General features: G+C 37.4%; 2 protein-coding genes across 2 annotated transcripts; one reads left to right on the forward strand and one right to left on the reverse strand.

The window, feature by feature from the left end:
- Positions 1-4,782: 4,782 nt before the first annotated feature.
- On the forward strand, positions 4,783-37,607 carry LOC117421531 (angiopoietin-1 receptor-like). Its single transcript, XM_034036052.3, has 23 exons — positions 4,783-4,990; positions 19,145-19,447; positions 22,297-22,407; positions 23,094-23,246; positions 23,811-23,942; positions 24,542-24,679; positions 25,291-25,416; positions 25,805-25,959; positions 26,537-26,681; positions 27,135-27,296; positions 27,923-28,057; positions 28,942-29,232; positions 29,911-30,219; positions 31,043-31,206; positions 31,894-32,104; positions 32,265-32,375; positions 32,662-32,852; positions 33,645-33,758; positions 34,012-34,082; positions 34,679-34,719; positions 35,220-35,316; positions 36,090-36,189; positions 36,603-37,607. The coding sequence occupies exons 1-23, from the start codon at positions 4,897-4,899 to the stop codon at positions 36,675-36,677; spliced, it is 3,429 nt and encodes a 1,142-aa protein (XP_033891943.3). The 5' UTR covers positions 4,783-4,896; the 3' UTR covers positions 36,678-37,607.
- A 1,480-nt stretch (positions 37,608-39,087) lies between these two features.
- Positions 39,088-51,645, reverse strand: LOC117409173 (RNA exonuclease 1 homolog). Its single transcript, XM_059023550.1, has 16 exons — positions 51,399-51,645; positions 48,144-49,873; positions 46,770-46,868; positions 45,762-45,975; positions 45,304-45,455; positions 44,969-45,109; positions 44,569-44,680; positions 44,278-44,355; positions 43,734-43,880; positions 43,193-43,306; positions 42,965-43,038; positions 42,124-42,234; positions 41,916-42,031; positions 41,096-41,234; positions 40,838-40,958; positions 39,088-39,903 (listed from the first exon to the last, which is right to left on the reverse strand). The coding sequence occupies exons 1-16, from the start codon at positions 51,541-51,543 to the stop codon at positions 39,812-39,814; spliced, it is 3,585 nt and encodes a 1,194-aa protein (XP_058879533.1). The 5' UTR covers positions 51,544-51,645; the 3' UTR covers positions 39,088-39,811.
- Positions 51,646-53,323: the final 1,678 nt, after the last annotated feature.

Raw genomic sequence — 53,323 nt, forward strand, 5'->3', positions numbered from 1 at the left:
ACATTGTACAAAATATATTGTCAATAAATAATGTAAAATGTATGCTAACTAGCAGACTAAAATTGAATTTATCAAGATTAATTAACAAAATATTACTGTAGATGGCATAAATCTGTGTTGCATCTAATGCAGGTCCATAGTGTATATGTATTTAATAGTGATATAAAATCTTGTTTTAAAGATCAATATGAATATTTAAAGGGTACATAAGGACCTTTTCACTTTATTGTGTTACACGTTCCCATGTGCTGCTACAACTGTTTACATAATGTGTGTGTGTATTGTTTTAATTTTTTTTTTTTTTTTTACATTTTGACCACTTTTTAAAAATGTTTAATTGAGATGGCTTTACTAGTGAGCAGGAGGATGATGGGAAATGTAGTTCTGAGAGGTCCATGCGGGTACATGTGAAGCCATCTTGAGGCAGGGAATGCAATTTAAAAGTTTAAAAAAGTGGTCAAAATGTTAAAAAAAACCCAAAAAAAACATTAAAACAATACACACACCTTATGCAAACAGTTGTAGCAACACATGGAAACATGTAACACAATAAAATAAAAAGGTCCTTATGTACCCTTTAAATATTCATATTGATCTTTAAAACAAGATTTTATATCACTATTATATAACATTATTTTTTATTTATTTATTCACTGAAGACCAGAACCTCAACCCAGTTTCTTGAGAAAGTATACAACAATGTTTGTATTATGAATAGAAATAAGACTCTCGTAACTTGAAAAGTTTGGGTTGGTAAACTAAACTTGTTTTGGTCTTTACATTTTGAAAATATAAATGCAATGTTAGCTTTGTCTAATCTCCCTTACTATATAAAACACCTTTATTTTTGTACAGGTAGAAATGCATCCAGGAGGGGCTCCCGAGTGGCGCATCCAGTAAAGGCACTCCATGTGGTGTGCAGGATGCACCCTATAGCCTGGACGTCGCTGGTTCAAGTCCAGGCTTATTCAACTGCCAACTGTGGATGAGAGCTCCCAAGGGGCGGCGCACAATTGGCTGAGCGTTGCCTGGGTGGGGAAGGCTTAGGTTGGCCAGGGTGTCTGGGCACCTGCAGGCTTGCCTGTAAGTTGCCCAGAGCTGCATTGTCCTCCGACGCTGTAACTCTGGGTTGGCTGCATGGCGGGCCTGCAGTGGGGGGAAAAAAAGCGGTCGGCTGACGGCACACGCTTCGGAGGACAGCATTTGTTCATCTTTGCCACTCCTGAGTCAGCGCGGGGGTGGTAGCAGTGAGCTAAGTCTAAAATAATACAATTGGCTATTTCAAATTGGGAGAAAAATTAGGTAAAAATCAATTGGCAACTACTAAATTTAAAAAAATAAATAAATACATCCAGGTAGTGGGGTGTTCTGTGACAAAACCTTTTTTTTTTTTTTTATTTCCGACGGGAGAACCCAATCCTCTGTAGACTGTGATGTAGTTCCATCTTTTTCCCTTATATAATTCATAGTTTTTTCACAGATATTATTTGATATGTTTTTAAAAGTTACATTTTTAATATTTATATTGATATTTAAAACAAGATTTTGTATCACTATTATAATTGGCCAGCTATAAATGATTGGCACGTAGTTACTCCAATAAAATAATTATATTTTCTTGGTATGTTGTAAATCTCACAGATGGTGGGTGAATGATTTGATTAGCTAATTCCTCTTATTATTTTGATTTCATACATGCTTTAATCTAACGTGCAATTGATCTAAATCCAACTTTCTAGGCATTTCTGCTTTGTGATATTTTGTAAGTGATTCATCATTAAAAAATACAAATAAAAATGGGACTGCTTCTAATGAAAAGGAGAGGTAATGAAATATAGAGATAATTATGTAAATATACAATTAATATATTAACTGTTTATGTATTCTAATTTTTCAGTAAAACAAAGACATTTTAAAATATCTTAATTCAGTTAAACAGGCAGACATAGTATCATATGTATCTTATATGTAGACGTTTACCATATGCAGGGCCGCCGAGAGCCATCATGGGCCCCGGGGAAGGATTGGTATGTCCCGCTGCCGCACCCACCCCCCCCCCCCCCCCACCCCCAAAATTGGTACTACATTCATCCGACTTTGTAGTATACTGTAGTCTAAACCAAGCTTCTAAACCAAGCAATGATACTTGCCATCTTAGCAGTGTCTGAGGAAAGTCATTTCAACCAATACAGTATTCTGATAATGGGTTTGAGGGAAACTGTCAAAGGCACGTAGAAGCTTCAATATCTTAATTAAAATCTGCAGCAGGATAGTTCACTCTTTCTCAAAGTAGTTATGTTTAAGTTATTTACAGTATTCAAACTTTTTTTTTAGGTAAGTGAATAAATATATTTTTTATACAAACCGACATGTAATAGTCATTAATTGGAAGCTTGCTTAACATCAAATAACATACGTATTTAGCATATACTACATTTTAATGGTGTTGCTATACACTATTTCATTTATCGCGTGCCAAAAATAAACCACTCATCTCTGCTCTTAACTAATAGCCTGTATTGGTAAATATATTTGTATTTTAAGCAATATAACGGATCATTCTCTAATTGTGTTTACCACCAGCTGAAGAAAGTACTTTATTTATCTTTATAGATCTTAATAGAATAATTCATACTGTGGTATATATTGTGCAACTTTAGGGTTCTCTTAAAGTTTTTAAAAGTCTTTAAAAAAATACATAAAATTGCTATGCCTTTTTTTCAGCTTTTTGGTGTAGTAAAATATGAAATGCGAAAGTTCAAATCCTTGTGTGAAAGGAAGTGTTTGACAGCGCCTGGATACACAATCATTACACAACAGAAGCACATCGGCTCGGTGTGCAGTACGGGAGTTTTTCTTTTTAATGTGGTGTTGGGAATGCAAAGGGTCTTGTGCAGGGCTAGTTGTTTTAAAATATTATATATATATATATATATTAAAAATAAAAAAAAAGAAAAGTTCCCCTTCATCAGGGCCCCCCTTTGGGGCGTTGGGCCCCCTTCGAGGCGTTGGGCCCTGGGGAAATTTCCCCGTCCTCCCTGCCCTCTCGGTGGGCCTGACCATATGTGTCCTTACATATCCTTGGCAATACACATATAAGGCCAATATAAGCCTTATATGATACACATATTTTATAATCTTATATGAAACATAGATTTTTTCCATATGGGAAAATGTTAAGTTCCCCATAACACTACAATGTCTGTTGCAAATGCATCCCTAGAGTTTTTCTGCAATATTCCTTTCACTGCAGCTTTCTTTGTGAAGAACTATTATTTAAGCTCTTGTCAATTCACAGTTCTTTTTAAGTGGTGGCTTAGGCATTATTTTCAGTTCAATGGTAATTCAAAGGCAGATGGTTGTAATCCCAATTTTTTTTTTACCAAATTTCCAACAAATACCTGATACAAACTGGAAAAAATAATACATTCCATGACATGTATGCACAACAATTCACTCAGGCCAGTTTCAGACAGATCCTCCAGAGGCGTGCCGAACTCAACTGAAATAAAGTATGCGTTAGAGCCGCGCTTCATTAAATTCCATGAACCAATTGGTTTCATACTGGCAAACCGAAAGTGTATCGCACTTATTCCAAAGAAATCTCCCACAGTGCGTCGTAAAACCGCATCGTAGACAAATGATGACATATGGTTATTATAAAGAAAAACTTATTTGAGAACAGTAGGCCTACACAGCGCAGTTCGCTCGTGTCAAACCATTACAGCGAAACAAGTCTGAATCACATTTAACCATAATTTATGTCTCCTTTATTGTAATAATAATAATAATAATAATAATAATAATAATAATAATAATAATAATAATAATAATAATAATAATAATACTATCTCTGTATTGGAGAAATGGATGACTACATGAAAACACATTAAGCACCCAAACTCTGAAAACAGTAAATCGCAACAAAGGGCACACAGAACCCCATTTTTACATTAATTTAAATTAGGAACATGATATCTAAAAAACAGTTAAAATATATTTTCATACATACCCAGTTTCCTCTACTTTCTTTCTACTTCTATTGGAGATCTGGATTGCTGCTCCTCCTCTCCTGCTCTGGCTGGTAATTAGCGTAGCATTGTGGGGTACACAATACTCTTTAGCATCTCATTTGTATATAATTTGTGTATATTAGCATTAAGTGCAGCTTAGTTCAGTTCACCGCTGGAGCCAAGGTGCACCAGAGCCACTCGGAGCGGCAGAGGAAGGCGTGCTAGCTTCAGATGAGCGTCGAGACGAACTTAAGTGTTTCAGGCGGCGCTCTACTCATGTACTTAATTGGGACTCAAAAATCGTTTGCGAGTACACCACTTAATTTTGCGATTTCAGGCCTAAATTGAATTATTTGCTAATACTTAGTTTTGAATGATACAAATGCATGTGTTTTAAAATCATAATCGAGGCAGTTAAATAACTTTTTCGATGGCCTCATGACCGGTACAGTATATTTCATGCCTGACATGCTGAGGACACAACCTTTGCACTACTACTCAACAACATGCATATATTTGCACATTACAGACATTTACAGGAAAAAATAGTAATTAAGTGGGTACCTGGTCCCAGAGGTTGTCTGGAATAGACAAGGCTTTACAATGAGGCATGTATTGTATGTGATGGCTTTAGCTGGCATTCAGGCCCTGTGAATGTATTTAAATTAAAGCAATTGTTCAGACCCTGCCTTTCCCATCCTAATGTACAGAGGAAACAGGAAAAAGGAACTCTTGACTCCCTGTGCCTGAACAGCAGCAGAGGCTTTGCTCTAATCCACTTCAGACTTGGGAGGATATGCTGCTGCTGCTTCAGGCTTTTCAGACAGGCTCTCCAAGTCTTGATAAACCACTGAAAAAACTTTTGGAAACAAAATAATGCGCAATGGATTGTAATGATCAGCAAGCTAGATGGACGAGTCCTAGGAAAATTCATTATTTGGCGTTGTTATTTGTCTACTGTTGCATGTTAGTTTCAGGTAAGTGGCTCCTTTTTATTTTCATGCCGATTTTACATTTGGGGTTTTGAGTAGGGTGGTACAAACATACAATCAGGTAGTTTTTGGACCATCAAGAAAAATAATACGTCGGGGGACATATTTGTTATACTAAATAAATTGTTTTAAAAAATATTTATTTTTTCTACTGTTTCACATCTTAGCAATTGTATTATTTAATAAATATAGGTAAAGCATGTTTTAACAGGAATGTACAGGACTGTTAAACCCTGTGGTAATTTAATAACTATCAAGGTATTGGATTGGACTGGACAAGCTACAAGTTGCATGTTTTACCCTACTAAGACTCCTGGCTTAGTAAATATCTTGGTATCCCTGAACAGACAATGGTCTCCTCTTCAAATATAGGATTTTATTGAGCAAGCTGCCCTAAAAGTGCTGTTATAACCCAACTTTTTCTTCCTTTAAACTCTAAAAATTAATGGGTTTCTGCAATGGTCCAATTTATTTATTTGGGTACAATTTTCATCTGTCCCATCTGCATTTATTTTTTAATATATATTTGATATAGGTCTACAATATTTAAGTTTTATACTGGACTCATTACAGAAATTCCACTTTTCCCAGACTTGTTCAGTGGTCATATTTGTTGGAAAAAGAATGGTGTAGAACAAGAATTATCAATGGAATTTGTATTAACAATTTGGTAATCGATTCGACAAAAAAATGTGCATTCCCAAAGTCACTTGCAAGCCACTGTAACACTCAAAACCTTTGGACAAACCTGGATTGATATTCAACTGGATGAGCAGAAGCGTAGGGATACAATACATCACAATAAGCAAGTAAGAAAAAATCGTGAGGTTCTTAAACGCTTGATTGAATCTGTTGTTTACCTTGGCAAGCAAGGCACCAATTCCTCAAACAGAGGTAATTATGTGGATTTCTGACTATGACAGCATGTTAAGCAATCACTTGTCAATAGCCAAAGTATTCTCGGGTACCTCTAACAAGATTCAGAACAACTTAATCTCTTTGGTGTCTCCGGTTCTGTTAGATTTAATAAAAGCAGAAGTATAGGAAGTCAAGTACGTAGCTGTAATGGTAGATGAAACAACTGATATTGGAAATGCAGCTCAGCTGTCTTGTGTTTTCAGGTATGCGACCCGACAGTGGCCCTGAAAGAACAGTTGTTCTGTGAAAACTTGTTACATTTACTAAAATATAAATAATAATAAAAATGCTTTTAAAAAGACCATTTTTAGATTCATAGTATTACTATGCAGGACAGCCGCTATAAGATACTGTGGACCTAGATGAACATGTTTTCAAAAATGCTTGTTTTTAATTATTTCCTTCTCATCTGAATTTCAAACAAGAGACTTCATCAGAGAAAATACGCTTTTGAGCTGTACATGTGAAAAATAAATGGACATAAAAAGAGAAAAATGTTTACCTGCTTCATTACACAATATACTGAAATATAGCTGTAGCTGTAAAGTAGGACACTCTACACTTTGCTAGAGCAAATTTTTTTTTTTTTAATTGAAATCACTGTTCGATAGAACACTACAGCAAACTCATTTGTCTAACCCACATAAAACTGTCGTAAAGTCACGTAATGCTGGTACAACTAGCTAAAGCTAAACAATACAACCACAAAGGTTGAAGTGTGAAAGTTTGTAGTAAAGTCACTGAAATGACAAGGTTGTATACAGATCCTCAGAGGCCTCTGTGGCGCACCCATGCCTGGAAGCTGAGTGGACGACTCTGCCTCAGTAATGGACTCGCTGGCAATTGCATCATCCCCGGCAAACATGTCTGGAGCATGTGGTGGGGCTGAAGCTGTAACGAACCTACTTCTGTGCCATTTAGAACAAGCTTGAAGTACGTAGGTAGCCGGTCCAACTTCTATTATTATTATTATTTATTTCTTAGCAGACGCCCTTATCCAGGGCGACTTACAATTGTTACAAGATATCACATTATACATTATTTCACATTATACAGATATCACATTATTTTTACATACAATTACCCATTTATACAGTTGGGTTTTTTACTGGAGCAATCTAGGTAAAGTACCTTGCTCAAGGGTACAACAGCAGTGTCCCCCACTGGGGATTGAACCCACAACCCTCCGGTCAAGAGTCCAGAGCCCTAACCACTACTCCACACTGCTGCCCGTGTGCTTGCTTAACTTGCTTAAAAATGTGTATGGGACTAGAGAACTGAGGCTGCAGCTTGTCTCCTGCTTGTGGACAATTTATTTTGACCCACAGGGACCGGGGTGGAAGCATGTGGTGTTGCTCAATAATGCTGAAGAGTCAAAAACAAAACAAAAGAGTCTTAGCGCACTAATGAAAGAAAGCCCCGACAGGAAGTGAGCTTGAAAGCCGTTTTATAAAGTCTGATTGACACCCTGGCTGGATAGCTGATACCCTATGAAATAAATGTCCTGTGCCTGGAAGTGGCACTTACCATCATTCAGGGTAAGGTTGTATTCTTGAAGACGCTGTAGTACTTGTACAAGATTAGCATCCTGATCACACAGAGAGGTGCCATGTACTTCCATATCATCAAGATATATAGCTAGGCCTGGGATGCCGACTTATACAGTACACATTATCTTCTGAAAACATCTAGATGCAGAGGTGAGCCCAAACAGCATTCACTTAAAACAAAATACTCCCTTGGGTGTCACAAAAGCTGTTAGATTTTGGTTTTCTTCATTGAGGGGAATCTGTAGGTTACCCTGCTTGAGGTCAAGTTTCCTGAAGACCACAGACCCATGGAACTCTGCTGCGAATTCTTCCTTTGTGGGTAGGGGGTAACTGTCATGAATGATGCCCTTATTTACTGCTCTAAGATCCTTGAAACCTTGACGTTCTTAAACAGGCCATTAACTATGTTGATGAACATTGCATTATTGGTGTGTGATGCTTTAGTAGTATCAAGAGGCAACGATCTGCACCACGTGCAAAATGATAATATAAGCCACAATTGCGACTTTGCTTGCCTTTGTATGGGCAATCAGAAGCCCCCTCTGTGCTGTGTAGAACCACAATTCCTGCATCTCCCTGAATGTATAATTAGAGAGGCTGTAGTAACCTGAAAGCGATGTACTTTGGGCTGAATCAGGTTTGCCTGAGCAAATGTTTAGCCTCTTCCATTGCTGCTTCAATCTGACAGACAAGTCAACTGCCCTCTCTAGTGTAAGAGAATCTGGTTAGAGCAGCAAACGCTTACATATTTGAGGGGTGCATGTCTTTTCAATGAATTGATCACAAATCATTTAGTTGCATAAAGTCTCAAATTTACAATTAGCTGCTAAACTGTTTCAGGCACTCACCTCTTGCTGTGTGCATTGCAGAAATTGAAACCTATTCACTAAAGCGCCGTGTCTAGCACTGAAATGTGCTGTGAGTACATTTACAGCTGCCTCGTATGTGTCTGCAGATCCCAGGGTGGCAAAAACTTGCTGCCTTTCTACGCCTAAGCAGTGTAGCAGAATGCCCCACTTACAAGCATCCAATATGTCTTCCAGTCCTGAAGCTAAAAGCTATGTGGAGAAAGAATCTAGCCATCTTGTCCAGGGAACCGGGGTAGAACAAGAAACATAGGCGAGGGTAATACCATGAATTGCGCCATCCTTGTCGCCAGTGTTAATTAGGATGCTGCACACTACTATGTGTGCATGTCATAATACTTTTTTTAAATCAATTTAACTCATGAGATATATAAAGTGTATGGATTAATGTTTATATATAAAATGTAAAACGTTTTGTATTTTGTTTTTCTGCGCTGTTGTTACAGAATCCAATAATAGTCCCATCATAGCAGCTAGAATTAGCTCAAAGCAGACTACTACAAGCATAAAGATTGATGTGTGACTCTGTATCATGGCATTATAGACCGCAATGCAAAAAAAACAACCATGTGACTGCAATCTCTTTTGTCTAAGGTCAATTTTGTCATCAACCGCCATTGGGTAAAGGGTTTTGACAGATTAAGAAAGACTAAAACTGTAAGAAGATCACTGTAAACATGTTTAGGTTACCTTTCAGGTACCAGTATAAATGAAAAACTACAAGAACAATGTACAGTCTTAGTGAGGGAGACAGTTGGCTCCAAGGACACTAGATGCGCACTGTATACTGTTTGTAACATGGGTGGGTATGAAATCATACTTTAAAGTTACTATAATTAAATTAAACTGCTGACTACACCACATAGGGGATTTCCCTAGTAATAGTTTTAAAATATATACTGTACCTTTTACCTTTACTCAGACACACAGGTTTGTATATTCAGAAAGCAGATTCAAATAGCGAAACTAGAATAGCCAAGAAAACACAGATACATATATGAAATACAATTATTTTTTATTGTTGCATAAAACGTTGAGAGCAGCCACAAATAATTATTTAGGGTCACAATGAAAGACAATAATTATGAACAGTAGGAGCACAAGGCGTTGGCAGCAACACAGGAAGTAACAAGGATAAAATCTGCAACACTATGGTATAATAAAGTTGTTGCAAGCCTACCATAAACCAGGGATCCACTGTAGTGAGGGCCATGCGTTCATTCCCTGCAAAGTGGGGAAGCACTGTATCTACTTGGAAAGAAAGTAACCTCCTCCCTCCTTTGTAAAAACACAACGAAAGCCATGTTGCGTGTCTTGCAGTTTAAAAGTCCATCTGTTAAGGGACATTTTCATAATTCTTTATTTTATAGCTTTCATTGTTTTCTGGGAGTAACTTGTCAAAGTTTGTTTGTGATTTACTGCTGCATAGTCAATTTAGAAAAGAACTTGAGTTGTTCAAACATTCAGTCTTTAACATTGAGACTTTTTAGTAACATTTATCAGGTTTGTTTAAAGGAAATCCCCCCCCCCCCCCCCCCCCCCCCCCGTCTCAGGAGTAGCTGTCGGAGTTATTTAAACCTTCTAAGGGTGTTCCTTCTTTAGAAAAAACAAACAAATGCTCTACATCTGAAATAGAACTGCCCTTTGCATATTTTATTTAGTCTTCCAAATGAACTGCTAGATGCTGGAGTTTGTATGTAACCTTGAAATGATCATCTGACATCGACCTCCTAGTTTATTGAATCTCATTCATGTCATCATTCTGCCAACTTATCCATTTTCCAAACTATTGTACTTTTATAGAAGATTACTGTGGTATATCTTACCATGGTGAGTAGTAAGGCACAGTACAACATTAGTAAAAGCATGATAAAGCGCACGCAAGCAAGGTAGATCAAAGGTTGAAGTACAGTAAGTATGGTAAAAGAAAAATATAAACACAGTATGTAGGGTCACACTGTACATAGGTTCACACTGTACGTAGGGTCACACTGTACGTTTGTGTTAGGCTCTGCTGACCTGTCAAACTGTCTGCAGTTTGTACTGTTGTATATGTCTATATAATACTTTTATAGTGATGATATTACAGTAGTTTAAACAATTTCCATTGTAGGGCGAACTAGAAATATAAAGTTGTCATTGCCATTCATTTTTGAAGTGCAGATGGTGACTCTTTACTCAGTATTGTGTGGCTGGTCTTGTGAGTGTGCTTTCAACTGAGGAATAATATCCGCAATGGATAATGAATGTAGAGCTGAAAGACAGAGATTTTCATCAACAATTACCTAATTTTATTATCTGAATCTACATGTGCATCGTATGTACTGTATATGTGGATCCATTGTTGCAGTTAGATGAAAAGCTTGATCAAAAATCTTAAATTGAGATTATGTCAAGCCCTTTCTAAAGCAAGTTACCAAGTTCCAAGTATAACTCTTTTTTTATACAAGAGCTATATTTGATCTGTCCTTGCCTCATCTAGTTTTCTCCTTGTCCTTGAATGACAGAGTAGCCTATGATACCACCTGGCTTATAGGTTTTTCAGTATTGTTATGTAAATATCCATGACTGCTGATAACGCAATGTTGGGTGTAACTTTAAATGCAAAGTTGTTTTCTTCTTTTGTAGGTTTGCAATTAAGATTTTTGAAGTTTCAAAGCTTACATTTAATGAGGTCCATAGACATGAGTGATAAGGGAGGGCTGTGTTTTCCTCAAAAAAATTGCTTCCTAAATAAATATGGCACCACCAATGTACTGCATGGAACATTTTTTTTTGTTTACTTCAGCACTGGCAAAACCCACCCAACACTCTGAAAACTCCTAGGATTATTGTAATTGTGGAGGAAGAAGAACCAAATATAATAAATACTACAGCTACTTACAGTCGCAGACAAAGGTTTTGGCACCCTATACCTAATATATCATTCAAGAAAACATGTTAAATACAAGCATTTACTGAACATTAGCCACAAATGAATATGACAAAGCACACCATTTCTGGTAGTTTAGCAAACAACCATTATAATAAAAATCAAAAGCACTTAAGTAATTTCAAATATTTGTTAACAAAAAAAGTATTGGCATCTTTATGTTAAAAGTTTGCAAATATTTAATTGAACTAATTAAAAATATATATTCATTGAATGAAAACACAGTAATTAAGCTGCATTATAAAGTCAATAGCCAGAAAAGAGATCATTATTCCCAACATCTGTTGAAGGAGAATGTTTTGGCAACACAGTAGATGATGGTCAAGACAAAGGAGTTGGATTCACAATTCAGAAAAGCACTCATAGCAAACTACAGCAAAGGAAATGTCTACAGAGCAGTATCAAAGATATATCGAAATACAAAAATCAATAATCAGAGCTATAATCAAGAAGTACCACAGAACAAATTCAACTGAAACGGAAGTGGACATCCAAAGCAGGCAGGAGAATCAGGGATAATAATGCATGAAATAACTGTACAAAGGCACCTGAACACAGAAGAGTTGTATGCACATAGGCCTCACTGTAAACCACTTAATTTTAATGAATGCGACTAAAATATAACTTTTCCCCAAAAATGGACCACAGTATGTTTGGAGTAAAAAATGTAAAGACGTCAATGAAGTAAACCTTGTACCTAGAGTTAAACATGGAGGTGGCTTGATCATGATATGGAGGTGTTTTAGCAATGCAGGGACTGGAGACATTCATGTGATTGAAGATTGAATGAATGCAGCCATGTATCAAAACATTCTACAAAGTACAATGATACCTTCTACTCGTAGGCTGATTGGCAGACAGTTTTCCAACACGACAGTGACCCCAATAGCATACGGCTAAGTCAACTCTGGAATTACTGAAGAAAACGAAGATAAAAGTTTTGGAATGGCCTTTGCAATCACCTGATCTCAAACCAATAGAAATGCTTTACACTGCTCTGAAAAAAAGCTGTAGCCAAGCATTGTGTATCAAATCTATCTGAGCTGAAGGAAATATGCAGGACAGAATGGACCCAGATTTCAGCAACAAGATGTAACATAGTGGTTATGAATTATCATAAACACCTGAAAGCAAAAGGAGGACACACGAAATACTAAAACAGGGGTGCCAATACATTTCATGAACAAATAAAAATTAATTAAGTTTGATTGGTTAAATTACTAGAAATTGTGTATTTTGGTTTTGTTTTATTAAAAAGTAGTTAAAGTTTAGTAAATGCTTGTTCTTAATCTGTTACTTGGAATTATGGTATAATAAGCGGAAGGTGCCAATACTTTTGTCTGCGACTGTACAATACTCAAGTTCTATACATTAAATGCATTGGGGTTACTAGATGGAAAGGAAACATGGACAACATACAGACCAAAAAGTTGTTTTTAAATGCTATAAATAGTTATGAATGTTTACAGTATATTGTAATTCTGATTCAAAGTATAATTTTCTTGTGCTCATAGTTTGAGTCTTGCCCAGCAAACTAGCATGCATGTGAAAAAATGAACATGAATGGGAACAGTACTGTCATTGTATGGGCATGCAGCAGTGAATATGGACGTTCCACGTGTAAAAGTATGTGTATACACTGTTGGAAAAAAAAGCAGTGGCTCCTTGTGGCAAAGTGGTTAATAGCGTGCAGGTGCAGGTGATCAATGAACAGACAGACAATTATAATCCAGGTGCAAAGGTTTGTTTTATTAGTTTTACGTCCAGTGCCTGATGGCAAAACAAACAATAAACAATAAAGATGTTAAGTAACACAGCGGCGTGTATTACTTACTTTATAACCCCCGGGTTGGTCCCGAAATAATAGCCCAGTTTATTGTACCCCCACATTAAACACAAAACACATACAGTACACAAGTCCGTCAGTGCGTGAATTAGTGCTTGTGGTGCAAATACAGTTTATGGTGATACGAGTGCAGTGCTGTTCCGGGTTTGTGCTGGCGACAGCTCCGGAACGTGTTAGCTGTCTAATAATAACAACCAACAATTAGACAAGACAAATGAACACTCACGATGTGTATATTCAAAACACGATGTTCTTTTTCAATAACCAAACGAAGGAACAGATTAAGTCGCTTCGACCCCTACTTATACCCCTTGGTAAACGACTGCAGCCGCTCCTCCAATCCATGGCTGCCACATCATTTCCCTTACGGGTTGATGAGTTAGTGTACCGAAGCTCCGCCCCTTTTCTAAATGACCGACTTCCTTTTAACCCTAGGAACAAAGTGTTGGGCCAAACAGTCCAGGGTACTCTGTTCCTGTTACTTAGCACCCTCACTGGTCAGGAGGGAGATTTACCACCAAGAATCCTTGTCTTTCTGTCACACTGTACAAACACAAATCCTTTTTTAGCACGCAGACTAGACTGTCACGAATCAGCTGTTTGCCACACAGACTTCCTGTTGGCTGGATTAGACTTATTATATGAAACTGGCTAGGTTTGTTTTAAAATAAAAAATTGCAATCTGTCATACCCTACTATTCGGATAAGGAAACCTTGATCTAACTACAGTATATCTAACTATAACTATAACTATATATATATATATATATATATATGTGTGTGTGTGTGTGTGTGGTTTGAAATGTAAGCAAAACCGCAAAAGATAGCAAGTAGTTGTACTAAAGCCCCTTTCACACTGGCACTGTGGCTACCCGGCTACCTGGGTCACAATCCCGCATAGTGTGAAACCACGTACCTGGGTTGACCTGGGTCCCAGCGACCCACCTCAGGATGTGGGTCGACACGCTTTGACCCAGATTGAATGCATGACAGCCGTTCGTAAGCCGGCGAAATAACAAACAGCCACGCCTGCATGAAGGTTTCACTTCTGCAAGGAACATTTCTGTTTATTGACACACATCATGAGACGGATTACAGCAGGGATGAGAAACATTTGCTCTAATAAACGTTTAGACCGACGGTTCAATCCAGAAAAGCTTGGATGGAAGCGTAAGTAACAAGCTGGTTCTGGGGCACTGATACGCTCAGCCGGTTTTTTTTTTTTTAAGGAATGTGTTGCCTAGCTGCAACTTAAGAAGATGTAACACTTGTCCAACACTATAGTGGTGCTTATGGAGCATATGGAAGAAATCATGAAACAATTATCTGACGACAGCAGCATGGGAGCTGTTGACCTCAACACTGAAATACCATAGCCACACAACTCTGCTTGATCTCAAGCATGCCATATATCATCTTAAGCAGCTCAGAGCCCTCCACCAATATATGGAGGAGATTAACAAAATGAATAGCCACACTGAAAGAACATGATCTGCATTCATGTGAAAATATTTATAAAACATCCAAAACGTTCAGCCGTAGGCCTCATTGCAACAATAGGTTATTTATGACATGCAATACTTTAATTTGTTACAGTAACCAATACAACAAAAATAAGAATTACATTTATAAACTTAGCACACCTTAATCCATTTAATTCTGTGCCTCTCTCAAGCAAAGACTGACTTGTGCCAAATTGTGTGGTGGTTTGTGATATCGACCCAAGCCATGGTGAATGTCATGGTGAATCTAGCACCCCCACCCAATAATAATTTGCTTTATAAAAAAAAAAATCTGTATGGGTTCCCAACATTTTTGACAAATGTTGCTGTAAATATTTGAATATGCAGGAAGTAAATATGTTATAAGTTTGGTTGTGAATTACAGAACACTGTGTAGCTGGTACTTGCAAGTGAATGAAGCATTGAGTCATGACAGGGGCTGTATTGACGTGAGGTAACCGCAAACCTATGGTGTTAAGAGACACAACCCATACTGCTAAGGGGCCCATAACAACATTTTGGACGTTGTATGAATCAATCCATAATTACAATTCCTGACAGCTCTACAACACAAATAAGTCCTTTGACACTTCTAAAAGCAGCTGTGCTGTTATAAAAAAATCCAAACAGTTGCTGTTTTGTTGGAACAGTTCCTATTACTAACAGTCTATTACCCAACCATAAACAATACCACCTTTTTTTGGGCGGGGGGGCTTTTCTAGAAACCAAGAACAGGTCATGAATATCAAAATTTATGTAATCCATTGTTAACAGCAGAGCTAAATGTGAATTGGGGCGTTGTAAGATGAAGTGTATAAATATGTGTTTGCAAATGCAAAAATCAAACCGAGGTCCCTTTTCATGAAATCAGCCCACAATCAGATTTTCAGAAGTTTTTGCAGCAACTATGTGGAGATCCAGTGCTTTGGGGTGAGATACTGTTTTCACATCTCACAACTGCATGGACTTTGAAAAAGAGGTCAAACCATCTTGTTGTATAATATCACACGTGATTTTGGATACAGATTGTATTAGGCAGTTATTTATAGGTTAACTCTTGACCACACGGCAACGTCACTTTCCAGTAGGATTCTGGGAAGGAGGAGCAAGCAAGGACTCATTAAGGGCAAAACATTGCGTGCGTTCACACAAACCGGAAATGCGATGGGCGTGCCAAGATAGAAACAAAGTGCATAGAAACAAAGTGCATAGTTAATCAATTTGAAAGTGACGTCCCCTTTAACAGAACAGTGCGTGCACCAGAATGACATCTATTGTCCACAATAGCAGGTGAGATTCAAACCACTCTCAACTACATTTATTCACCAAGCAGGCACAAATAGAACAGATTTCAGCTCACGCCTTGGGATCACTTGGCTGGTTCAACACCCTGGAGAGTAGGGAGGTAAGGGTTTCAAAACCAGGGAGTAAGGGTTTCAAAACCACTCACTGGATGTCTAGTGGAACAGCATGGAACAGACCACCTGCTAGAATAAATTGAAGCTCCATTCATTTATTAAAGCAACTTTTCCAAGCAACTGCTGTAGCAACTTATTTTAATTTTAATTTTCCTCATGTGACAAGCTCAAGCAACAAAATAAAAAATGTGGATTTGAGCAACATGCTTGAAAAGTCAACAGTTGCTAAAAAAAGATAAAAGTTGCCTGATTGTTTCATCATCTTAAGGGAAGCAGAAGTGTTGACATTATACAAAGCTGTCTGCAAGGACAGCCTCTGACATACAGATTTACAGTATACACTTTCTATTGCAGAAAATAATTCTCATTCAGCATCTGGTGGCCACATTTAAAACATTGATTTCCTAATGTCAAGTTTTTGTAACCCTAATAATGTATGGTTACACTGGTTGAAAGTTAAAGGTCATGACAGTACCCCTACCTACACTACAGTGACCTCTAGATTGTCCGTTTTTACCCTGTTGACCTTTAAGTTTTTACATACTAACCTTTAGTCACACACTATTTTCCACTGGCAGAAAATCATTGACTTGTCACTGGAAAACATACACATACTAGGCACAATTGTGATGAAATCATGCTGGATGCAAACACAGTCCTATTCGTTTAAGTTGTATTGCACCCTCCTGTAATGTTGTCATTTTTAAGGTCTATAGTGTAGACTTACTGCACCTAAATGCATGGAGAGCCCATCAACCAACATTCTATGGGTGGAGATACACAAACCTATCCACCCCTACATCCCGTTTTGGAAGATATCTTTGAATTGCCATTATTTTGGTAAAGAGTTTATAAAAAAAAATCCACCTCTCGATTGATTTCTGTTATATTTGCTTTGTTATTGATATAAATCCACATATTTAAATTAATGGGTTTATTTTGCTTATAAAGGTAGTAGAATAGGATTCATTTTATTGTGTACCAAATTAATTTGGACTGTAAACAGTATACTGGTAAACTATTTAAGGGCTCAGTTCAACTTATTTCTGCATCTTGTTCTGTTTATTTTTTTACACTGGTAAATTATGTCAATTACAAAACAAAACATTCAGCAATATTACATTTTTACAACTAATTTCAAGAGTCATTTAAAGTACAGGACTCGATCAAGTGCTCTGAATGTAAGATATAGAGGTATGACAATTGCAGTTTATATATTTGCATGTTTAATATTGTTCAGTGCATGTAGACTTCAAGGCATGAATGTGTTCATTTGGAGAATAAGATGAACAGACTTGTTGCACCTATTGAGTCAACTTGCCCTGCTAGTGAAAAAAAGATGCATTAATATTCACCTTTAAAAAAAGTGCATTGCACTATCATCAAAGTTGGGCCTACTGTATTAGTGGTTTTCCACTTGGAGCAGGAACACAGCCTGATCGGCTTGGGTTGGTTTCCATATGAACAGGACGTGACTCGTCCTGCCAGTGAAAGCAGCCCAATTCTGTCAACACTCACAAGTGCTTTCTCACGCAAAGCTGACACAAACAAGCTTTATACTGTAAAAAATATGTACAAAAGATTAGTAAACAAACTGCATACAAAATGTTTATTCGAATGAAGATGAAAGCTAGATTTTAATTACCATTTGGTCAGCTGGAGGATAGCCTAAAAATGAAACTATTGCAGTAAAAAGGAGAAGTTTATGTTTTAATCAGACAGCTAAAACAATGAAAGTTAATATAAACAAATTAATGACTGAAAGTGGTAGCAAATCACAAGGAAACAATCAACATCCTCCATATTGTGTTAGCTTTACCTATGACCTCTGAAGCATTATTAACGTGGCCTTTTTATTAACCTTCTATGAAATGAAAAACCACGAATTACCCACACTAGGATCAAGTCAGTTGTTTTTTACAAAAATGAAAAAGTTTGTTTCACTGTCTTTAATTTAATTTTATTTAATGGTTGTTTTTGTATGTTGTTTCTACCAAAAGTATTCAAAGAGTAAGTAGCGGGGTTCCTAACAATACAGCGTTACACGTCCCCACGTGTTGTTACAACTGTTTAAATAACGTGCCTGTAATTTTTATTTTTATTGTTAACATCCTGACAACTTTTTACACTTATAACTTTAATCATTTTTCACCTGCAGTGATTTAGAGGACAGATATGCTATTTAAACAGTTGTAGCAACACATGGGGATGTATAATGCTATATTTTTCAGAACCCCGCTGCTTACTCTTTAAGTAGTGGTTAAATGTAGGCTGTCATGTCATTTAAGACAAATACAGTTCCAGTTATGAAACTTTGGGCTTAATTTTCTTGGTTTGGTAACTTTCAAAATATAAGAGCCTCTCAGAACATCATAAAATGATAGGGAAAGGTGGACAAATAAATATAAAAATGGCATTTGAAGACACAATTTATAAAATGTCAAAAATACTGGCACCTTACCTAATTTAAAACTACATTTAAAAAGGTACCATTAATGCCAAATAGTAAATAGAAAATTGTTAATAAAAGATATAAAAGTGAATTCAGGAATAGCAATAGGAATACTGCATCATTTTTAGAGCATGGATCGGAAGGACGATTTGTATCAGTGATGTAATGCATCATGATCTTTTAACAGGGCATTGGGTGGAACACGTGTTAAACACACATTTTAATGTTCTGGTGAATAATAGGTCATGATCACTGTAATTGTAATAAGAACTATTTAGAATGATTGGATACATCATAAAAACCTGCTTACAATTTACAAAATGTGTTTCCTCACTTTTTATCAATGAAGTTTATGTTAATGCCAAGAACACAACTTTGAGCATCCTTGATGAGATGACACAAGGATCAGCTTGGTCACCATGGCAATCCGATCCTTGGCCTTAGAACCTTATGCAAAGGTGTCAATCCTGGTGAATTGTTTAGTGGCTTTGTGATGTGGTTTTCCTAAGTTCAGACCACCAAAAGTCCCACAAAACCCAGGCCTCTATCAACCATCATGACACAATAATATGTACCATCAATGGTACAATACTTTACAAGTTATTTTGTCTCTCATTCATATTTACTATATTAACTTTTATTTTTGTGATTTCAGGTAACGCGCATGCAGTAATGGACCTCACATTGATAAACCCAGACCCAATTGTTACCAACTCAGAAGCGTCTCTGCTATGTGTCAACAGCGAGTGGAGCATTCCTGATGTGCCAAACATTGGAAGAGATTTGGCTCTACCTAACCAGCAGATGTCACAGCATGCCAGTCACGATGACAGTCATCGCTTTGCATTAAAGGTTACCTGGCAAGAAAGGAGCAGCGATATCTTTGGAGCCTTTTATTGTGGTGAAAGAAGTAAAGACTCCTCAAATAAAGTATATACAGTTAAGATGCTAGATGAAGGTAAAACATCCTTTTCCATTTTTCTTTCATACAACACTCGGAATTGTATCAGAAAGTGGTAATGTATATACTGTAGTGTATTATTTCTCCTTTCTTTATAAACAAGTTGTAATATTTTGAAAGCCCTATAAACCAAACCAGTTGAAAATACTCAGCATGATTTTACTTCAATGCCACAAGAGGTAAATTACCTTTAGTATGAAATGTATTGAGATGATTTCTCTATACAGTCGCTGCCGCCTAATCAGGAATTCTGCTTAAATGGGATACAATTTGGGGAGACAGTTCTTCCCAATGCTATTTATGTTGTTTAATTTCGATGGCACTTCGTTTAATTGGGATACAGTATTTTCAAATGATGAACGGAGATTGCAGGTTTATGTAGCACAGTGCAGTGGGTACCTGATTATGCTGTGACTTGCGTAAATTGTGTAAACCATATTGAACTCCTGAAGGAGCTGGAGTCTCCTGTGGTTTCTCAGGCTGCTGTTGCAAAGAAAGTTGTCGTGTCAACATCACAAGTGCATCACCTTGTGATAAGATGTGATTTCATTATTTTTCTTTTCATTTAGAAACAAGAAAGCGTGACTAAGGTCATCTCAAACGCCTCTCATTAATTGGAACAGCTGCTTATTTGGGATATTTTAAATTCTCCCAAGGCATCCCGACTGTATAATTATCTATGCAATCCTTGGGGTCTATTTTAATGAACTGTACAGTGGTGGAATACAAATTCTAATACACATCTGGGGACATTACAAGTAAATATGCTTTCTCTTCTTCTTTTCAATTTTACCTTTGGGAGGCACAAAAGGTTTATATGGGAACCAGAGGCGTCATTTCTGAAAAATTCTGGGGTGGGGGGGCAAAGTTGTGTCAACATTGAACATTTTTTGTCCCCATGAATGAGAAAAAAGGTCTGTTTACAAGAATATAGAGTGCTGCGCTTTGTCGACATACTGTAGTTTTTATTCTTAAAATAAATTATACAAAATGTGCAATGCAACTATTCTTAAAGCGCGGCGCTGGTTTATAACAACATCTGAACTGTCATTCTACTATGTCTCATTTTATAGTACTAAAGCGTGTAAGGTTACGGATGTAGTTTTCATCGACACTTTTGTGCTTTAAAAGTGGGTAAAGGCTCTAACGCTAACCGAATTGCTCTGCTGCCAGTTTCAGATATCCCACTGATTGGTCTGAAAACGTATGTATTGCCCAAAAGAACAGTTTGATGTGCTAAAATTTAATCGAGCAAAAGCTCAACTTGGGTGGCTAAGAATTTAGTTTTCCTTACTTTTTTTCCCCATTGTTGCAACAACATGTGTTCTTCCTCGTTGTTTTCCAGTTAACTGAAATTATTGAAATGTGACTAATTAGCTTGTTAAGGAACCAGAAAATCAATTGCCTTTTCAATTGAATCAGTCATAAGCAGAAGTCGCAAAAGGCTTTGCGAGTAGGAGAAATGAACCAAGGTGGCAAAACAACTTGAATGCACTGTGACCTCTATTTTCTCTCTAAAAATGCACCTTCTGAACATCAGGCCCTTTGCATCAACTATAAACCAATGAACATAAACTGCTAAATAAGCATCACATTCTTGTGAATGTCTAAAGTAGAAATATGTAGCAAGTTTTAAATAACATGTTTACACAGATGGTCACGAATAAGGGGGAGCATCTCTCTTTCATCAAGACAAATTTGGCAACACCAGCTTGTAAGTCTAATGTTTTTTCTTTGTCGGGTTAGCTCACAATAACCAAAAAAGATCGCTCAATGTCTCATCCCCAGTAGCTGTACGCAGGTATGTTTTGACACTTTTCATGATGCACAAAAAGAATCTTTCATTTGCCGAACTAATACCAACAATTGTATACGGCAAAAATGTGTTAGAAAAAGAAATCCATTGATTAGGCCAGACATAACATGGCCTAATCATTTATTTCCATATAAATGCATATTTAAGCAGTGTAACATTTTGAAACAATAATTATAACAGTAACTGTCAACCAGAATGTATCAAATACTGGAGTGTACTGCCTTACATTTCATTTTCTGCCAATCCACTGTGAAAAAGACAACGATGAGTTTACAATGCAGCTGTGCATTCCGGTACCATTTTAAAACTAGTGCAATGTGGCGCTCCACTTTTTTTGGTGTTTAAATTATATTCTGCAAGAACTGCAAAAGCGAATACAAGGTCTGGGACTGGGGGGGGAAGGGCCAGGCAACTGCCCCCCCCACCCCCCGGCCTACAGCAAATGACGCCCCTGATAGGAATAGAATCTCTCTTAGAAGCAGAGTTGCCAAGTCCGCTTATAATAAACAGGATTGGGCTTGTTTTTTTGGGAGTCGTGGTTGGAATTTGAGAGTCGCGGGTTGGAATTTGCATAAACGCCCATACTCTAACATGGGTTGTGCTTGTTTGGGGTTTGTTTGGGCTTGTTTTGAAGAACGAGGTCACTATTTTTCTGTCAGAAATCTGGCAACCCTGCTTAGAAGTTAAGAATCATATATCTTTTACCAGACACATTTTTAGGAAGTTCATATTACAGTGAAGCGATTCTGATGGTCGCAATTCTGAGTAAAAAAAAAAAAACAAATCACATTTGAGATGATGCAGTTAAAAAAATAAATCAATACAGTACATATAGTACAAATAGAGCAAAATGAGGTTCTTGAATGATCAGGTTTGCAGTATACATTTTAGGATGACTTTATTAAGATGTTTGAATCGTTCAAATTGATTCATTTAATATTGCCAGAATGTCTACACCAATGATAACAGCAACAATACTTGAGTTTGTTCTGCTCATTCCAGACCTGCCTTTTTAATTTTTGTTTTCTAGCTACCTTCTGTCCTGAATCATTAACTATTACAGTCAACAAGGGTGAACTTGTCAACATTTCTTTTACACGTGTGAAGCAAGTCTCAGAGGACGCTGTCATCTATAAAAATGGTAAAGGGGTTTTCAGTCATTTTTTTTAAATGAGCATAATCCGTTTTGGAATTTAAAGTGAATTATTTTGACTCATGAAAAAATGTTTGTGACTTGTGAGCTTATCCTGCAATACAATTGTATAAAAGTCAGTCTAGTTATGAACTTGTGGAGTGTCATGAAGTTAGTACTCTTTGAGATTAATTAAACTTATAAAATATTTCACAAATACACAAACAATACATAGAGATTCCAGAAGCATACGATAGACAGAATCCCTCGAGTGCGTCCTCCATTAGTGGTGCACATCACCATTAAAGACACGAGTAAAACAAATGAAATGGCGATCAAGGATTTCTTATTTTACCATCTTTTAAAATAAAGAACCATGTCAACTAGATGTGATGAAAAGGTTATCAGAGGGACAATATAGCATTGCTGCCAAAAGCCTAGGAGAAGAGCCAGCGCACCATGTCACCACCTGAAACTTAGATATAGATTCAACTTTGTAAGGACCTGAGCCACATCCTCTTTTTTATATTGTGACAAATGCAATACTTTCTAATGTGAACCCATTCAACACCAAGTTTCATAGTGTAATTAAACATATTAAATATTGGTCCTATTTTTCGTAGGTATATTTAGCGTTAACTGCCGAAAACCCTCTTTTTAAATTCAAATTGACAGTTTTCATTGGTGTTTTTCAGGCTCCTTTATTCACTCTGTGCTAAGAGATGAGGTGCACCCGACACTGGTGTATTCATTCTCTTCTGTTCAGCTGCAAGACGCGGGTCTCTACGCTGCCAGATACATCGGAGGAACCATCTTCACCTCGGCTCTCACTAGGCTGATAGTAAGAAGTCAGTGCAATCTCATTTATACTAAAGCTGTCTGCAATACAAATAGAAGGTTTCACAGTCCTTGATTAGCACTTATCTACTTAATGTTAGAACTAACTAGAACTAAACTAAAGAAGTTTACACTCACAGTAAAAGGAAGGCAACCCCACTGAACCACAAATTATACTCACTCCAGGTACTGGCCCATACAGTTTCTTTAAAATGTTCCAAACTTAAAATAATATGCTACATGTTATCATTCAGGAACACTGGAATTACCTTATTTGGTATTTCCTATTACCTGGAAGCGTAAAGATGACCTTATCATTATATTGCCTTTACATTTCTCTCTCACTTACACAACACTGCCATTTTATTAGCAAATGTCATTTGAATTCAAGAATAACTGTTGTCTTTTTTTTTGTTTAAAGAAAACATTATAAATAATTATTGATCACTCGTATCAGTCATTATTAAGAAAATAATTGTACAAAATGTCTTCAGACGTTTATGTATTTTCATACTTTGTGTCGTACATTAGCACCTGGCTTTGTTCTAATTTCTCTTTTGTTTTTCCTTTACAAGAATGTGCTGCTGGAAAGTGGGGCCCTGACTGTAAACAGAACTGCCCTATATGCCTAAACAGTGGAGTCTGCCACGATGACACAGGAGATTGCATCTGTCCACCCGGCTTCATGGGACAAACATGTGAAATAGGTAAAGGGCTTAATCACGTGAGGTGGTGTTAGCAGGTATTTTAATAATGTTTTTTCCAAGTCTGTTTTCACAAATAAATAAAGTTTGACATTTGTGGAACTTTCATTCATTATGAGTGGTTTAACCAGCCTCATTTAGAAGGGGGTTGTGACACAAAATACACAAGCAAGTCTGATCAAATCAGCAGATCAGCAGCAGAGGAGTCAGAGATGAAAAACAGTACTATAGAAAAAATGTCACCAATAGTAAATCACATCTGGTTAATCACATATGTATGCTACAGTCAGCAACAGTAAATGTGTAGTACAAGCATGGGAAACTGCACAATTGTATTTCCTACCAATTTGGGTATCCACTGATTGGATAGCTCATGAGCCGATCAAGGGAAACATATCTCATTCTACCTGTATGCATCTTTCTGTTTGACTTGGATGTGGCAGCAATCCAATTTTAACCTGACTGACTCTAATCTAGTACCATATAATATAATAATATTATACTAAGGAGGTGGGTATTTTACATCACATGGGCAGTGTGGAAATAGTATTATTGTTTGCTTTCGAGGTTAAATAATCTGACTAAAATATATTTATGTCCAGCTTGTGGTAAGAACAGATTTGGAAGAAGCTGTAAAGAAAAGTGCAATGGTGGGAGCTGTCAGTCTCGCGTGTTCTGTCTACGAGATCCCTACGGGTGCTCTTGTGCTACAGGCTGGAAGGGAATAAGATGCAATGAAGGTGAGGAATGGGTAGATTCTGGGTGTTTACCAACTGCACTTTCTACAAAGCAGAGATTCTAGTTAAAGTCCAAGTCCTGCTGAAATCCTGGCCCAATTGTCAATATACGTTACTAATCCTTCCTGCAAGGGGCCTTAGTCACAAATTACAGTATGTCCACCTGTGTCATCTTAAAATATATTATTTATTAATTTAGCAGACGCCTTTACCCAAGGCGACTTACAGAGACTAGGGTGTGTGAACTATGCATCAGCTGCAGTCACTTACAACTACGTCTCACCCAAAAGGCAGAGCACAAGGAGGTTAAGTGACTTGCTCAGGGTCACACAATGAGTCAGTGGCTGAGGTGGGATTTGAACCGGGGACTTCCTGGTTACAAGCCCTTTTCTTTAACCACTGGACCATAGTTCACCCCATTTGACCACAATTCATGTTTTGGACCAGTGAGAAGAGCCCAGGAAGATCACAATTTCTAAATAAGATGTCCAGTTTTTCTAATCTGCCTGAATGACCACGTCAAGAGATACCTGTCACATTGGACAGCAATTGCATTTTTGCTTTGTGGAAATAATACAGTCTTTTACCCTGTCATTAACAATCTGTTCTTTCAGCTTGCCCGCCCGGGTATTACGGAGCTGGCTGTAAACTCAAGTGTGAGTGTCGAGACCGTGGTGTTTGCGACCGCTTCCGAGGGTGCCTCTGCAAGGGCTGGCATGGCCAACGCTGTGAGAAAGAAGGTAAAGCAAGGTAACTCTGTACTAACTGCCTATTTTCAGCGGGATGGAGGCCACCAGCTATCTGGCTCCAATGGTCATTGTAACACAAAAGATGTTGACAAAAACTGGTCAGATGCTTGTCTTATTTTATTTTATGTCTTATGTATTTTATGATTCCTTGTAGTTTGACTTCATATCCTATGATTTAGAGTTTAAAGTTATGGACGATGGCCCCAAAGCTCAGACTTCTTCACATTTATATATTGGTAATATTTTATTTTCAGTCAGATTTTGAACAACATCTAGTCCCACTAAGGGCAAAATAGTTGGGCAGCATTACTGTGAACTAGTTATGTTTATCAAATTACATTGAGTAATTCATATTCATAATTTATTTCCTCTGTTACAGGTTCTCAAGATGTGCCTCCTCAGGTGACAAGTAACCTAAGGGATGTTGAACTGAATTATGGGATAACTTACAGTCTCAACTGTTCTGCAACAGGCTATCCTCCTTTGCTCCATGGAGAGATTATGCTGCTGAAACCTGACAAAACAACTGTTGAAGTAGGTCACTGGTGATACTATTGTGATTGAAGTTATCTGCTGCATTAGTAAAACTGGTAAAAAAAAATAATAAAAATCCATTGTTTTTGTGTAGCTGACTCAAAATGCCATACACATCATTCTCATCAATCTTATAAAGCTGGTTATGTTATTAGAATATTTTTTCCCATTATGTCTGAACAATGTTTTCCAGCTTCTGGAAATGCTGATATATTGTGGTAACTACATGGAATGCATTGGGCTTGCTATGTATTCAGTACTGTGACTAGGTGGGTGGAAAGGAAACATGGAGGACAAGAAAATAATATTTAATGCAATATATTTTTAGGTTGTCAATCGTCTCTCCATATTTTCTGGCTGACCCTTTCCTTAAGTTAGGGAGAAAAGTTGATGTGACCCGAATCAGAATTGTTACCTAAGTGAGGAATAAATCAATAAATATGCTATCAACGTATATCTTTAATGTACATTTTAGCCCACTATGTATATTTGATTGATATTCTTGGGATCCAAATAAATCTGTTGCATGCATAATGATGAAGTTCTAACTTCAGTGTTGTTTTGATTTTGTTTCTAGCCAACAAATACTCAAACCTTGAGCAGCCAGTCTACTGCCTTATTCAAAGTGGAGAAGATCCAACTCCGCGATTCAGGAACCTGGTCCTGCCAGGTGAACACTGCTTCTGGATATACAGAAAAATCTTTTAATGTGGATGTGAAAGGTAGGGGACCCAGAGAAACAATGGACTGGTTTACTGAATGAGAACAGTGTTTCCCTCTCCTCACAATACCCACCTTAACTTTCATAGCACAGCTTTTCTGCCTCCTGTGTACTATGTATTGTTGCAATTTTATTTTTAAATCACAATTGTTTTGACATCTGTGTCTATATTAATACAATTGATTTTTAGCAAGGTATTTTCACTGCACTCCTGCTACGCTATTTTACTGGAAAATAAAATAAAAAAAAATTCCAAGGAAAATGCTACAAATTGAGAAACAGACAAGTGTGAGGGTGCTTAAGAGAATAATATTACTTAGTTGTTGTTGTTTTTTTCTCATATAGTACAAATAATACTAAAATACTAAAATAATACTAAAAAAAATGGTTTGAAATTATACCCTATAATATCCTAGAGACAAAGAAGTGTAAATACAGTTTTCTTTTTTTCTAGTTTCTCCAACGCCACTGTATGCCCCAACTTTGAACAGCAGTGGGCCTTATCACCTGGTAATTTCCATCAACAAGGAGCCCTATAATGGTGATGGACCTATAACATCTGTAAAGCTTCTGTACAAATCAGCCAGGGCATCGCAGTCATGGTCATCCATTGAAGGTAGTATTTGTTGTTTAGAAAGGGGTAATGATCCCTATTAATCCAGTTAATTCTGTGCAACTGCATGACACAGTGTCCAAGTCACAAAGCTTAACCCATGAGAAATTTAAAGAATGAAAGATTTCCATTACTAAATTGTTTTTACTTTTCAACAAACTATTGAACTTTTGAGTTTTCTGATTATGGGTGGGTATTGCAATACTGTATGTGGAAAGGCCAAAAGGAGTAGGCCACAGTTGACCAACCATAAGTTGTATTTTATATGTTCTATGTATTTAGAAAAAAAATGTTTCGGAACATGTTGTTTTTTTGTTTTGTTTCTTTTCTAAATTACTTTCTTTTCTAAGTTATCTTTAACATTCTTAAAAAAAAAAAAAAGTTATATAAAAATATAAATCTTTCTTATAATATTAAAAAATATATATGAATTAATAACTGCAATTGTTGTAATATTCTCACAATCATTTCTGAAAACAAGATTGCTAATGTTTTGCTTCATTTCTACATTTGTATTTTTTGGTCTCCCACTTGCGGCAAAACTCTGTAATGTTTCTTCAATGACCAGTATGTAATATACCAGCCACAGTTCTTTACTGAAAGTACTGTAACCATTTTTATTTTCTCAGTGAATGGGCCACTAGTGAAGCTCGAGAAACTGAACCCAATGACAGTGTATAATATATGTGTCCAGCTGAGTCGCCAAGGAGACGGAGGTCAAGGGCATCCAGGTCCTGAGGCCAGCTGTTCTACTGCCATGCTAGGTAAGGATTGCCTGTGTACTAAGATACCTTCTAATCAAGCTGTAAAATCGAATGGGAGTGAGTGAAGAGTTTTGTCTGCTTTTCAGATCACACAGTAAAATCCTAATCACGTACAAATCATTTTAGAACACATTTCATTGTAATGAAGATAATTTCCCAAATGTAATTCATACATGCATTCTTACAATCACACAGAAGCAACATTTTGTAATGCTGTATCCTTGCTGTCAACAATTATCCAGCTAGATCAAAACAATACCCCATATAACCTATTTTTACACTTTGCTTGTCTTTATATTTAGCACTAAAAGACATGCAGAGATCTCTCATAATATTGTATCTTGGGAGAAAGTTTAAAATGGGCTCTGAAAGGTTAAAAGTATAAGACTATTTTGAGCTCAGGCCACCAAATTAGTGACCCAATTCAGTTATATAAAACGGTCTACATCTGATATTGACAAAAATCTCCTTGCATGTGGACCTTCTCTATAACTGGGCAGGCTTGTAATTAATTTGAATGTTGGGGTTATTGTGGACTCATTATTAAAAGTACAGTATCTTTCCAATATGGTGAGGCAATAAAAAACTGATACAATGTTCAAATTTAGCACAGAGAGTAGAACAAGAGGGAAACTGAGTAAAAGTCAGTTTAGAATGTAAGGTAGGAAGCACTTTTTTACAGAGTTATACATGGAATACATGGAATAGCCTCCCGGGTGAAGTAGTAGGGAAAACTGGGAACATTTACTAAACGACTAGATTCTGTCCTATTAAATTAGATCCCTCAAGTAAGGGAAAATGGTTCGGTAAGAAGGGAGTCTTGATGGGCAGAATGGCCTCTTCTCATTTCCTATCTTTTCTTATGTTCTTTTGCTGTTTCCCAGATCTTCCTCCGCCATCAGGGGTGAAACTGATTCCAATCAGCCAGACATCCCTGAGCCTTATGTGGGAGCCTGTGGCCGGATCTCCAGAGGAGGAGCGCATTTACCAGGTGGAATGCAGTCCGGTAAATGATAGATCTGAGAAGAATATATTCCTAGAGGTGCTAAGGAACTTCTCCAGCGTAGATATCAAGGATCTGGAACCCAAGCAGATGTACCAGTGTAAGGTCCGTGTGACATGCAAGTCTGTAGGCCAGTGGAGCAATCCTGTGTCTGCTTGGACTTTCAGCGATGGTAAGGCTTGTATATCTTGAAGTTGACCCCCAAGCTGCACAGTAAAGCCGGGGCGTACCGTTCTATGGGCTCTGTTTTGAAGTGCAGTGACAAAGGCAGATTTTCTGAGAGGAATAAAAGTGTATAGCTAGTTTAAATATACAATTATTTCATTCCGCTGTCATTTTGTTGTTGCACAGTTAGTTTGTATTTAACCATGCTTTCCCCAAGCTTATACTTTGCATTTATTGTGAAATACCTCATCATTGATGTTAAACATTTTTCTGAATGATATTTATCCGTGTCTACTTGGCTGTATTGAACATTTTGTTTAAGATTATTAATCAGCTGGTAATTTGCTCTTGAAACAATTCACTGTCCACCATTGTAAATGTCTTGGGAGAACCCCTTTATAGTCTTTATATTCTGAAAAACATTTTGCTGTTCATACTGTTCAATTAATACCCGCTTTAAATCATGTTGCTGTTTCCTCACTTTTTTAACAATAGCAGTGATTGAAAAATCTGATTTTATATTGCATGTCAGGGAAATATTGTAATTCTCTTTATGTAATTCTCAAGAATGTTACAGTACATCGTACCACCATGGTTATTTGGATAAGTAACAAATTACATAGACACCTCTACAGGTTCTGAATTTCCCAGTACTAATTTCTACAAACTTGTTTTGAATTGACAGAGCTCCCACCCCCTCCTTTCAACATCCAGAAAAGTAACATCACAGATTCCTCAGCCATCATTTCCTGGTCCCTTGAGGAGGGAAACTCTATCTCCTCTGTCATTATCCGCTATAAGAACAGTGATGCCGAGGACTATAGCCAGCAGACTGAGATTAATGTCCGGGAGCATGCCGTCACGCAGTTTCAGTTGAGAGGTCTGAAGTCTGACACTCACTACATGGTCGAGATCTGGGCAAAGAACAACATTGGAGTAAGCCAGGGAAACCCCAGACTGGAAATAAAGACGAGAAAACAGCAGGATAACCACAGTAAGTTTAACATTTTGTGAGGTAAAACAGAACCAACTCTGGTCTCAATAGACTGTTCTCTCTAATATATTTAAGGACAGAGGCAGTTCCATTACCAAGGAACAAACAACAGCAATGCCATTATCTCTATTACATTATATATATTTTTTTTTTTAATTGTATTATTTACCTTTGTTTGTCTGAAATAAATTGTTGTTCACTGGAAGGGTTTTTTTGAGCAGGGTTCAATAATCTGTGTGAAGGATTTCATCTGTAAGAAGTGGTTTTAGAACAGGTGCTCCTAATTAGTGTCAACTTCTCAGCTGTACTTTATTTGCCATTCCATTACTGAGTAATAACAGAACAGCTGACCAGCATAAAAAACAATGGGAGAGCATTGTGGTATAAATACATTAGATTTTATAGGCCATTTTAGAAGCACTATAACACCCAAAGGCATGTAGTTTTACTTAGACAGCCCACTTCCCAGTGGTTGATGGTACAAGGCAACAAACCTGAGGCATTTCAGTACAATGGCATGCCTCGCTGTGTGTTTTTGCAAACATGTTTTACAACTGATAAATTAACAAAACAACCTGGATTAAATATAAAAGTAGAAGCTTTTATATACTGGACAATTACTTAATCCAGCCCAAACATATTGTTAATAATAATAGACAAAAATAATCATAAACCTACCCTTTAATGCAAACGAAATATATCCAATTGGCATATTAGTTTTCTGATTTAAAGTTACCTAAAAGTGAGTTGCATTCGACATTGAAAATTTGAAATGGTTTTTGACATGTCTGACATTGTTTTATGTGGTGTGAATCTTTTCCAGTGTCGTCGTATAATTTCCAAAGTGAAGGCAACATGCTGCTCATTGCTATCCTGGGGTCTGCAGGAATGACCTGCTTCACCATTCTGATAGCCTTCTTCATAGTGCTGCAGCTCAAGAGAGCCACCTTCCAGCGCAGGATGGTACAGGCTTTCCAAAATGGAGTGGTATGTACTGCTTACAGATCAAGACTGAGTGTAAATATAACATTTTTCTGTGAATTACAATTTATATGTGTGTTCGACAGATTTTTTGGCACCGTTTTAATGTTTGGTTTTAATATATATATAAATATTTCAATTTATAAACTGTCACAGAAACCCCCAAGATGGAATTGTTTTCCTGTAACTCACTGAAGAGGCCCGTCTATTATTTTTTATAATACATGGATACCCTTGTGATGCTAATATTAAGAAGACGAGGTTCAGCAGTGCAGTGCAGTTCGTTTTTTTGTTTTTTTTAAATAGTGTTTTTCAGTGCTGTACAGGCGTTCTATGTCGTTATCCGTTTAGTTTCTCTGAGATATGAATGTACGAGCTTTACATCTTTTTTTTAATGTATTCTCATGTTGTTGATAATTGATTAACATTTCTGTACTGTGGACGTTGTCGCATGATTGAAAACGAGACATTTTGTGTTTGAATTGAAAGTGTTGGTCTCGAGGAGTCGAATGGGTCAAAGTTCAAGTATATTTTCCTGTAGAGGAATTATCACTTTTTGACATCACTACATTAACTTCATAAGAAATCATCTCAGATACTCACAATGGAAATGACATCATTCCTGTTGTATTTTGTTCCTATTGACTATATATAGGTATATCTAATTATTTGAAACCTGTTTTCCTTTTGTAGAGGGAAGAGCCGGTGGTTCAGTTCAATTCAGGGATGCTCACGGTCGCCAAGAAATCCAAGTCCCAGCCGGAGCCTGTTGTCTACCCTGCCCTCCAGTGGAATGACATTAAATTCCAGGATGTGATTGGTGAGGGGAATTTCGGGCAGGTCTTAAAGGCCCGCATTAAAAAGGACGGGCTCAGAATGGATGCAGCTATCAAAAGAATGAAAGGTATTGCCTTTTAAGTATTTAGTGTTAAATATGAATTCAGAAATATTGATTTGGTCCATCAATGCATTTCCCTTTCTCGAACACCATTGCATTCCCATCGTACAGCTTTATTATTACCATAGAAGGAATGGGATTTTTCAGTATTTATTTCCCCTCCTAGAATATGCCTCTAAAGATGACCACAAAGACTTTGCTGGTGAGCTGGAAGTTCTTTGTAAACTTGGAAATCACCCCAACATCATTAATTTACTGGGAGCATGTGAACACAGAGGTAGGATTTCTGTAACATCTGACTTCTATTTTGTGACAAGAATTGTAGATATTATAATGCGTAAAAGTAATCCAAAAATATACATATTCACAAAGGTGTTCACAAAAACACTAAGGTCTAGTTCCTGGATAAAAAAGAGGCCTTATTCCCAGGTTGAAAAGGACTCAGCAAGGAAGCTAAGTGTATGTTTGAATAACAAAATACAATCATTGTGTATACTATGAAACAACCGAATAATTGCATTATGACATTGCTAATGTTTGTAATGCGCGTCTGTTGGGTGCAGGGTATTTGTATGTTGCGATTGAATACGCACTGCATGGAAACTTACTGGATTTCCTGCGGAAGAGCAGAGTGTTGGAGACAGACCCTGCGTTTGCCATTGCAAACAGCACTGCGTCCACCCTGACCTCTCAGCAGCTCTTGCAGTTTGCAGTGGACGTGGCACGGGGCATGGACTATCTCAGCCAGAAACAGGTCAGTAATAAACCCTTCTTTTGTTTATCATTATAGAAAAAGTATCACTCCGTGGTCATTATAGCCACATTGTCAGTGTCTTATTAGGCATAATAAACTTTCCAGATTGTAAGCCTCTGGCCCAGGCTTGTAATATATGAAATCTCACTTTAACAGCGGCTTATTTTCAAACAAGGCGCCAAACAAGGTTCATAGAAGAACTAGGCTGAGCACCTGAGGTTCTGCCTGCTCGTGCTAATTTGTAATGTAGCAATCACACCCTCTCTAACTGACAGTAACTGCCAGACAGATAGTTTACTGTGTTTTGAAGTATAGTAGAAGTGGGTTATGGCTGTTGCTCTTGGTGTTTTCTTCTTAAATAAAGCACTCTAGGGAATGTGCTTACGTGAATTAGACCTGAATTGAAAGCTGAAATATCTGAAGTGGACCTTTAGGGAGGCTTATTGTCAGGCTTAGAGAGCAGGCATTCTGTACAATAGTAATGCAATAAAAATCAACAGCTGTGAGCATCATTATAAGGTGATTACTGCTTTGGGTTACTTAAGTATTTCCTAGGCAAGGCAGAGAGCACTTAATGGGCAGTTTTTGGGTATTTGGCACAAAAGCTCATCAGAATACTTATATTGTGCATAAGAATCTTAGAAAAATAATCCTGATTTTACCGAACACTTTTCACTTTGTTTCTTTATCTGCATTATTAACACAAAATAGGAATAATCTATACATCTATATAAGTGGGCCTGCATTGTATCGTAATTGCTTTGCATGCTTATAATTACAGCTTTGGTTTAGTTTATCCACAGAGATTTAGCTGCCAGAAATATCTTGGTGGGAGAAAACTTTGTTGCAAAGATAGCAGACTTTGGATTATCAAGAGGCCAAGAAGTGTATGTGAAGAAGACAATGGTGAGAATGACTTTAATCTTGTATATTTAATGCTGATGCGTTTCCGTACAGGCCCAGACCCTTAGCAACCAACGAATGACATACTACACAAAACATATTTAAAAAATGAACCTCTCGCTTTAATAATAATAATAATAATAATAATAATAATAATAATAATAATAATAATAATCATATTTTTTGGAATCCCATGAAATATTACTAGAGTCTATTATTGTGAGTAATTTCAATTCAGTTTTCATTATTTTTACAGGGGAGGCTTCCAGTTCGTTGGATGGCAATTGAGTCCCTTAATTACAGTGTCTATACAAGTAACAGTGATGTGTGAGTATCTGCAGTTTTTGTTTTACTGATTTTCAAGAAATTAGAAATTAGGCAATCGAAGTATAAACAGTATAGATTACATTGATTACATGGCCTAGTTAAAAGCTACTACACAAAATGATCTACAATTATTGGCACAGTATAATGAATATAAAGGATTATATATAAACAGGAATGTGCATTTGTATACATTAGAATATACCTTTTGAGGTTGCTATGCCAACAGTGCCAACCAACCTGTTTTACTCCTAGAAATGTCAATTGGAAACAAAGGTCTCAAGTTTAGTTCAGAAGAGTCCTATGGGCCATATTCAGAAAGCCTGTACCACCCTTTAAAACAAAACTCAAACTGCTAATATTACAGAACTATCAAGAAACAATTAAATTGCATACTGTACAAAACTATTAAATTAACCACCTGCTTTATTTATTTGAAGCTTTAACATCAACATTGTTTTATTTTTTGCTGATAATTTAGATTAACTTAGTACAGGCTTTTTGAATAAGGCCCCTTGTTTGCTATTTAGAAGTGTGCTACTTTACATTTCAAAGAAAAAAATATTTTTCACTGGCTTAATGTGGTTCTAATTTTACAGATGGTCATACGGTGTACTGCTGTGGGAGATTGTAAGCTTAGGTAGGTATTGTGAGTCTAACAATCATACACTTGCTGCACTCACATTTGAATGCATTGTTTTTATCTTTGTGTTCTCTCTTGATTTCGTCAGACATCTATACATGCAATGCAGTGGCACTACAATGATAATGCAATTATTCTGTACTAAGGGTCAGTGATAACACAGGAGCAGCTTCAATGGTATGAGACATGTGTAGAATGGGGCCACAGTATTATTCTTAGATTTTTACATAACAATAAATGGTATGAACCAATCTATGGTAATCTGCTGCAGTAGAATTATACCATATTGGCACCTACATGCTATAATATCAGAATCATTGATCAATTTTTCTGTACAGTAGTTAGCACCAGTAGTTAGGGTAGGATAATACACTGGTATTATAAGTGCGTCCCATTTCTGTAAGGTGATCAGCCTTGTCTTTAGGATACTGATTTGCATGACCTGCCTGTCCTAGATGTTGCTATTTACCTCCAGTGCTGCTTGTGTCTTATTAAAGGTGGCACGCCCTACTGTGGAATGACCTGTGCTGAACTCTATGAGAAGCTTCCACAGAGATACAGGCTGGAGAAGCCGCTCAACTGTGAAGATGAGGTGTACGTTCTACCAAGCACGCTAATATGGATACATAGTTTTTAAATTGAATTACATTTTATTGAAGTATTTATTTATTACTCAAAGATTCAGTGAGTCAGGTCATAATAATAATAATAATAATAATAATAATAATAATAATAATAATAATAATAATAATAATAATAAAACGTCAAACACCACAAAGGCGAAACAACCAGTCACATACCATACAATATTGAAAACAATCACATGATGTATTTAGATGCATTATTAATGCAATTTTAAACTGGTCTGCCGGCTCAAGAATACTGGTGAATATGTTCTTTAATTACTCATTAAATAATGTGAGAGATGTCATTTAAAAAAGGAAGAATGTTATAAACCAGTAGAGAGACCTTCTTGTTTCAATTGCTATTAATGCCGTTTCTGAATAAAGATTAAAATGATGATTTGTTGCTTCTCTATCTAAAGCAAATCTACATACTTTATATATCTACTCAACTAATTCTCCCCATAATCTATCTGGGGAAATAAAATTCGGGTACCACTTTTTTTTTCCTATTTCTCATGCTCACGCACTGTTTTACCCTACAAGGACTCTAACATAATTGTTTATATCAAAGCTAGTGCTCTATCCAAATGAATCCAAATTCACTTTATCCAAAATTCACCCTCTCAAGTTGTTATGGTCACGTTACAGTCTGTGCAAACCATAGCTTCAGGTTTATTCACATTCTGTAGCTTTTGAAACCAATCATTCCTGCTGTGATGGATTGTTTCTCATTATTTAAAGGTATGACCTGATGAGACAGTGCTGGCGTGAGAAACCTTACGAAAGACCATCATTTGCACATATCCTGGTATCACTAAACAAAATGCTCGAAGAAAGAAAGGTAAGATTGATTATTTTTTGCAATGATTTGGGAGCTAGATAATAAATGTGTCACAAAGTACAGGGGGATGCAATGTAATGTGCTATTTATATAATCAAACACGCTGGTTAAATGTTCATCTTTTGAGACATTATGGTTGTAATGTGGTTAAGATCTGGCCTTGCAGTTCAAGGTACCAAGTTTGCACCTGTGCGTTGGGTTGCTTTGCTCGGTTTGTCTCCACACCTGTTAGGAACACTGGTGCCTGCGAATGTTTTAGTATGAACCCATTGCAGAACCATAGTACCAGTGTACAACCATTTCCACTACAGGTGTACGGTAGGTGTACAATAGGAGTTGCTATTCTAAGATTTGCACTGGAAGCATTTTCATGAATTACAGCTTCGTTTTCTACCTCACATTGTTTTTTGCAGACATACGTCAACACAACTCTGTATGAGAAGTTCACTTATGCAGGCATTGACTGTTTGGCAGAAGAAGCAGGTTAAATAAAAAGAATGGATGAAGCCAATGCTACCACTTGTCCTTAACTGCATCATATTGTACAAGCAATTTACTTTAGAAGAGCATGAATGAATCGTTTGCAGAAATATGCTACCGGTATTCATTATTGCTTTGGACAGTATAGAGATTATCCTATTTCCCTTCCACACTTTGCACAATATGTCCTGATGAGGGACCCCCTTTCTCCCACAAGTTCTCCCATAAGCCATTTATTTTAGGGGTAATCACAGTATAGCAAGGAATAGGTGATTTGTGCAATCCAGGGTGATTTCCCAGTGCTGGAAAATGGTCTAACAATCTAGCTGTGGCTTATCCCTCCTGGCATAGGTTGATCAAATCAACTGTGTCTAAATGTAAAATGAAAAAATAACCTATATAGCTAAAAGGAGGAAAAGATCATATCTGATGTATAGAGATGGATTAACTAAACATTTGCTTTAGTGCAAGGTTTGCCCCAGTTTTTCCTAAATGTTAAATAAACAACTCTGGGGTACATTCGTCAAAACAAAGACAATAATACTAAATTCATACATAAGGGGAGTTTCATATACTTTTGAAAAAATACATGTGGTATTCCTTTTCTAAAACAAATGTACATAAATACAAACGTGTTACTTTTTGTGTGTTTTTTTCATCTTTATACGGCACCTGCATGTGTTGCATCATTTTAATTTCCATGGATCATAATGTATTGCCATTTTATCACCTGAAATTCATTTTACATCTCCTGTTTAGGAATTTCTTTGTAATTGTAAGTTCATGTTGCCATTAGAACAGGCACTGCTAAAGTCTTTTGTGATATACTGTAAAAACTGTTCATAAAAAGGTTGTTTTAAAGATGATTCTATAAATCAGTGCCGTGTGATTTAATAAACTGACTGGTGATGCCTCACAACAAAGTAAATGCATTCATATATAACGGTTGTGTCATTTTGTTCCCTAAATTGCAGCCAAGAGAGACATTATCAATTGCCTATTATATGACTATAACAAACTACATTACTCAGTGTTGCTGTCTGCTGTGTTGTACACATTCCTGCAATATCTTCACACATTTCCTTGTTGTTTTGATATTTTTATTCATACGTCCTTGGTCATAAATCAAATTATTTCATTGTTACTATAAATGCAAAAACAAGATGGGACAATTAAATGTATCTATCTTCCAAGATTAAGGCATTTTACATATTTACAGTAGCGTCAAATATTCAAAAGTGCAGTTAAAGCAGGCAAAGTTAGGAACTTTCCATAGTTTTCAGCCTAGCAATGCATCTTTCTTTCTTTCTTTCAGGGTGTAAGTCAGTTATCCAGAAAATGAGTTGCCTACACCCCCCAGTTTTTGATTCAAGTGCATGCAGAAAACTAACTGAAGTTTGAACAGAAATAAATAACCTACTGTCAGATTACCTACATTTTCTAATTATTTAATACTTAGTTTTCCATGAAACATTTTAAGTTGGCACCTTTCATACAAGCATGTTTATGTTGATGTAATATACGGTTATGTAATTCAAAAACAAATGCGGTGACCCTCAATATTTGCGTCTGAAATTACAAATGTATAGTGACACTGTAGTTTCATTATAATATTGTCCATTCTAGTTAGGGGTAATTGCCCTTAATTGTTGGGTCATTGATCTCTCATGATTCACAGAGGATTGATGTGTTGCAGGTGCAATTGAGTGGTTATAGTAACTATCTTGCTCAATGTGGAGAAATTATGCAGTGATTGGTTGTGTGGTTTTGCAACTGGAAACTGGAAACAAGCACAAATGTAAAACTCTAATAATGTACTGATTTTAAATGGATTCCTTTGTTGTACATACCAAGAGGAGCCTGCAATTTATAACTTAATTTTAAAGTATGTTTTTAGCAATACCTGTGTTAAACATGTTAAAAAGTTTCACAAGGGAAGTTTAATAGAACCAGGATATAAAGTCAGCAACCCTTTTCTTAAAAAAATATATAATATATATGATCAATAAAGCACATACATCAGAAGACATTAATCATTTAAATGTTTGTTTCTTATGCAACTTCCTCATGCAAGAAGTTAAAATGAAAGGAAGGAATGCTGTTGAGTGCTGCACCACAGCACTGATAGGCTCTTGTTTACTGTGTAATTAAATAATTATTTCAGTAAACCAATAGTTTGCAATTGATTTCAAGTTCCTGACTTCTAAACCCCACCCCTTAATGTTATTCTGACTTGACCCAGGAAGTAGTTCTCTACCTGCTATTGTGATCATACCTGTTAGAATAACAAATTCCACACATTATAGACTTCTAATGTGTCTGAACTATTCATTGTCTCTCACTTAACCATTCATGGGAACATCGAATTGTGTGTCATTATGGTTTGGTGTGAGGAAGCTCAAAAAACTCAAACAACAGTCACAGCCAGAAAAGTATTTTAATTAACATTGCTCCACAGGCACATCTCACAAGTAATGTGTTTTTTAATGCCCATACCACAGCTGCATGCAAAAGCAGCTTATTTTACTTAACATAATTTTTTCCACACTTCAGCAGGCCTGTTTTTTTTGTTTTTTTTAAACTATTAATTATACAATCCAATAAATTGAGGTTCAATCCCTCAACACTGAAAGCATGTTGTTATAGAGATTTCTGGCATTTCAATAATAATGAGCATTATATATTTTTTTATTTTTGCAACCCCAACCACCAATTGTATAAAGTGGTACATTAACCCCACCCCCTCCTAAACTTGTACCATAAACTCATTACCGCACAAATAATTGACACTTCAAAAATATTCCACTAGAGTGTAAGAGATCGGAATTGTTGAATATGTGGTAGATTGCAGTGTCTTGACATACCCACACAATGAAATATGAAAAAACAGACATTTAGGGAAAATAAGCACAAAAGAGCAAATACTGACACTTGTATCCATGTACAACATTACAGTAATATACATTATACAACAAAAAACAGGACGTTAACATAAAATGCTTAGTTTAACAATATGGACCAAAAACACAACATGATGATGAGAGAAGAAATACTTTGTTACAAGTACAAATATTCAGAAGCAGAAATTACTGCATAATACAGCTTGGTCGAGTTCTTTGCTACCCATCAAGGGGTGTAGGAATCACCATCTTTTCACTTTGGCATCCTCCTTTACTTTCCACAGCATCAGCTCCATACAAGCAGCAGCATCTTCACTGGAGTCATGACCGCCCACTGCCAGGAAACAGAGAATATTAGTGTTAGAAACTAACAAAATTATGGTACTTCACCTTCTGAAACTTACTCGTCCTGACGTAATCTTACTTGTCCTTATGTGAATTGTCCAAGTTGGAATCAACAACAAGAAGTTGGGGGTCCCTAAAAATATTAGGCTTAAATTGTATTTTCCTAAAGAATAAACACTGCTATAAAATTTAGTTTTTTGTAAGTAAGTAACAAAGGCACCTAGTAAACGCTCCTACAGATCGATCAAGCACCTGTTTGCACCTCATTACTGTACTGTGTGCTGAGAAACTGACACTGACAGCACCAGGCAGGGATGACAGAGGAAATATTCTCAGCTGTATTGCCTTGCCGACCACAAAGCGCCGCCTGAAATTGGCATAATGCAGATTTAATGGGACTAGGTACAAGATAAATATAGTTTTGTTATTAAAATGGTACTGTAGTACTGTATTGGTAGAAGAAAACAAAGTGACAGCAGTTTGCAGCCATCTGCCGTCACAGAGCATTACAGTTATGCACCGCGTCTCATTTCCATTCTTGATTACTCGCACCTGTTTCTCCCTTTAAAATTTCAAAATGCGGTACACACACAAATACAATATAGACTGGAGAAGAGCCTCTGTGGGGAAACTATGGTCCACCCATGGAAGAACTCGAAGAGAGCTATGATTTTCCACTATGAGCCGAGGTCTGCAGTCCATATTTGTTTTATGAATCGGTCGCTGTTCAGCAGGTCGATCAGGCAGTTGTTTGAGAAGCACGTTCAGCATTGACAAATTTGAGGGAGTTTAATATATACACATGTTTTTAAATCCACCCACCCCCCCACCAACACATTCCAGAATCAAGGACTGATTCACACACAAGCATATGCCGACCCCCCACCCACCCACCCACCCACCCTCCTCATACCAGAACCTACCATTCTCTTGAATAATCCGCCTCAAATAGTCCGCCATTAATTTCCTAAGTGTTCGCTTGTTTGGCAAACCCAAACGGTGTGGAAAAACAATAGACGTGTCAATGACAGTGTTGTGAAAGAGCTGGGGGAAACAAATAAAAAAAAAAAAAAAAAAGCTGTAATAGTTTATTGAATGTTACACCTACCCAAAAATCTTGTCTTGCGACATAAGTTTTCCATTTTACTTGTTATTGATCAATTCTCATAACCGTTATTTACCTTAAGTGCAAACAGGTCATTTTCAAAGCAGTGACCGATTAAAATAGTTTCAACACTGAACAGGTTAAGCAGCACTGCCTGAACATCGCGGATTGAGGGGTTTGCCCGTTTCAGGTCATCTTCGGTGACTCCCGAGAACCTTTAAAAAGCAATAAAAAAAAGTTAGAAGTCAAAAAAGTACTTGAGGGTCTACACAAAACCCTCCATACCTTTCTGTTTCTACTATTATAGTATGTTCAGTAATTTAAATACACCTGCAAGGTCTGATCATAGAGGAGATGCACAAACCAAAAGCAGGTGATATTCCTTTAGCTATTTCATCATTACAATTGAAACCGAAGATGGATTCATACTTCCCATAAAGCTATGTGCTGCTCTCCACAGAGAACCCCCCCTCCCCACCCCCGCCCACAAATCGAAGCATCCGTTTTATAAACTGCTTCAATTGGAATAGCAAATTAACTAAATCAATACAATTGACCCTCCCCTGGATGCCATCACCTGCTTCCTCTTGAGAAATCTGTGACTGTGGGGTCTCAACTTTTGACAATTCCCAATTGAATGATCAGTTTCTTAGATGCACAACTTTCATTAACAGACCTAGTTATGAACGCCTTACTTGTATAATGAACCTGGTTGCCAGGAATATGCATACAATCCCCTCACTGCAAAATAGTTTTAGGGGCATTTTTAAAATAAAAAAAAGCTGAACAGATCTAAATTAATCTGCCTTTTCTTGAAATGTTGAAATAACACAAACTAGCAAATACATCCTGTATAAATATTCACAAAGAGGGAACTTGAAAAGAACTGCTCATACCTGGTGTTATAATCAATAACTTCACTGTCTGGTTTAACAAAAGTGTCGTAGACAACCTGTAGACTGGGGTTTACCACAGTAACCCTTGCGAGTTCCAGACCTTGAGTAGTATAGCACTACAAAAACAGGGAAAAAATTAAAATAACTGGATCCAGTACTGTATGTGTCATATTACAGTGCATTAATATTAAAATGGAGCAGTACTCACCATCTGACAGGCCAAAGCAAACACACCAGAGTTTCCATTACTGAGGGAGGACTTTGAAAATGTCTTTACAAAACCTTCAAGGTTCTCTTTACAACCATCATGTACATGGAGCTATTTAAAAAAGGTACAATAGAAAAATAATTTAAGACACTGGTGCCATATTCTTAAGCCACTGAACTTGGGTTACTGCTGATCCATGCGTCTACGCCTTTATCCTAATTATAGGCCTTTGCACACTGGATCCGTTCAGTCATCCGAAAGTCGTCCGTCAATCCATTGCACACTAGATGCATTAATATCGTACTTCAGAGCGCGGCTGTGCAGTAGAGGCTTTGTAGAAAATATACCTAGTTTCAGTATTTTAATAAAATATAAATACAATTCTGTTACTTGCATAACTTTGAACAAAATCTTAAATGTAGTATAAACTTAATGATCAGCAAACGCTGATGGAAAATGTTTGCCAATTATTATGTTTCTACCAGACTACAATAATGTTGTTACACACAAAAAAAAAATCTGATATTACACAACACTGTTGTCATAGCATCAGTAACCATATGACCAATATTTAAATTCTCAAACACTCGCTCCAGTAATAAATATCTAAGTTGGGCAGCTAGCCCCCGCCCTCCCCCCCGGTGACACATATCATTCGTTTCCAAAGTCGCGGCAATGCCTTGCCATGTATTCCGTTTAGACGCACATTAAATTCGGATGCATTGTCGGATCCAGTGTGCAAAGGTCTTATAACCTACGTCTTATAGCCAATATTAAAATAAATAAAGTGCGGCAGCCACATTTAAACTATGCAACACTGGAATAAACAGAGCAACATTACCTGGAAAACTTGACATCCAGGTGTTCCTACCGCGCCTTCGCAACAACTATAGCGAGTATCTAAGCCACCAGGAACTAGAATAGAAATTTTACCAACACAGAAAACAACGATTTTGTATTGTTGCGCATTCAGATTCTCAACACACACAAAAAAAAAGCTTCAGTAAAAGGTTAAAAGGTGGTTGCTGTGTGTGTCGTGCCCCCCGAGCCCCCCCCAAAAGAAACTTGCCTTTTTTCTTCAGCACTTTCCCTGAGTGGTAGTTGCACTCTTCCTTCCGAACATGTTTCCCCGACGAGGTCACAGAATAGGTTGCTCCACATCGACAACAAATCCTCTTCGATGCTTAAACATGCAAATCCATTTCCTCACATTAACAATTTCAAATAGCATGTTTAGAATAGCAGGGAAAGGATATGCTTGTCTTTTGGTCTTGTGAAAGGGAGAGTATTCATTTTTTTTTTTTTTTTTTTTTAAAAAAGTCTACATTTTATGGTCCTACCGGCCCACCTATGATTTAAATTCCCAAGCTTACTTTATTCCATCAAGAAAGCTGTACAATTATTTTGTTCTACACCATACTAAATTAATTTTTAAACATATATTCAATTATAGAATTAATTATAGAATTATTGGTACTGTCCAGAAAATTGAGTTTTAAGTTTTGTATAAAACTGTGTATAAGCTCCTATACAGATTGATGAAGTTGTACATTTCTGCAGCATAGGGTTGGGAAAAGACACCTAGGCTAAAATCGCAACAATTTACTCACAGCCTGTGGTGCTTTTCTTGGACACATCACCAAAGAAAGCAGCTGCTGGTTTATCAGGATGCTGAAGAGGGAAGCCATTCACTTTTAACATCTCATCAGTCATAACGTATTCCTTCAGCTGCTCATACAATGCAGCCCCAGCTGAGTCTGAAAGACCAAAGAGGTACACAACTTCAGGATCAGCAAGGATCCATTGGAATATAACCTTAACTGCAGAATAGCATTACCACAAGCAAGGTCATCATTAGCGTCTTGTGGCAAACTGTTGTAGCCTACACTCCTGCTACAACTTACAGTATCATATCAATGTCTTCTGTAATTACAAGGGAGTCACAAAAAGCCATTACCTTCTGCTTATCAAGTAATAAATCAACCACATTTATATCATACTACTGCCTAAATATTAATAGCATATTTGGTATATCATAGCAATAAATTTATGAAAGAATTGTCAAACACCAATTTCAGCAATACTTGAATCGCACGCATGCTAGACGTTATCCTAAATATGGCATATTAAATAGAGAAATCTTTAAAAGCTCACCGGTCGCCTTCTCAACCTGCAATGTTCCACCACTAGCAGAGGTGTGGCCTCTTGAACCCTGCAAACTGGAATCCGTGCCTGCAACAGAAGATAAAAATGTAGCATGGGGGAACCTCTGAAGAAATAACTTAATTTCAGCCTAGAACATACTCAGAATCAAGGTCAAGTGGTTTCAATTTCCACAAAGCACCAAGTAATGTAGCTTTGGATATGCACATGGTTTGCTAGCTGCAACAGTGAACTACTCTTAATCTTAACCTCCAGAACTGGCAGTTTAAAATATCAACTTACTGTTAGAAGGGTTGCACTGGTTCTTTAGCCTCTTAAGAGAGTTTACAGCTATGCTCAGGTACTTTATCTTGTTGGTACTGCGCTCAAATACAGCCTTTTCTTCAGCCAATGCCTAATGAGAGAAATGACAAAGCCATGGGTTTGGTCATTTTTCTTTTTTTGTAAAGCATTTTGATGGGTTCCATCACTTATTCTTCAAGGTTTTATTGTCATTACTTTGTCAAATTAACCACAACCCTTTGCTCAATACCTCTGGGTTCTCAATATAAACACTTACAAAATAAGCCTGTTCCAAACACAAACCAATGTACTGCAGCACACACAAAAAAAAAAAAAAACTAAATGTCAACTTTATCAAGACTATCGCTTACAGTATAATAAAAAGTAGTTGCATACAAACCTTTTCAAACGCCTCCTGCACAGTGAAGGAAGTTTTCAAAAATTCCTCAACAAACATGTTGACGTAACGCTGCCTCACATCATGTGGAACTTTTGAGCTGGGTTCTACAGCCAAATTTGTTTTCCTGCGACTGGCTATTGCCTAAAAGCCAACATAATTGACAAGGTTATGAGTTGCCTAAAATAGTTCAAAGTTGACACAAGTTACTCCCTGCATTGTTAAAAGAGATTCTCATTGTTGTAGGGCACATATACCATACTTTATAAATTAATGGATTCATTCTAATAATTCACACTTCCAACTCAAGAAATGAACAAGGTTAAGTTATAAAATACCTTGGCAGGAGTATAGGTTGTCCGCTGTTGTGCAGATGTGGCTGGAGCTATTGCCGCAGCCCCAGTTATAGTCCCGTCTGGTAAAATCAACTGTACATTTGAGCTCCATGAAGAAACTGCCATTCCACCAATTGGTACTAGATTTAAGCAGACTGAGGAAACAAATTAGGTAGAAGGGAAGACAAGGGAGCATAACTACCTCCCCACTGCCAAGTACAGAAACAAAGTTTCACAATTGGAGAAGTGGTTCTTTAGATGTACTGTATGGGGACCTTACACATGTCTGCTCTTTCAGAGTTTTCCAATTTTTTGACTGCTTAACTTTAAAAAAAGAGCATATGTATACTGCAAAAATGATCTGCTGCAGAATTTAAAGTTTCCAGAATCCTTACAGTAGTAACACTGAACTGTGTTAAATAAAACCTGCAGATATACTGTACTCTCTGACTAGGTCTTACCAGTTTGCGCAGTGCTGGGAAACGTTGGAGCCGCAGGGGCCGCCACAGTTGTTTTCTTCTGCCCAGTAGTGGCAGCAACAAATGCCTGGCCACCTTTGACAGCAGCAGTTAATATAGAAGCCTGCTGCTGCAACTGCTGGATTCGAGTGGGATTTGCAAGCTGTGAAGTGGGCTCCCTGAATGGCACTATGACCTGTTGTCTGCTTGACCTCACCTAAACAAAAAAGTTTTTGTACTTAAAACATTGTACTCCTCCCCTCACTTCCCCCAGAAGGACAACTTCTTTCTTAAATTGTGTCACACTAGATATCAACTACAAACAGCCATCACTTAAATAGGCTGTACAGTAGTGGTGCTCTAAATTGGTCTTTCCAGTTCCTTGTTCCAACTATTTTCTAAATTGTTTAACTGAATTAAGGCCACATCCAGGTCCCAATGTAGTTATGCAATTACACCTAGAAAATAATTCACCTCTTGCACAGGAATTGGCCATCCCTGCAGCATACTGTTAGTTCCCATCTTTAAGCAATGCTTTGCATTTAGTCACTCGATGTCCCAATAGCAAAATGTTGAATAGGTTATTTGTGTCATTAGGAGTTACCAGTTACAGCAGTACTATCCTGTGCAACCAATACATTTGAAGGGAGTTCAATGTCAAAAGTTCTGATTTACATTCAAGCTTTCCTTTCAGAGATCTACCAATCTTTGACTAATCCAGTACTGTCTTTGCATTATATCCCAAAAATGCAGCAGATACAAGCCCTTGTTTTTGTTCCAAGCAAAGTCTAGAATACACCACATTGTTTTAGGGTTGGCTGACCAACTAAAATTTACCCTGCCACCAACTTCAGCAAGACAGCAATGCATTTCATTGATGAGCAGGGCAGTAACTCTAGAATAGAAGTACACTTGGACAGCAGGAATTGCTTTGTGTTGAAAGGACGGGATAGAGCCTGTAACATTGCAATAAAAGCAGCTCATTAATAAAACTCAAATGAAGGAAATTACATTATGCTTAGACACATGTGCAACTCTCTTCTTCTGTCCTGGGAGGAGACTTTGTTTTTTCTCCATGTCTGGTCTGTCCAGTTCAATACATTCCACCACCTGAAAAGAGGAACATTATTGCTTAGTCAAAAACTCAAAATGCAAACTCAACTGCATCTTCTCATCAAGAGCATAGTTTTACACAGGGGAGGGGAATATGAAGAGTCCCAAGATCTCATAAAAAACAGGACTTTGTCATCAGCAGGGATCCTAGTTTTCTGCAATAATAATAATAATAAATAATAATAATAATCTTCTCCGATTAAAAAAAAAAAAAACAGTACTATTGGGTAACAGTTAACACATGAAGTATTTATTGTTCTTGTTACACGTGTGTCTTAGTTTATAACATTAATTATTCTTGAACTGTAACATGTGTTAGTCGCTTTGGATAAATGTGTCTGCTAAATAAATAAAATACAAAAATGGTCACACTTTCAAATCCTAAGCAAGTTACAAGCTTACCAGCGCCATTAATCAATAAAACTTTTTTCCCCCCTCTCACTTCAAATTATTACAAATAGTTCCCTGTACAATATTAATGTTAGTTCAACTCGGAGTTAGTCTTCGTCATCCGGACGGCTATTGTTAAAACAGAGCTGCCGCATTCCAGCTACAACTGGTCTGACTTTGGAATGGCACCACCTCCCTAATGTGTTTGCTGAAAAAAATCTCAAACTACCGGTTGATCCACTTTGTACAGAGGAATTTCTGCTTTTACCACATTTTGACAATCTTAAAACAGTTTCACACTGTTCTTTGGCAGTTTTAAGATGCTGAAATGATCCAAACATAGTGGTCTGTTTCAGTGTTTGATGGCCCTGCTGTTTCAGCCTCATCTTGTTTACGTTTCCTTGCATTAAAATGTATGTTTAGTGCTTCCCACGTGTTCTACAATGGTCAATTTTTATTGTTTTCGGCATCATTGAACAGCTCTGAATACTGAAGTAAACTGAACTTGAATACCGGAAACAGTTTTATATTAGATAGGTATGTTTACATAAATTTAAAGCAAAAGTTGCCTGTGTTAATGTTTATATTATACATGTATTGATTTGATTATCAAACAAACAAATAAAGCCTTGCATGTTTTTTGACCCTCCAAATGTAAAACTAAAACCTCCAAAAACATAGAAAATCCACGTTTTTCCATGTTATTTAATTCTGCAGCAAACAGATTCCTAGGATCCCTGGTCATCAGTAAAACTAAACAAATTCCATTGTGTAAATTCACTGTATATGTGTATATAACTCTATACCATAAAGACAGGGATCTCCTTATAGCCCCAGCTTCCAATATGGGTTGCCAGGAAGGAGGTACTAAACAGAACTTACTGGTCTGCTGCTCCTTTCCTTTTCTTCTGGTTTGCTCTCATTGGCTTCCATAAAAATCCGGTAACATTCTTCCATTTGGTCATTGTCAGATAGATACATTTCCATATCTGAACTATCCGATTCAGAAGAAGATTCCACCTTAATGATCTGATCTTGATTCTGGGGTTGCACCGAAGATGGATTTACCGCAACGTCACAAATTGTTGCCATCTTTGGCACATCTGGAGTGGATGACTCTTGTGGAGATGGTAAACTGTGAGCCACATATTTTTTACTGGATTTTTGCTCAGCTGTATGCTGGTCTTGATTTTTAGGTCGCACAGGAGATGCAGTCTTCCCAGCAAAGTCAAATTCTCCTTGAAGGGGATCTGGTTTTGGTACACCCAGGGCGGATGGTTTTTGTTGAGAAGGTAGACAGTGGGTCATGTTTTTTGAAGTGGATTTTTGCTCAGTTATATGCTGGTCTTGGTTTTTAGGTTGCACTGGTGACATAGTTATCCCCAGAAAAGGTGCTGCCTGTGGAACAAGTACAGTGGACTTTTGTTGAGAAGGCAGACACTGGTTCATATCTTTGGTGCCGAGTCTCTGCTGGTCTTTCTTTTTGATCAATTGCTCTCCCATTCCTGGATCAGCTTTGTTTTTAAGCTTTTCCTTTGATAGCATGGATAGATCAGTTTGTTCCTGTGGCAATTTAGTGCTAACCTTGGCATGGTTGGATGTAGGGCATCTTACAGGAACTCGCAGAGGTTCAAACGGTTTTGAGGCAACAGGGACTTGTTCCATTTCACTCTTGGATCTCTCTAAAAATATAACCTTTTTGCTTCCAGTTAAAGATGAAACACTTCCTTCCTTCTTTACTTCAATCAATTCTTTACATTCACTCCCCTGGTTAAGGCGGACAGAAGAACTTACACCATGACTTCCAAGTACTCTTTCACCTTCTTTCCCTGAGATCACCAATGTAACTGGGAGGCACTTGACAGGATCAACTCTATCGGTTGTCTCCATTTCCACAAGTGCTGATGTCGCATCAGGTTTTTTTTGCAGAAGATTTTTGGCACCTACATCTGATCCCTCAAGCCGGCTTTCATTATTCATCCATCTCCTAGAGGCTCTGGGTTTTTTGAAAGGAGTTACCAAAGGTGGGATATCAATGACAAGATCGCATTCCTCATCAGATTCCTGGATCCCAAGTTCATCCTGCCATGCCATGCAATCCCTTGTTACTTTATTAGGTGGTTCTGACTTTCCTCCATACATATCCTCCATGGTTCTCTTTATCCCTCTCTTTGGATCTTCACACAGCTTTGAATTGTTGTTCCCCAGATCTGCAGAATAGTTGGACAATGGGTCATATTCCAAATCAGTTGCTGGTCTAGATTTATCCACCACGTATTTACTACTGGTGACCAAATAGGCTGAAGCTGCCTCCAATTTGTGGGTGCAGCTGGGGAATGTTGCATTATTTTTGTTGCCACCTTCAAGTGCTTTCTTCTTCGGTTCTACTGATGTTGCTGTGGCAGAGCATGGATCTGCATCCCAATTTTCTTGTAGGGTCTTGCAGTGGAACAGTTTCTTTTGCTCTTGCTCAACCTCACACTTGACCGTCTCAATTGCTTTGTTGATCCTATAAAGCTCTAAAAGGCTGAGATCCTGTTCAGAGAGTGTATGTGGCTTATTTAGGTGTTCGGTATATTTCTTTGGAGGGGTTACGTTGTCATTTCCAATTTCTGAAAAATAAAAAAATAATGCCAGAACATAAATAAGTGTGAACAGTTTAATGTAACTTTACACATTATATTTTAGAATAAATTGCAAACAAAACTGTAGCCTTCTGAATTAAGAGTTACAACCTCTTGCTCCAGCACAGTATTTAATATAGGTAGGCCTAACCCTTGAAATTTGCCTTCTACAAATTGATAAAACAGTACATAACACAATTTTAGTATAATATCATTGCTGTGTTACTTTGTAATAATTAAAGTCCCATTCAAATTAATGCACCTTGTAACAAGCCACAGCAATGCCATTACCCCTTAAATATAAACTCCCAAGATACTGTTGCACATAATTGCACAGCTAAAATGTAATTCCCTTGGTTGGTAAATTAAAGGCAATGTACTATGAAGGTGCCATTCAAGAAATAACCAGTTTATTCATATTTAAGAGGGTTCATTTCTTAATTTTATGATGGTTGAGACATTAAAAGCTTTGAGGTCCCTTTGCTGCACCTCAGATTAGATACATTCAAGTACTGTTTGTTTGCAGTTTCTGATTTGTTTTGTTTTTTTGTAAAAAAAATGTTTGTGGCAGTTATTCTTTTAAATATATGGATGCAGTTTTCAATGTATGCTGGCATGGTTGAAGATCTCAATGAATACTTAAATCTACTACAGACACCTGAGCAGTGCTCATACTACAACCAGAGAACAGTTCTTACATGACCAGTCTTAAATTTATCCTGTTCATACACTTTTTTATTCAATCAGTCAAAGGGTTTGTCATTTCCATAATAATAATAATAATAATAATAATAAGTCTTTTTAAAAGGGGCAAACCATTCTAGAACACATTTGGTTCATGTAAAACCGACTCCCCAGGAGATCTAACCTCAAGGCTGTTCTTTGTGGTACCATTTAAAGTTTCAATCATCTCAGAAGTAAGGAATTAACCATCTTGTTTCTTAATTAACTAGTGTGCTAATGAACTATCTTAAATATAAATTAATGTCCTTAATGGCACCTCATTAAAAAAGGCAGGTCCGAATACAGCTAGCCTTTAGTGGGTTAAGTACAGTATTAGGCATTCAAATTTCAACCCTAGTCTAGCGGTAGTACTGAAAATCTTGCATCATTATAAAACTTACCCTAGTGGGAACCAAAACCACATAACTGTGACAACGCAGTAAAAACAACTATTTAAAATGAAAGTGGACACAAACGGTTATGTGCGTTATGTCTGAGCTTGAAAATCAATTAAAAAAAAACACACACACAACACCCTGCAGCGGATAAGTAGAATTTACACAAAAAAACAACCAGTTTGTCAGGGTGACCTGTTTATCTGTTGGCTGAAAGCTTGTCAGCAAGCAGGGAACATACAATATCACGTTTACTTATTTGTTGATTTTATCTCGTTTAAAAAGAAACCAGTTAAAAAAACGTTACTTGTTTTACTCTTGCATTTATTGTAAGTTTTGCTTTGTGGTATCTTGTACTGTTATTGTTTGTATATGATCAAGTGTCCACTCCTTACCCCGCGGTTTAGTAGAAGCAGCCACGCTAAACAAGGTTTCGTCTGTCCCCCTGCCATGTTTGTAATGACAGTACGGCCGCTCACAGATTCTCCTTTTTGAAAAGGGGCAGTCTATCCTGCTAAATAACCCCGTTGAAGGAAGCATCGACAACCTCACCCCAAAACCATTACACACATACTGACTTTAATACTTTCAGAACCACGTTTTCTATAACGAACGCTACAATTCAACAGTTCAAATTCACATTGTGCGCCAACTATTTAAAACCCCAAACTCCGCCTATAGTCGAAGCAACAACCAATGTCTTGAATTATCACAATCACGTGTTTTTTTTTATCACGTTACCACACGTAAACAAAGTATCAGAAGACTATGAACTACTGTAGATCAGAGCTACCTTAGTACAAATCTATTATAAAACACGTTATAGTGTTCGTGATATGTTTTTGTTACTGGGCAGTGCTTTTACTAAACGAGCGCGCGCACACACACACACACACACACACACACATATATTGTAGCGTGCACGGGGGAAGGCAGCAGCAGAGCTAGTAGGTGACGTAATCACACCAAGACATAAACCCAATACGCTCCTTGCAAAGAAGCCGGCTCTTTTGTACAGCGGTGTCGGCTATGTGTGGATTGCTTCACCCTGTATGATGCGCCTGCCTGCGTTAACGGAGTTCGCTACAATATATATATATATATACAGTGCCGTGAAAAAGTATTTGCCCCTGTCTAATTTTCTACATTTTTGCATATTTTTGACACTGAATGTTATCAAATTTTCAACCAAAACCTAATATTAGACAAAAGGGACCCTGAGTGAACAAATAACACAAAAATTGGATACATATTTCATGTATTTATTAAAGAAAATGATCCAACACCCAATGCCCCGTGTGAAAAAGTAATCACCCCCTTAGACTCAATAACTGGTTACGTCACCTTTAGCAGCAATAACTGCAACCAAACACTTCCTGTAGTTATTGATTAGTCTCTCACAGCGCAGTGGAGGAATTTTGGCCCACTCCTCCATGCAGAACTGCTTCAACTCAGTGACATTTGTGGGTTTTCGAGCATGAACTGCTCGTTTCAGGTCCTGCCACAACATCTCAATAGGGTTTAGGTCTGGACCTTGACTAGGCCATTCCAAAACTTTAAATTTCTTGTTCTTCAACCGTTCTGATGTAGACTTGCTTGTGTGTTTCGGACCATTGTCTTGCTGCATGATCCAGCTGCGCGTCAGCTTCAGCTCACGGACGGATGGCCTGACATTCTCCTGTAGAATTCTCTGATACAGAGCAGAATTCATGTTTCCTTCAATGATGGCAAGGCGTCCAGGTCCTCATGCAGCAAAGCATCCCCAAACCATGACACTACCACCACCATGCTTGACCGTTGGTATGAGGTTCTTACTGTGGAATTAAATGTTTGGTTTTCGCCAGACATAACGAGGCCCATGTCGGCCAAAAAGTTCCACTTTTGACTGTCCATAGAACATTGTTCCAGAACTCTTGAAGATCATCCAGGTGCTTTTTGGCAAACTTGAGATGAGCATTCATGTTCTTCTTAGTGAGCAATGGTTTCCGCCTTGCTACTCTGCCATGAATCCCATTTTTGCCCAGTGTCTTTCTGATGGTGGAGTCATGAACACTGACCTTAGCCGAGGCGAGAGAGGCCTGCAGATCCCTGGATGTTGTTCTAGGGTTCTTTGTGACTTCCTGGACGATTTTACGCCTTGCTCTTAGAGAGATTTTGGCAGGGTGGCCACTCCTGGGAAGATTCACTACTGTCCCAAACTTTCTCCATTTGGACAATATGGCTCTGACTGTGGTTCGGTGGAGCCCCAGAGCCTTAGAAATGGCTTTGTAACCCTTTCCAGACTGATAGGCATCAACAACTTTTTTTCCGGAGGTCTTCA

The sequence above is a fragment of the Acipenser ruthenus genome, chromosome 1 (genome assembly GCF_902713425.1).
Source record: "Acipenser ruthenus chromosome 1, fAciRut3.2 maternal haplotype, whole genome shotgun sequence".
NCBI classification, from domain to species: domain Eukaryota; kingdom Metazoa; phylum Chordata; class Actinopteri; order Acipenseriformes; family Acipenseridae; genus Acipenser; species Acipenser ruthenus.

Bases quoted from the DNA above. Each gene is read 5' to 3' on its own strand.
- LOC117409173 (XM_059023550.1), bottom strand. From the start codon at position 51,543: ATGCTTCCTTCAACGGGGTTATTTAGCAGGATAGACTGCCCCTTTTCA. The intron at 42,235-42,964 runs GTAATGTTGCTC...TTTTTTAAATAG, and splicing joins CTGGATGTCAAGTTTTCCAG to CTCCATGTACATGATGGTTG. The intron at 42,032-42,123 runs GTGAGTACTGCT...CTGTTTTTGTAG, and splicing joins TTGCTTTGGCCTGTCAGATG to TGCTATACTACTCAAGGTCT.
- LOC117421531 (XM_034036052.3), top strand. From the start codon at position 4,897: ATGGATTGTAATGATCAGCAAGCTAGATGGACGAGTCCTAGGAAAATT. The intron at 23,943-24,541 runs GTAAAGGGCTTA...ATTTATGTCCAG, and splicing joins GGGACAAACATGTGAAATAG to CTTGTGGTAAGAACAGATTT. The intron at 36,190-36,602 runs GTAAGATTGATT...TGTTTTTTGCAG, and splicing joins AAATGCTCGAAGAAAGAAAG to ACATACGTCAACACAACTCT.